The following is a 72089-nucleotide window of genomic DNA, read 5'->3' as shown; positions in this document are numbered from 1 at the left end:
TGTGGAATGAGTCACTCTCTCTATAACTTAGCCAAAGTAAATTATAACACATAACAACTTAACAATATTTCAATCATGAAAATACAAAAGAACATACTGAAAAATTTAATATTTCAGTAGGGCCTTATTAGCTTACCTTTGCCGTCCAGCTTCCACTATGTTCTGTTATGATTGAGTCCACTGATAAATTTGGGTAAGATGAGGCTTCTGGTATAAGCGAACACTTTCCAATGATCAGAGTCAAATATCTTAACATCACGAACCGAGTTGGTTTCTGCATTATAGAAAACAATTTTTTTGGTAGAACTTAGAGAACTTTGTATTAGTATAAATCTCTCCGCTGTTTGCAACGCCAATTGGTCGCAAATACTCAAGTGACCCACATGCTCCAAGTAGTCCAATCTTAAATTGTTTTGTCCAAGAGCCATTAACACCATACTGTTTCATCACCCAAATCTGAAGTTCCACTCCATATTGAATGCCGAACATACAAAGTAATCCACCCAGTTCCACAAGCTCAAGATAAACATCTTTGAAGATCAACTCGGTCGGATATGGATGTGGTATCTCTTTAAAAACCTCCTCTTTCAGGTCAAAGGAAAGGATAACTCTTGATTGCGGTAGCGGAATCCTAATTGCACGCCAATGAAGAGCGCCATTGACAAGTGGTGCGGTACAAGGATCTTTAAGAAGAGTATGGTACTGGTCAAATGGTTCTATAGTCCTCCATGACGGCTCTCTGCTTAAACTGGTGAAATTTGTTATGGTCACTTTTATCTCCATCACCAACATATCTTACCACCTTATATTCATTAGTAGCTTGATTTAAACCAAACCCAAAATTGACACACCTTGTATGAGTGTATGACCAAGAGGAATGGTAGACTCCGGTGGACAACAACGGATATGAATGTAGTCTCTGGTGAGAGGATTCCAGATATAGAGGTTTTCGGATGAGCGCAGTATTACCATTCCATTACAAATTCCATGAACAAAATAGTAGGAAAGAGTATCTAGACAAGATGGCAGTTCAATTTTTTTTTTAAATTATCGTGGTTTCTGCCAAGTGAAATTTGTTGATTTCGTGTATACCAGGATGATGTTCTTTTGCTAGAAAACTAGTAATGTGGAGTTTGGATTCATTTGACTTATGAGTGAGGTGGAGTTTGGCAAAAAAAGGGTCATTAGTAAATAATTTAAGCCAAGATTTACTGACGCACCTGACTTTACATACAGATTTAATGGGTAGATACGAAAGTAACTCAATTACCAATTCACCTGGAACGCTCTTCTTCGTAATGCAGCCGTCGGAAGAAGAAATCAAGTAGTGGAAACTCGGAACGTCACTTCCACCACCCTCCTCAGGTAGTGGTAATTCCACCATCTCTCTCTCTCTCTCTCTCTCTCTTTAGAGTTTAGAGTACGTAGTTGGTGAAAAAAGTGTCGTCTACCAACTCAGCGAATTATTCGCGTATGAAAAGATTCATTTAGAGCATCTTCAACTCAACGTAATCCGTGTTGTTGAATGTTGAGTGGGCAGCTCACACCAACCCACACTTTTTATATCAAGTGGAAAACTCACCCCACTGTCAAATATAGAGTTTGATTTGCCTTAAATTGCCGTGCCGCGCTCTATACTAACTTCACATCCAACCCATATTTGCCACGTCTATCCGCAAATAACAAATTTAATTACTTTTTTAAATAATTTCTAAAATTTGATAATGTCTATTTGATAAGTTTTAATATTAAACAATATTAGTATACTGCTTGCAGTGGGGGTGTGAGCGGAGAGGGAGAGGGAGAGTGAGGAGTGGAGATGAAGGGCGAAGAAGAGAAAGAGACTGTTAAAAGTAGGGGGGATAGAGAAGAGAGAGACTATTGGAGAAGAAAGGGGACTTTAGAAAACGACCTCAAGAGTTCGCTACCTCACAGATTATTGAGTGTTTTTTTTTGCTGGGTAAATTTAAAATATATTAGTATACTGCTAAGTAGTGGAAGCGTGAGCTAGGGGTGGGAATTTGGCCATAACGACCCTAACCCGGCCCTGACTGGACCTAAGCCCTATAAAGCCCTCACAACTAAAGCCTTCATAGAGTTTAGGGCAGGGTCGACCCGGCCCTAATGCCTTCTAGGGCAGGGCTAGGGCTAAGGTTCTAAAACATAGGCCCTACCTTAATTCAGCCCTTATTAGCCCGGCCCTAACCAAACCCTAGTTATAGTTTCACACTTTCATTATAAATACACATACCATAATTGTCCAATTCTTTATTAAATATTTTCAATTAAAATAACATTGTTCTTTGTAATTTATCACTTACACCCAAAGGTACTTCCAATAACTTGTCTTATATAACAAAAACTTGTCAATTTAACAACCATGAAGAACAGTGAGCACTAGTCTAATAAAAAATAAGACTTTATTCCTTTGATTATCAAATCAAAGTCTACAACTTATTATTCTCAATTTCTTTTCCCACTTACTTCTTATAAATTATATTTTTATTCACATCCAAGCCAAGTCTAGAACTAAAGGTTTCCTTCCACACCATTAAAGCGAAATACAGAGTTGACATTTGTAACACAGAAACCAAAAAACAACCTTTGTCAGAAAAATGACATTTGTAATCTCAAACCTTTCTCCATCACTTGTTCAAAAGCCAATCTTTTCATTTCCACATACAAAGCTTGAATCACTTTTAAATTAGAAGAAAGGTAATATTATATTCGTTTAAATTTATTATGAAACAATTTATAATATTGGAAACAATTTAACAACTTCCCTCGCCCTTAACCAAAACTATTATGTTTCTTCTTTATATCTATTACTTCTTCCTTTAAAATGATAATATAATTATTTGTCTATGTACTTTTCAATGTTAAATGTAATTTTAGTGAGGTTTGAGTACAAGGAAGAACAAATTCCGAACTCTCGATGTACTTCAGTTCATTAGATTGTGGATGTGCATTTTAAATTGTTGGACTTATCCAGGATTATTACTAGATTGGTGGGACTTTGAATTTGTAGATCTTTGTAAATTTTTGTAATATAAACGAGTTTTAAAACTGATGTAGTAAAAAGAAGAAAATATATAGGCCCGACCCTAAAGCCTTTAAATAGGGTTTAGGGTAGGGTCAGGGCTTGAGATTTAAACTTGTGGTCGGGCCCGACTCGACCCGACCCTATGCTGACTTTAGGGTCGGGCTGACCCGACCTTAATATATGAAGGGCTTTAAATGTTTAGGGCCGGGCTATCCCGACCCGACCCATTGCCCACCCCTAGCATGAGCGGAGAGGGAGAGGGAGGAGTGGAGATGAAGGGTGGAGAAGAGAGAGAGATTGTTAAAGGGAGGGGGGATGGAGAAGAAAGAGATACTATTGGAGAAGAAAAAGCAGGGGGGGGGGGTACGGTCAGACACAAAAGAAGTGTTTTTGGGGGGTACAGACAGACAAAAGAGAGGGTGACATGAAGCAAATGGTCTTTTGGGTAACTTTAGAAAAGTGAGCTCAAGAGTTCGCTACGCTCACAGATTAAAAAGTAAAAAAACTTACAAAAGGTGTTTAGAGAGGCAACATACTGTCACTCTCCAAGGTCTTGCCAATTTAAACTAATGGTGTAGTTTACGTATATTAAATTCTATAAAAGCTTTGGTAAGGGCCTTCCCCTTTGCGTAACCAATTGGGCTTTCCCTCACAGACAATTGCTTCATCATCAATCATAGTTGCACCGTATGGTCCGTACCCTCTTAGCCAGACTATCTACTGTGAAATTTGCTTCTGAAGGTATTTGTAATCTTGATATGTTGGACAAGTAAGAGGCAGTTGTGCCACCTTGCTTGCATTCTCCAACGTACATTATTAGTTTTGAATGCAACAACAATTGCCTCAGGATCCGTCTCTATCCAAAGATGGAACCAACCTCTAGTAACAACAAGCTCCACTAGTTCCAAAATGGCCATGCACTCAGCCCAATAGTTTGTGTAAATGCCAACCCTTTTCCACATTGTCAGGTTAAAGGCACCCATATTGTCTCTGATTGAGACCCCAATATCAGATGGTCCTGGTCTGGGTTGCCCAAAGAAGTTCCATCTGTATTCAACTTGACTATGTTTAGATCCGGGGGAATCCACATACAATCCATAGTTCTTGGTGCATTCTTGATCCTAGAACCTACATCCCAGAACTTGAGAACTGAACATTCAAAAGTCGAGTTATAGTTATGGAATTTGGACAAGTTTGTGGTAAGTTTAACCTGTGTTCGAACATAATACTTGCACTCTCTAATGTTGGGCGTCTTACCATCAAAGTTAATCTTATTTCTCTATTTCCAAATTGTGGCCAGAGCAACAACAGTACATGCATTCCACAATTTCTTCAGTATAGCTAGGGCTCTAGTTGGTATTGAACTTCAATGCACTACTAAAAAAAAAGTCTGATATGTCGGGTTTTTTAGATTTACAAAGCGACACAAGTAGTGGTGACACAACAGGTTTTTGTCAAACCGACACAATAGATATAGTAATTGTGTCAGTTTATACTTATAAACTGACACAACAGGTATACTACTTGTGTCGGTTTTAGCAATTGACAATTGTAAATTTGCTCAGGGGAAAGCACAAACCGACACAAGAAATAGAACTGTTATGTCGGTTCTTTTTTAAACCGCAAAAAATTGGATCCCTTCTTGTATCAGTTTTAGTAGATCACCTGTTTCGAGAAAAAAAAAATGTAGAACAACAATTGACATGTATAAAAGCATTGCCATCCACATCAACACAACACAACTAACAATCTCAAAAACAATTTCATTACTAAATAATTCCATTATCCAACATCAGTTTACAACCAACCAACCAACTATCCAAAATACAAAATGTTCACAAAACCCACAAAATAAAACCTAATAAGCCTAGTCTAACACCATTCGAGAAAATAATTTCATGTCTAGCTTTCATCCATCCATCTAGCCATCATAGCCGCATTCTATTAAGTTCAATCTAAAAAAAAAAAAAATAGTTAGGTTCAATATATCGTAAAGCGTCAAAATTCATTATAGTACAAAATGCAAATACGCTACATGTTCACATGGCATAACCTCAAATATGTGTTTTTTTTAAGTTAGGGTAAGCAAAAAAGAATTAAATCTAAAAAACACACAATCCATTGATGAGTACATATAGGTGATCTAAAGCTCATATTCCTTCACCTTCAACCCACTTTCCAATAGCTGCATAGCCTTGTCACCTCTAACAATAACATAACAAGCACTACTAGTTTGATCATCTAGTATATGCCACTATTCCCCTAATAATAGTGGCTTATAGTCATTTACCACGGCACAAAACTCTTTTCTAGTTTTGGAACAAGCAAATATGTAACGCCCCAAAACTCAAGCAATTACAAACCTATAAGATGTGGTTTTATAGTAAATTTTGACAGCATCTCTTCTGTATTTTCGATATTTCATAATTATAAACCTATCATAACCTAAAAATCACAATAATATATTTCCCATTGGTTAACCCAGTTACTTAACCGTCTCGACTGATGTTAGAGCAGTCAAATAACTGGCTTACAAAAATGAGATCACTTCAACATTAGGACTTAGTACACCAAAGTAATTGAATGTCTCAACTAATGTCAGATCATCCAAGCACCTCGTACAAAGTCATTATTGAAAATACAAGTAAAATACATACATTCGAGTCCCATAGCTATCAAAAGGTTTAACCCTTACCAAATGATATTTACTATAAAACTTTTTGAAAGAGAAACAAAAGAGGTACAAAGACAATACTTATAGACCTTAGTCACCTTTTAGTACTTTGGCGACTAAATTTAGTCTACTCTAATTAAGTATCACATCTTCCACACCAATTTGGTCTACTCTAATTTAGTAACATTCTTAGATCTTAAAACCTTTGTTGTTTCTTTTGTACATAGTCTGGTCTGGATTCTATTGGAATCATTGTTGTTTCCCATAATTGTCATGGGGTAGCAGTGCGAGCCTGTGGTCTCATGAATTTAGAACCCATGAGGGTAAGTTTATCTCACTCATAGAAACACAATGTATACATACCATATTTCCTAAAGTTTTCGTTAATTATAAAGTGTTTGCTTTCTTGTTGAGTTGGTAATGACTGATCTTATATCCATACTTAAATGAAATCCATTCTGACGCCTAGATCCAAATTCAGAAAGAGTTCATCTTGTACTCTTCTCATTTCTCCTAATACCAAAAGATTGAACAATATACCTAACTATTGAAAAAACTGAAGACTAACAACTAAATTGTTCCAACATACACCTTAGCGGCTATTTGGACTCCTTAACAAGCAAACTAGCTAGCTACTCCACAGGTAGCTCAAAAAATAAATTAGAAAACAGTTCTAATTAATATAAGCCAATAGAGCCCAGATAATACCTTACACAAATAGCCGTGATGATCTATGGGATATATTGGTCGATAAAGTCAATGAAGTCCTAACGAAGTACATCTATTTCCCTGGTCGTGTACTTGTCCTTGCTAGCCAACTACATCACCTAAGTGAGTCAAGAAAAAAGTTGATGGATCATGAATTTTTTTCAACATCATATTTTTTTCGATATCATATATTTTTTGTTTATGTTGATGTGATGTATTAAAGAACATGATAACTCTATTCATCTTCTTTTTTATTGGTAGACCAGGATCCTGGATCAAGTGCAGCATAAAGAGCATCACATAGTAACCATATAAGATAACCCCCTTTTGTTGTGGGCACTTCACAAAAAAGTATATAAAACAATCAATTATATATATGCAACCAATAACAAAGATATACATTGCACTTTTAGCGGAAAATAATAGTTTACCTTCACGTAGTTCCAATTTGGATTTGGATTGTTCTTTCTCTTTCCTTGAGACAAGTTAACTGTTTTGATTTCACTAACAATTGCAAGATTTTTGCAATAAGAACCAAAAAAAAATAGTCAACCTTGCTTGTAACTTATTTAACTCACAATCAACCAAACGTTTGAAGTGAAGGATTTATTCATAAAGGAAATGAGCGCAATTCAAGGCACTATTACTAAAGACCATATCCAAATAGCTAGGAGTTCGGTCAAAGAATTTGAAAAGGGTACCCCCGTGTTAATCTCTAATTTCAGATCTGGATTTGGTTCACTTCCAAGAGAATTAAACCAGTACACTTCCATCGATTTATGGGGGAGATGGTGTTTGGAGTTGGATTTGACCGAGTTCGTTTGGACGAACTGCCTATGTATCAAGTTCTCTCTGCTGGGGGAGACTTGAATTAGGTCAGACATAGTTCCTCATCCTCTTTATATAGGCAAGGTGTCTGCACCTCTCACGTTCCCGCGTCAGGCTAGATTCAGGTCTTCAGGTCACTCCTCAGCCTTGATTGTGAGTTATGGACATTTATCATGAAGCGTGCCTGAAGTTCCAGCCTTGATTGCTATAATAAAGACATACGTTACGAGCCATTATGGAACGAGAGAAGTGAGCGCTATGTAGGTCGCTTCTAGATGAGATCGTTCATTCGTCTCGAGTCACTTTGAAGCGAGCTCGTAAGATGAAGGTGTGATATCGATTGGTGGTGAGGTCGCTCTGGACGTGAGTTGAATATGTTGCTTGCCTGATTTGAGTCACTATGAAGCGAGCTCTGAGGACAAGGATACGAGGTCGGTTGGTAGTTTTGTATGTGCTGGACACGTGTCTAGTATCCATTGGTTATGGATATTATTCCCTCACACAACCCCATCTCAATAGGTTGCTTTAGCTGTAATAGCGATCTACTGAGAGAGAACAGTGGCATATGTATGGCACATGCGAGGGTGTGGGCATTTTTGAAACTGGATCTGAACCGCTTCATCTTCGAGTGGGTGAAATTATCTAGTACTTGAAAAGACCACGCATAAGAAGACGTGTCTGTCTAGGTTTAGGTGTAATGATGATTTGTGTTGGGAACTGAACGAGCGGCTTGTATAAGACGTTTTTTGGGAACTGAAGGGGTAGTTTTTTATCCATTTTCTCCAGCTTTGTGAGAACGTAGACTACTAAGGTTAGTCTTTCTTGCATTTCTATTTTCACTTTTCTTCTTTCAATAGGTTTATATCAGAGTTCTGTCGAGTAAAAAGATTTTAAAAATGTTTGCTTCTGACGATACTCGGTCCGACGAGTTGATAAAGAGATCGCTAGGATTCGAGGATATGGTAGAGGAAGAGGTTTCTAGATCTATCGTTGCCATTTCGAGTGGTGACCTTGTGGAGGATGGTTCTTCTTCTAGTAGTTTACCAGCCATTGTTGTAAATAGGAGTGCCATCACAAATTTTGCAGATATTAGGTCAAGATTCGACATTAACATCCCCGACTTGGAGATTCACGACCTGAGTAATGTAGATAAAGTGTTTAGTAGTAGTTTTGCACCGATAAATTGAGGGGTTGTTTTGTGTATAGGGCAATTGAGAGCGGGGCTGCGTTTGCCATTCTTGAAATTGACTTGTGATATTCTGAACTTATGTGAGAAGGCTCCATGTCAGTTCGTTGGGAATAGTTGGAGGCTATTAAGGGTATTCAACCTGTTGAACAAGTCAGGAGAGTACGATATAAGACTTGATGATGTGTTAGAGCACTTGGCTGTGAAGTGATCTAGGTCGAACAATTTTAGTTTTCAGACTATAACTGGTAAGTCTTCTGTTATGGATAGGGTAAGCAACGAGTCTTGGGAGCAAAGACTATTGTTGTTAAGGGGTGACTACTGTGTCACTGGAAGTAGATTGAGGTGTAGGAGTTGTAACTTTGATGGTACGTTTGTACTGTTATTTGCTTTTGTAATGTTTTCTTGTTTCTTTTCTCTTGGTAATACTAACTTTGGTTATTGTTTATTTATGTCTACAGACGTTGTTATTTCGAACCGGGGGTTTCGTGGGGAGATCGAGAGGTTTGTCAGACTTCAGCGATCTGCGAAGAGGGATTTTCTTGTAGTTGTCTCAGGCTATTTCACTGAGCGTGTGGGTGAAGGTGTCAGGTCGAGGAGACTGCAACAAAAAAGAAGAGCAAGAGCTGCTATTGTGGTAAGTTTAGAGGTTGATTCTGGGATGGAGAGAGAGATGAGTCACTTGGTGACTCGGGAAGATCACCGCAAAAGTCGAAATGGGAAAGTGAAGGTGGGAGGTTGATAAGAGCCCAAAACTGTAGTTTTAACCCCTTAATAACATTACATATAGACTAATTATGTTTATAATAAATAAGAGTTAGTTAGTGCTGTTTACGTACTTTTGTGTATTTCAGGTTTTTGAATCAATTATGTGAAGAAATATGTCACTTTTACAAGAGAAAGAAGCAAATGTTAGTTGCTAAGAAGTTCTATGGTTAAAGCCTAAGTTTCAAGGAGAAAAAAGCCTTTTTAAATCCCAGTCAAAGTTGAAAAGTCAAAGTCAATGCGGGTAGAAATAGAGCATAAAAGTCAATAGAATTTCCGCAGGACATATTTTTGGACTCAGACCTCAGAATTGGGCCTACTATATGTCAAAACGACTAGTTTAGAAAGAAGGTTCTAATGGTTTAGGCCTTAATATAATCAGAGGAGTAAAAGTGGACAAAAAAGCTGTTGCAGTAATTTCTAGCAGAGAAACCCTTTTTGGACTTAAGTAATTGGGTTTTGGGCTTGATTTAGTGGCCCAAAACATGGCTCCAAAGCTCATGCACGAAATTGTAAACATGGCTCTCTCCTATATAAAGAGGACTAAGGCAAAACTCTAGCTATCTCACCCATTAGTTAATTAGTCTCTTGTCTCTTAGTTATTCTTTTTAGTAAACCTAGTTTATGCTATTTAACCTAGCCACCATTAATAAAATTCAAGTTCATTATATTCTTTAATTATGTTATCTTATTCTTATTATGTTTTCCATGATAGTCTAATGAATTTTAGCTAAACTTCCATTAGAGGGATTTAATTGAAGCTTTGATGAAGACTTGATGTGTTAGCCTAGAATAATTGCTTTTAAGAGTTTAAATCTAGAGGGTAGTTCATTTACCATTAGAATGAGTTTAAACTTCCTCTCATACTAATTATTAGTTGGTTAGAGATGCCATAAATAATTAGGGATAAAAATACCTAACCTTTATGTTGAACCTTGTGTGAAAACATAAAGATTAGGGTTACAATAAAAATCTATACTAGCATGTTAGGGATTAATCAAAGTGGATATCAAATCTCCCTAATCCTTTTTTCTCTTATTCACATCTACTTATTTAATTGCCATAGTATAATTTAGAATATCTTAATTAGTTATTCCCACATATTAGTCTTATTAAAAACATTGATCTCATTAATATTGTTGAATTGTTTAAGTTAGTGAAATTATTACATTCTAAGCAATTAGGAGTGGAATGAATCTTTACTCAAGTTATTGCATGATAATTGAGAGTAGGAATTTGATCTAATTGTAGAATACTTTACTTTTCTTATTCCTAGCAAAATCACTATTCGTTAAGATAGAAACATGTTATTTTAGTATTATTAGAGGTAACGATGGCAGTTCTGGTGGTGGAGCTGGTGTGAGCAGGCGAACTGGATCGCGCACTGTGGGGGGCTCAGAGGTCGCTGCTAGGGAGCCTAGGAGGTAGCAGAGGGAGAGCTCCCCGTTGGTGATGGACGACATGGTTGTCGCAGTTCGTGAGTCTCGACCCAGCTGAAGAGGAAGGTTTGCCCTTCTAAGGTTAGCCCTAGGAAGCATGCCCGAACTGAGGTTGTCCGACCTGTTCAGGGAGTAGAGCGAACAGGGGGGCATCTTAGGCCTTCTCATAGGTTAAGGGTTGCGCTTGATGTGAGTGACCTGGACCTAGAAGCTTTTAAGGCCAGTCAGACTCAAATTGCTGCTTCTGGGGGACGTTGTTCTGCTGTGAAGGTGAATGTACCAAGTAAGGTAAATGGAAAGGCAGTAATGGGGCATGACGATCTTGACCGCAACCTTGTGTATATTGACGACCATGGTGAGAAGCGGACTGTACAACGTTCTGACTGTAGTTATAAGTAAGCTCCTATAGCAGGTTGTCTACTTGAGAGTATCGCTCTGGATGGTGACCGGAGTGACCTTAATAGCAAGAGTTTGAAAGAAAATCTGAGGTTAATGGATCTATCCCAATGCTTGGTAAGTGTTGTAGGGATTTGTTTTTCTTATTTTGTGTTATTGAATCATTTGAATTGTGATGGTGATCACTCTCACTTTGTATAGATGATCAGTGGGTATCATAAGCTTAAAGAGATTGCCCAGATCGCTGAATCAGATAATGCTGTGATTGAGGGGATTAGGGAGGAGCTGAAAAACGTCCAACTTGTTCATGCATCTGAGAAGAAAGAGTATGATGTACTGAAGGCGAAGTATCAGGATGCTTGTTTGGATAAGGTTATGGTGGGTAATGAACTTGCTCAAGTAGGTGTTGAACTTGCTCAAGTGAAAGCGGAGCTCGTGACAGTCACGAACTACGCAAAACACTATAAGGAGGTCGCCCAAGAAGCGAATGATGCTTACAACTCTCTGGATTTTGACTTTATGGAGCTAGAGAAAGCGTATTCAACTTTGAAGGAGGAACATGAACGCGAGGCTCTAGGTACACTAGTGATAGATGTACCTGGAGATGCATGTGATGTTCCTCCTTTGATCCCTTCTTCTTTAGTGATCGTGGAGAGCCCGCTTGATCGAACCATTGCTGGTACCTCTTCTGAACCTGCTGCTGGAGCTATTGTGGAAAGTGTACTTGATCCTTTGGCCATTGAAAATTTGGAAAATGTGTCTTAGTCTTGTCATCCTTGCATGATTGTTTCTCGCTATTCCTTATGTTTCCCGATGTAAGTGGTATTAATATAGTAGAGTTGGTCTCCTGGGCTTACCTGGGCAGTTTGCCTTTTATATTTGTTGTGGCATGGGCCAGATATATTATGAGCTAATAACCTGGGGCGACCTAGGCAGTTCGCCTTTAGTATTTGCTTTAATTTTTGTATTTAGATGAGCTGGTTTCCACATAAGTGGCAGTTCAGTAGTTTTAAAGAATTAGTTTTTTGAGTATGTTCAGGCAGTCCGTATTTTGTACTTATGAAATGTATGCTTGCTTTTAAGTATTAGCTTACTTTTGTCTGAATGCTTGTTGCATGTTGCTTTGACATCTCAGTAGGAATTTGACCTAGAGATATAAGTCCCGTTGTCTAGGAAGACTTAAGATGCCATGAAATATTTGAACTCGACTGAGCATATTGCTTAGGAGAGCGTTTTGACTGTTATAGAAAATGCTCTGCAGTACATTGATCCTAGAATTGTAGGTCTTCAACGAGTGAGAAGTGTTGTAGCTTAGTAGCCTTTGAGCTCGATTGAGCGTTTTAGCTTAAGTAGGCGTGTTGTTCTTAGAGAGCGTTATACACTAAGTTAACCCTAGAAGTGTAGGTATTGAACTAGTGAGAGGTGTGTGAGCTATGTAGCCCTGAGCTCGAGTGAACGTTTGAGCTCTGGAGAGTGTTTAAGCTCGTTTGAATGTTTTGCTCTTATAGAGCGTTCTACACTTAGTTGACCCTAGAAGTATAGGTCTCCAACTAGTGAGAAGTGTTAAGGCTAAGTAGCCTGTGAGCTATGTATTCTTGAGCTCGAGTGAGCGTTTTAATGTGGAGAACGTTTAAGCCCTGTAGAGCGTTTTAGTTCGAGTGAGCGTTCTGCTCTTAGAGAGCGAGCTGTGCGTCGACTTGAGAACATTGAGAGATTGCAGTGCATTGATGCAAAATAAAAATTATGTGTATAAATGTTAAGAGTATATTCATGGAAATGGAATTATTTATTGATAAAATTTCTTTAACAAGAAAGTATTCCAAGGACGTGGAAGTGCCTGTCTATCTTAGGTTTTGATCCAATATGCTCCATTGCCAATAGGGGTGTAAAATGGGCCGGGCCGGGCCAGCCCGGCCTTCAAATCATAAAGCCCATATGATTTGAGAACCGGACTGGCCTAGCCCCCTTATGCTATGAGGGTCGGGCCTGTGAGGGCCAACACTTGAATTATACAGCCCTTGCCCTCACCTCAGCTCCCTTTAGAAAATTGTGGGCGGGGCCTGAGGGCCGGGATGTACAACTTGTCAATTATTCAAAACTCTTGAATACAACTTGTTTAGACTTCATTAACATATTTGGTTTTTATCAAATTTCATTAACTGATTAACATATTCATTACAAAAATTATTGAAAACCTATCAAACTTCATTAACATATACAATAAAATATATGAATATATTCTATAGGATAGAGATATATCCATATAATACAGCTGTATCCTATAGAATATATTCACATATTCTAACAATATATTCATTACAAGAGAGAGAACCTCCATCAAGGACATTATACGTACAACTAAGGGTATTATACGTAATTTTGTTTAGAAAATCTAAATATCAATGAGGGCCTTAATACGGGCTTTGTGAGGGCATTAGAGGGTCGGGCTGAGGGCCGCCCTCATGTTTCCATATCTAGGCCTTTACCCTCCCCTCAAAACATGAGGGTCGGGCCGGCCCTACCCTCAAATTGCATGCGGGCTTAAATTTGAGGGTTTTTTTTGTCTATGGGTCGGGTCGGGTCAGGCGGGCCAAGGGCTTGAGGGCCGTTTTTACACCCCTAATTGCCAATAACTCATTTCACTATGTAAGGGCCTTCCCATGTTGGTGCCAGCTTCGAGTAATCCTTAGTCTTTTTCAAGACTAGGTCGCCAGGTTGAAAACTTTGAGGGTTAGCTCGCTTGTTATATGTTTTTCTTAGAGTTTGATGGTAGGATGCGGGATGCCACTCGAATGGCTATTAGGTTGCAGCGTTCTTCGAGTAAGTCGACCTCACGAGCAAGAATGGAATCGTTCTAACCAAATTCGAAGATCTCAGATCGAGTCATTGTAATTGTCAGCTCAGTAGGGATGACGACCTCAATATCGTAGCATAGTGAGAATAGTGACTTGCCTATACTAGAACGAGCTGTCGTTCTATGAGTCCATAAGATGTTTTCTAGCTACATTGGCCACTGGCTTTTGTTCTTTTCAATATTCTTTTTCAAGTTCTCCATAATTGCTTTGTTACTAGCTTCTGCTTGACCATTGATCTGAGTGTACTAGGGAGTGGAGAATGCGTGAACGATTTTCCACTTGGCCAATAATTCTTTGACTATTTTTCCCTTAAATTGAGAGCCATTATCCATCACCAATGTGTGGGGGAGGCCAAATCTAGTAATGATGTTGGTCCAAATGAAGCTTCTGACATTAGATTCTTTAACATGAGCTAAGGAAATCATTTCCACCCATTTGGTGAAGTAGTCTGTTGCAGCTAGGATGAACCGAAAGCCTGTGCTTTTCTGTTGAATGAATGGACCCATGATGTCCAAGCCCCACATGTGAAATAGCCAAGGGCTAGCAATGTTGATCAGTTCACGAGCTGGCTGGATGATGTTGTGGCCAAATGTTTGGCACTTAATGCATTTGAGTATATACTTCTTGGCATCAATCTACATTCTTGGCCAGAAGTATCCTTGTGAGATCGCTTTGTGAGCCAAAGAGCGACCTCCTACGTGGTTTCCGCATTCTCCCTCGTAGATTTTTGTGAAAATCATCTGACCCTGTTGTGGGCTTATGCACCTTAGATGGGGTCCTTCGGTGGATTTTCTGAAAAGTTTGCCGTTTACTAGGCAGTAGCGACCTGACTGATATTGAACCGCCTTGGTACGATCTGCTGGTAATTTGCTGAGCTGGATATAATCTATGATAGGTTGCATCCATGTTTGACTCATCTAAGTGTCAGAGAGTGGGCATAGGTCGGTAACTTCTAGGACATGCTCATTTTGGTAAGCAGGCCGATCAACTACTTCGATGATTAGTTTCCTAGGGTCACAGTTCGTTGTTTGGGTCGTGAGGTACGTGATAAAACGTTAAATGTACACGTTTATTGGTTTTATTACTTAAGTCTGAAGTCCACAGTTCGAAGTCCGAAGTCCAAACACCAAAGTCCAAAGTCCGTATAGTCGTCCATTTAGTCAAGTTACCTTACTCATGTGGGTTTGGTAGGATAGGTCGAGTAAGTGATCGTCCAAACGTTAGGGCTCGGCAAGGTTAACAACTGGAATTACAACTTTTAGTGAGTATGATTTTAGGTTTTTTAGTTGGTTTAATTAATTTAACTGAATGTAAATAATGTAAATTACTAACGTTGATTTCGATGTAAATAAATAAAGATGGAGAAACAGGGAGAGAGTTAATCATGCTCATGCAAGAATCATTTTTTAACAGTTTATATTACCACATCACTACACCTCTAATTCGTCTCGAGTTCATAGACAAATCTGAGACGACGTCGAGTATTGATCCCTAATGAAATGCCCACATCTCTGAGCCGCATCGCACTAGCATAAGAAGTTGAACTAATATTTCATCTCTGGAATATCATTTCAGCTCCTGGTTCGATTTTACATTAGCTGGACAAATTGGAGAGTCATTCGACACTGAGAGAGAGTGGCGTCGCGACATTTTGGGTCTCTCGCGAGGCTGTTCTAGAGCATCGGCCTCCAAATTTATGCGATCTCGATCATTTTGGGACCGGATGTCTAATCTACACCTAATTCCTAAGTAGTGATTCTAGAATATTAAAGAGTCAATCCGGATTTTCACACGAGCAGCATAACCCTCTCCCTGAGGGGGGAGGGGATTATCTCATGGTCATTGAAGGAATAATTAAACTTGTTGTATACATTAAATAAATAAATGCAGGACATAAATTAAACTTGAAAAGAAATGACTTTTATTAAGAAGAAAATGACTTACAATATTTAAGCTGCTCGAATGAAAACTAACTAAGGCATAAGCTAAAGCATATAATTCTTTGAAAGAGAATATCGAAGACCCATATATATATATAGCCGGTCTCGTGAAGCTTTTAATTGGATTTTGTCCTTTTGTTGAATTGCGAGATTCAAAACTTTGAAATACAAAGTTTTGGTTTTACCTGGTTTAATTTTAGCTTTTGTCTTTTTCTCCATATCAAACCAAATTTTGTTTTTACCTTCTCACATTGCAAGGTGGCACAAATTTGTGACCATCTCTTGCCACCTGCCTATGTTAACTCGTCATGCCTTTTGGGCTCGTCGAGTGGGTCCACTTAGTGTGTCCAGTGGCGGTGCTGATTTTGGCGTTTTTACAATTTTGTGTCTTTGCGCAGGGTTCGTCGCCCTGGTCGCTCTGGCAGTTCACTAGCCAACGTCGGCATCTAGATTTATCAGATGTGAGCTTCGGAAGTTTGTTGCTTCTTTATATGTGGACCCGTTCTGCACTGGTTTTGTTCTTTTGGAAACTTCAGCGCTAGTAAGGCTTTGTTGGGCTTCTGAGTGGGAAACTTCAAATATTCAAGTATTCCCGTACTTCGATGCATGTTTTATCATTATATTCATGTTAACTGCAGAAACCCGCAAAAGTACGAAATTATAATTATTACATGATTATTAAACATATAATTGATCAAAATGCTATGTCTCTCGGGGTTTAATATTACAGTTTTGGGTGCTTATCACACTACCCCCAAACAGCACTTTGCTTGTCCTTAAGCAAAGAAGAGACATTAAAGTGATAAGTGGTCAAAAATGTGTTATCCTAAGCTAAATCTCTTTTCGCAGAGTGCGGTTGCATTGACCGTATGCAACAAGGCCTTGAACCACTAGGAATTCCCTAGTGGACGAGTTATAGCCTCGTGAGAGTTTTCTAGAGAAGATACTCACAAACTTCGTTTATACTACAACGACTCAGTAACAAAGGCCTGTTTCCTTAATTAATCTCATGTATCTAGACATCTCACTAGCGGGGGAAACAAGGATTTAATTCTTACGAAATTCAAGTTAATATACATACAATAATCAAAACATCTACGTATGAGCATGCATGCAGTGATCTTATAATGAAATGTATGAGCAGGGCCGTTTCTGGATCTTTTGGATAGCGTCCTTAAGTAGGTTCTCACAGGTATGTATTGAAACACAATTTCTCTCTTATTTTTCCACTCAAGTTTGCTATCTCCAGTGTGCAGTGGGCACACGTTTCCTCACATACTCAATGACAATCAGAGGAGCCGAGGTCGAGAAGTCACAACTACTACTTATTATCACACTATTATATTCCTAATTGAGCTAGAGGTCTTTATTAGGTGTTATGGGGCTTAGGAGGTAGTGTAGAAGAAAATGGAATAGAAAATTCAAAAAATGATAAGTATGAGAGAATAAGGTCTTCGAGATATTTATACTAGAGAAATCCTTATTTTCTTTCCTGTTTCTAACATGGGTTTCCATACTTGGATTTTTCAAGCTTTTGTATTCCCTTTTGATTTGATTTTTAGAGGGAATTCTAACTTTGATATTTCTTTTGATTTTTGGAAACATATTTCTATTTTTCTTTTTCTTTTCTTCTGAAACAGGTAACTGAATTTGATTTGTGACAATGTTTTTCTCTTCATTCTTCTGCACTTCATCCTATTTCTCATACTCATCATCTAGGTAGGCTTATTTATTTGTGGTTAATAGATGGGTAATGAATTTTTGGTGAAATAGAAAGGGTTAATGAAAGGTTCAGTGGGGCGACTAGCAGTAAAAAGTTTTACAGGTGTGAATTTTTGGCTATATCGATCTAAAGAAGGCCTAAATTCTCGCCTAAGATTTGGGTAGTGATCTAGTAAGTAGACGTGTAAACTTCTCTATTCAGAAAAACTACTCCTTTGTGTCATTAACTCACATATCACACATTTTGAGGTTTTGTTTTTGGTTAGATTCTTACAGGATATGGAAACTAAGTTGTCTAACCGTGGGTCCCAGAAACTTACTGCTATGTACATTTAATGATAGTCAGTGCATGAATGCTCATGAAAAGATGTAAAAACTATTGCATACGTAGTAAATTAAGTTTCTAAGAACAAGTCCTAATTCCGATGCTAGGGTGAGATTTCTAATTATTTTTTATCACAGAAAAGGAAACGAGAATTTGTCACTAAATACGTTTATTTAGACATAAAGTAAACTATATACAACTATGCATGCTTAATTTTTGCGAAAGGTTCTCACCACCCCAAAAACGGATTTGTGTCCTCAAAGTGTTAAGAGGAAGAAAGAGTATACCCGAGAGGCTTTGAGCAAAAAAATATAGTGACATCTTCCACGTAAATTTATTGTAACACACTATATATTATATATATAAAGTGAAAGCACACTTGTTAGATTGGCTGCTTTGTTAGGTTATTTATTTATCTCACATCAAAACATAAAACAAATATGTACATGCATCAACTCACATTGCCCCAACCAAGAACTGGGGGATAGTCCATCCTTGCCTCGTCCCTATAGAAATGTCATTCATTTGCATCACGCCAATCTATCATAGCTTTCCAGACCTCGCTCCACTTCCTTTTCTTTGTAGTTTCCAGATGAGCTATCATTTTATCATCATTAGGGAAAGAACACACTTTCTTTAGATACCTTGCAGGGCGTCGCCATGTCTGAAATCGAAAGGAACGAATGATCTTGTTGGTTGGACACATAAAGTCGACCTTTACCCAGTTCTGAAAGGTGGCCACAAACTATGGGAAGTACGTCCTTACTATCCTGCATGATGTGACTGGCAAGGTGATATAGTGCTGCCGAAAAGACCGAGCCTTCTTTAGGTTCTCAATTACTAGGTTTGTGATGTCGAAGGCGGTATGTTACTAGGCTAGTGCATGGAACGTCTTACAAGCTGACTTTGATGCAATGGAAAAATGTCAATCCCCCATGATGTTCAGAATAATAAATAACATGGAAGTTCCAACATTCATGGTCATACTAGCAAGTGGAATAGTAAAGTCTGGCCATCGGCCAGCTACGGCACGTTCCCTGACCTGGGCAAGGCCATCGCTATAACGGGCGGCAAATTTTTCCCAAGAATAGTCGTTAAAGTTGTTTTCTACTATGTATTGGATGGGGATGTCTGGTTGAAAAGGAGGAAGGTCTAGAGCCATAGCAACTGCTGGCTCATAAAAAGAGTGTCGGGTATTACCAATACGGATTGTAAATCCGTTCAAAGGGAAACCCTGTACAGCAGGTAGATCTTCCATATGATCGTAAAAATAAGTTGCCAAACCTGGGGAGTATGTCTGCTCCGGGTGTAAAATAAGAGAGTTCCAACCGACTCGAGTGATGTAGTCTCTAAAAAGATGTCCATATGCAGGAGAATTCAGCAACGAATTGAAAGATTATTCTGGAATCATCTTTGGAGCTTCCATTGTAGAAGATGTGTGAAGAAAGATTCTACCTGTTAGACAAAGATAAACAAATATTATAATATAATGAGAATAATTAATGAAAAAAAACAAATTACCATAGGGAAATTGCACTATATTTAAAAAAAAAATTAAAAAGAAAATGACAAAGAACATAAAATTGCAAAATTTAAATTGTGTCATGTGCCCAAGTAATGACGAAGATCCTTTTGTGAAAGGAATCCATTTATAAGATCTTCGATGCCGCCAATTCTGGTAACAGCTCGTTGCATAATTTCACTCTGTGTCTGGTAAATCTCGGCGTGGTTCTCCATTATGAAAGTGTGATTTGCCGAGAACAAGTTGTGACTGTGCAAGAATTGTGTTTGTTCCTCTTCCTGCATTGTCCGCAGGTCGTGAAATTCAAGGAGACTGGTGATGATAATGTTTTGACGTTTGTATAATGTCATCAGTCCATGTTGAATTAAACGAAGGCCTTCCATAGGATTAAATAAATTGCTTAATGCATTTTCAGTGAAGATGTTGTCAGCGGAACAAGCTTTTTGGTTTAAATCTTCGACATGGTTCTTTGCAACGTCGGGATTCCAGAAACCGTTCCAGCAAACTGAGTGAATGGTAAGAATGTTAGCTGTTCTGAGAGGTGTATTAGGAGAAGTACTAGAAAAACCCCAACGTATCATGATAAGTGTCACAATGGTTGGCAAAGGAGCTGCCTTTTTCCTGGCACGTGCGATAGCGTTCCAGATAAATTTAATAATGCAAAAATCATTGCAGTTAGTCTGCAAGACCCATAGTAGATGGAGGAGGGTCTTTGTTATTTTGGAAGTCTTAGACTTGCCGAGCACATTATGAGCCAGTCATTGGATCACAGATAATTGGTTCTTTTGCAAGGATCACTGATAAACAACACGGTTTTTCCAGTTGTATTCACCGTGAAAGATAGTTGCAAACATCAGATGTCTGATATTGTCGAATGGTGAATCCTGAAGATGTATCCCTTGGTTTGTAATGGGAATTTGAAGTACCTCGGAGATAATTTCCATAGTCAATTCACGCTCGCATCCGTTTGCACGGACAAAGAATTGCCCATTTTGGAAATAACCGTGTTTATAAAACAACATGACCAATTCTCTGGAAAAAAATCCCTGTTTATGATGTAAAAGAGGGTACCATCCTCGACGTAATATTTCTGTGTCAAAAAATGGATGAAAAAGACCGTTTTGGAAATTTTCCATAAAATTTTGCTCGGGCACGAAAATTCGAGTGAGGGCCATTAAAGATGGAGGGGTAAAGAAACTTTTTAGTGGAAAAAGGGAAGTTGGTATTTAGGGTGTTTATCCTTGTTATAAATAGGCACCAATCCAAAGATGTAGAAAATACGGATCGAGGTGTCACAGGGTATTTAGACCACGTGTATTTTCTAAAATATGGCGCAAAGTGTGGATGAGAAGAATGGGGCATGTGACTACAAGGAGTGCCCATTTTTTTTTTTATTTATTTTTTGTTTTGGAAAAGAAATAGCCTAAGTAGAAAGCAAAGGAAGATGTAAATATATTATTACAATAAGATGTAGGGTTAGATAGACTTACCCCCCCATTACTAGTTGCCAATTAGTGTTACCCCCTCCCATTTAAAAAAATATTAGTGATACCCCCCCATTTGTAAGATCCAACGGTCAGATTTCTTCATCTGAAAAAAAAAATTCATCTCGTAGCCGTTGGATCTTGCAATTGGGAGGGGGGGGGGAGGGGGGAGGGGGGTAAGTCTAACTTACCCTAAGATGTAAAAACGTACAGAGGATTGGAAACACATCATAATGATACGTGAAATAAAATACAAATCTAAATATTAGATAGAATTATATGCCACATTAACAACATTACTATAATAAAACAACTGAGCATAAGACTTGAGTAGCATATTCAATCTGCTGCTGCTCAAACTTTTCTAGTGCATCCATGAATCTTGAAACTTGGAGTGATCTAAAAACGTTTTTTAGAATAAAAAGTGGAGAGGGGAGAAAGTGAAAGGAGTGAAATGTGAAGAATGTGTTGAACTTATTTATAGAAGAAAATTGAGCCGTTTTATGACCATTTTCTGATGCGATTTCATGACCGTTTTCTGACCGTTTTTCAAAACGTTGGTTTACGGTAAAATTTTGCCGTTAATTGTGATGTTATATATATATATATATATATATTACTAATATTATTATATATGTTTCTACCTATATAATATAATATTGGAGATAACTAATATACTATTTAACAAGGCAGAAATTTTGGAGAATGTAGGAATTGACAGACATCCTAAGATCGAAAATAAAAATGCAAACACGTAAATAAAATATCCGACATAATTAATATACAAGAATACTGAAAATAAATTGTCTACTGAGAATCCTCGGGGGCTGCAGAAGAAGAACCAGGAGTCCTGCGACGTCGTGCAGGACGAGCTCATGTGGAGGCTAACTGCTCCTGGATATCACCCAGAGCATCCAACACCTGAGCCTGAAACTGATGTTGGTTTGCCATGAACATTCGTTGGAACTTGTTCTGACGAGTAGTCATCTGGTCCTGAAATGCATTCATGGAAGCTCGCATTTCCTGCTGAAATTCCCCAGCCCATCTTGCATGTCCGGCGAAAAGTGGTCACATCCGTCCTTAACTCGCCCAAGGCATGTTTAATCGATACCTGGCGAGTGTACATGTCTCTCATGTCACTGTTCATAGCACGCAAGGCATCCATAGGGTGACTCATCTTACTCATAGTAGTCTCATCAAAGTAGGGTGGGTGAGATGGGCCTACGTTAGCGTGCTCAGTAGCCATTGGTGATGTGGGTTCCCAAGGGGTCAGTATGCATTTCTTGAAGACAAGCATATTCTCATATTGTGGTATAGGGAGTAGCAGGGTGGTGGACAGAAAACCCAAATTAATCATAACTTGCATTACAAGAACGGCAAGAGGGGATGACCTAAGAGTGGCATGTGTAATAATATCAAAAAGAAAAATAACTATGCAGAAGTTACCCTTTCGCTCCTGGAGGATCCAGAGAAGGTGGAGGAAGGTCTTGTTGATGTCCGAGGGCTTCGAGGTGCTAATGACATTCAGTCCTAGCCATTGAGTCACAGCCAGCTGGTTCCGTCGCACCGAGCGCTGATACGCGTATTTCCCATCTATGTTGTACTCTCCCTCGATTAGCGTGTCGAGCATTAGGTCATAAGTATGTGGGTACACGGACTGCTGTTGAGTCAGCACGTGGTCGACCAGAGGAATGCCCGTGATCCCGGAGATCAAAACAGGTGTGACTTCGTGGTGCACACCCTCAATGGTAACCCAAAAATGGTCGCCATTAAAGCTCCCATTGTCATAGAATTTCATCACCAAATCCTTGGAATAATGCCCACCATTAGCATATAACAAGTACTCCCATCCTCTAGAGTGAATTTCATTATCAAAGAATGGAGCAAACATCCCATTTTCGAATAAATTTCCAAAAAATTTCTCCACACAAATTCGCCTGTTTCCGGCCATTACTACTCGTAGGGAGAGGCTGGCTATTGATTTATGATGAGGGGGAGAAATGGGACTTGCTGACGGAAGGGAATTGGGGTCGGAGTTGTAGGAGTCCCGTGCGAGACCTAGATATAACGTGGGCCTGTCTCGTGCGAGACTTAATCGAGAGGGGACAAGATCCGGAAATTTGGGAAGACGAAGTGGGTGATGGTGACACGTGTGGTCGAGTTTAAATGGCCCGAGATTTTGAGATTTGGGTGGGCCAAAAAAATTTCCCAAGCCCAAATCAAGCCTAAAGCTTGATTTAAGCCTAAAAACTCTAAACACTCACCCACGACTCGTTTGGACTCCGAATTGGATGAACGAGATATCGAAATGATCAGCACGAAAAGTGCTATCCAATTATATGAGTCATTCTCAAAGGTCACAAGAGTTTTGAAAAGAAAGGGGGGTGTTTTATTTATAAACAAATGTTTTATTTATATACAAAGGAGATTACGTGAAACACACTGGATGTCCAGAAGAGTTAACATCTAAATTCTTAGGCAACTGTCATGTCGGCTCTGGAGTGAACCCAATCCAGCCAGACTGTGGCTTTACCTTTATGTATTATGGGGTTAGAGGCGGGGCCGGTACCATCCCGACGGACCGTGCGCGTATTCTGATCCTAATAATATTGCCCTTATTACATAAGGCTATCCTCAAACCTCCCCAAAGGGAACTCAAAGTAACCAATTCTAGGGTTGGTATGGTGGAATCCATTGCCCATTTGTGTTCCAAGTATGCAACATCCGAGGTTGAACACAACTCTATGTGTACAACTTAAAGCACGGGGAATTTGTCAACAATATATACATATCTACAAGGTGAGTCTTTTAATGTCAGATCCTCAAGACGAATCGAGTCTTTTATTGTCAGATTCTCAAGATGTTTGTGAGTCTTTTAACGTCAGATTCTCAAGACAATTCCCAACCCGTGGGAGAAACGGCGCGGCGGCGAAGATTATCCTGCGCAGCTGGTGTCAGACAAAAGTATACCTTAAACTGGCTAATATCAGATAGGAAGTCAAGACCTGGACAGAAGGGTGTTTGACAATGTATACACCATCCCATCTTTCGCGCACGTCGTTTACAAGCAAAAGTACTTCGACCATTCCCTATTCGTGATGAGTGAGACTTACACCAAATGATTAGCTGAAGTTCGCAGAAAAGGGAAGAGAAGGAAGGAAGTGAAATTTTAGGCACCCATCGTTTACCAACAGGCACGTTTGCTCGTGTTGCAGAAGACATTTATACTCAGTTCTGAATTAGAGTTTCCGTGGACTAAGGTTCCGGCGCTTGCAACCACATACTTCAAAGAACTTTTGAGATCATAAAATAGAAGATGACCCGGCTACCAAAATGGCGTACTCTCTATAGAAACAAGATTGAGTACACCAAACGAAACATCTAGTCTATGTAGACCGGATCCTAAAGAAGAGTCTGTTCAACATCTGGAGAGCGTAATTCGTGGTAATGTTTTAGGCATTGTCCATTGACTTGAAATTCGCTGTTATCTTGTGGATTAAGCAAAGAGATTGCCCCATAATGTGTCACAGCTGACACAATGAAAGGACCAGACCATCATGTTTTCAATTTACCAAAAAAAATGTGTAATCTGGAGTTGTATAGTAAAACCTTGTGGCCAATTTTAAAATCCTTATGCAAAATGTGCTTGTTGTGCACTCTTTTCATATTAGCTTTGTAGGATTTCGAGATATCATAAGCATCACTCCGTATCTCCTCAAGCTCATTTAATTGCAATTTTCACTTCTCGCCTGCCTCGTTGATATTGTAGTTGAGGCTTTTGATGGCCCAAAGGGCACGATGCTCAAGTTCAACTGGCAGATGACAAGGTTTTCCAAAAACAATGCGGTAAGGAGACATCCCTATAGGTGTCTTAAATGCTGTTCGGTATGCCCACAAGGCATCCGATAAGCGGAGAGACCAGTCTTTTCTTGGTGGATTGATAGTTTTCTCCAGAATGGACTTTATCTCTCTATTGGAAACTTCCACTTGGCCACTCTTTTGTGGGTGATATGGAGTAACAACTTTGTGAGTAACTCCATATTTCTTCATTAAAAATCCAAAAAATTTATTACAAAAGTGTGTACCCCCATCACTGATGATAGCTTTGGTGACACCAAAATGAGAGAAAATGTTTTCTTTTACAAATTTCACGACAGTCTTATGGTTATTTGAGCGACATGCGAGTGCCTCAATCCATTTGGTCACATAGTCTACAGTGACTAGAATGTAGAGAAAACTTTGAGAAATCGAGAAGGGTCCCATAAAATCAATGCCCCAAACATAAAAAATTTCCACAATCAATATAGGATTTAGGGGCATCATATTGCATTTTGTAATTCGACCTAGGTGCTGACAACGAATGCAAGCTATACAATGTTCGTGTGCATCGCGAAAAAGGGTAGGCCAGTAAAAACCACATTGTAACACCTTAGCCGTAGTTTTCTTTCCACTGAAATGACCTCCGCAAAATTGTTCATGGGAAAAGGATAATACGTCGGTGTGCTCCCAGTCGAGAATGCAGCGACGAATGAGTTGGTCGGAACAATACTTAAAGAGGTAGGGGTCATCCCAGAAATAATATTTTACAGTGGATAAGAACTTTTTACGATCGGGACGTGACCAAGAGGAAGGAACTTCCTCAGTAACTAGGTAGTTAACGATATCTGCGTACCATGGAGATGAGAAAATAGAGTACAAATATTCGTCTGGGAAGGAATCATAGATGGCTTCAGAATCACTATCAATGTCACCAACCAGCCTTGATAAATGGTCGGCCACGACATTTTCGGTTCCTTTCTTGTCTTTGATTTCCAGGGTGAATTCTTGCAAGAGAAGGATCCAGCGGAACAATCACTGTTTTGCGTCCTTTTTCATGAGTAAGTACCGAAGTGCGGCATGGTCAATATATACGATGGTGGATGATCCAACTAGGTAAGGGCGAAACTTATCTAAAGCATAGACAACAGCTAGGAACTCTTTCTCAGTTGTTGTATAATTACGTTGAACGTCATTAAGAGTTTTACTAGCGTAGTAAATGACAATGGGTTTGTCATCACGTTGTTGGCCTAGTACAGCGCCAATAGCAAAGTCGCTAGCATCACACATTAGTTCGAATGGTTGAGACCAATCAGGGGGTTGAATGATAGGGGCGGTAGTCAGGGAGGTTTTTAGAGTTTCAAAAGCTTGTTTGCAATTGAAATTTAAGTCGAATACCGCATCCTTAAGCAGGAGTTTGGTTAAGGGTCGAGCAACTTTAGAAAAATCTTGAATGAATCGCCTGTAAAACCCAGCGTGGCCTAAAAAGGCACAAATATCACGAACTGTACGTGGGAAAGGTAGCAAAGCAATTTTAACAATTTTAGCTTTATCAACCTCTATCCCGTCTTTCGAAATGATATGACCTAGAACAAGTCCTTTGGTAACCTTGAAATGACACTTCTCCCAATTAAGTACCAGATTTTTCTCTTCGCAATGCGTCAACACCTTAGAAAGGTTGGATAGGCAGTCGTCAAAGGAATTTCCATAAATGGAAAAGTCATCCATGAAGACTTCCATATAACGTTCCACCATACCACTGAAAATGTGAAGCATGCAGCGTTGGAAGGTGCCTAGGGCATTGCAAAGACCAAAAGGCATTCGTGTGTATGCAAAGGTTCCAAAGGGACATGTGAAAGTTGTCTTTTCTTGATCGGGGGGATCGATGACAATTTGGAAGTAGCCGGAATAGCCATCAAGAAAACAGTAGTAAGCATGACCGGCTAAACGTTCTAGCATTTGGTCAATGAATGGGAGAGGGAAGTGATCTTTACGTGTTCTGGTATTAAGTTTGCGATAGTCAATGCAAATTCTCCATTTTAATGGAATGCGAGTGGAAATGCATTCACCATTTTCATTTTGTACAACTTGAATGTTGGACTTTTTAGGAACAATGTGGATAGGACTAACCCAGTCACTATCAGAGATAGGGTATATGATACCCGTATCAAGTAAACGTAAAACTTCCTCTCTCACCACCTCTTTTATGGCGGGGTTAAGGCGACGTTGCGGTTCTCGCGATGTCTTTGAGCCGTCATCGAGATGTATACGATGCGTGCATACGCTAGGGTCTATTCCCTTGATATCATCTAAGGACCAACCGATAGTAGAGCGGTGTTCATGAATGACACGAATCAAACGTGTTTCTTCGTCAGTAGTTAAGTGAGTAGAAATTATTATACGATGACTACCATCAAGATCGATATACACGTACTTCAAATCAGAGGGTAGAGGTTTTAAATATGGAGTTGGAGGATTGGGGATTAAGGATTCGTGAGCGACCGTCTCTTCAATGGAAAAGATCGAGTTCGATTATTCTGAATCAGTTGGCACTGCAGTAGTAGGATCAAATAGTGGTACTGACTCTAATAATGCATGGACATCCTTGATGTACGAGTCATCATCAAACTCAGGATTATCAAAAGAAAGAAATTAGTGTATCTCATCTTCGGGAAAAGAGTTTGTGAAATAATCGTGTGCCAGGCTATCAACCAAGCTAATCTCACCCTCCATTATAGGGTAAGGAAATTGTTTCATTAATTTGAACACGTTGAGTTCGACCGAAAGGTTCCTAAAAGACAACGTCATTGAACCGTCCCGACAATTTATAAGAGCATTAGCAGTTGCAAGAAATGGACGTCCCAAGATGATATGAATGGAATCACAGGCTACTTCGGTATCAAGAGTGACAAAATCAATGGGGTAGTAAAAATCTTGGACCTTGACTATGACGTTTTCTACTATGCCCTTTGGGTACTTGATGGAGCGATCCGCTAGTTGTAGAGTCATATTGGTAGGTTTTAATTCATGAAGACCTAACTGCTTAAATAAATAGTAGGGAAGTAGGTTAATACTGGCTCCTAGGTTTAAAAGTGTGGTAGCGGTATACTTGTTGCCCAACGTGCATGGTACAGTTGGTCGACCTGGGTCTATGTATTTAACCACACCATTGGTAGTAGTGATTGAGGGAAACTGTTCAGTGAGGAATGCTTGTTGAGGAACATTCGTATGTCGTTTGGTGGTGCACATGTCCTTCAAAAACTTGGCATGCTTGGGCAAATGCTTAAGCGCATCTAGAAAAGGTAAGTTTATGGTCAAATTTTTAAAGGTTCACGGATCTCATCGAAATGTTCGTCACGTTTGTTCTTTGCCAAACGGGTAGGGAATGGAGCTTTTGGGCGGAATCGCGCATAAGGATCAGTGGCGTCTTTCCCTAGGGACGTGGGTGTAGATTTGGAAGGAACAACTTCGTTCGTTATAAGTTGCGGGGTAGGAGTTGGAAGGACGTCAACCGTGGCTTCCGTCGATTCTTCGTCTGGCATACGTATGTTATTGTCGATGGTTCGGCCAGAACGAAGAGTGGTATTGACATTTACCTCACCCTAGCTTGGATTACTAGATCCTGGCGCATTGTTGAGTTCAAAGGCAGTGTTTGTAGGCTTAGGGTTTGGAACTGCTTAGCCAGGGAACACGCCCTTTTGACTTTTATCTTGTGCTAACAGCTGAAGAGACTGTTGGATAGATGCTAAGATTTGATTCTATTGATTCATGTAAGTCAGAAAAGTTTCAGCTGTTTTATCGCCAGCAGATTGTACCAGTGGAACAATAGGAACAAGTTCACGGTTATTGTTTACAGGTTGATTTTGGTAGCCATATCCTTGATTAGCGGGAACAAGGTTGCGGTTGTTTTGGTACCCTATATTTGTGTTGTTGGGAAAATTATTTTGCCTTTTCTGAAAGTGTGGAGGATTTCCTTGACGGTAGGAATTGTAGTTCGCGGGTGGTCGTGCAAAAGAGTTGTTGACACCCGGAAGAGCTTGTTGTTGGGCAGGGGGTGCCCAAGCCAAATTCGGATGTTGTCTCCAAGGTGCATTAGGGATGTTAAAAGCACAAGTGTAACGCCCGTATTTAAAATACGTAATTTTCTATTTATTAATTAATTAAATTATTTATTTAAAAATCGGCTGGATTGGATTTGGGATACGCGGGCCTGATTTCTAGGCCCAAGTCTGTGTTGGGATTGGGTTTCAGACCCAAGTATATAATCACATTGTTCTAGAGAATAAGGTTCTTGGAGAATAAAAAAATAATAAAAATGGAGGCAGAGCTAGAAACTCATTTGCTAGAGCGTGGGTAGCGATTTGAATTCGGACTTCGGAGGAATTTCGTCAGTTTCATTATTGTGAGTAGATATTTTATAGAATTTTTTTTATTAAAGTCTCGTTACTGTTGGTTTCTTTTCGGTTGAAATATGTGTGTTATTAAACTTGAAACTCTGGAAATTTTATTTGAACTGTTGAATCGTGATCGCGGCCTTAAACCCGAAGCTTTCGAAGTTGTTAATGGCGTATGCAAGCCTCACGCCAAAGATTTCGGCTTGTGTTTCGTTTAGACTCTTTTTGTTTGTGGTTTTGAAACTATGAACTTAAACTATCGAAGCTCTGTCAGAGCTTGGAGGCGTTAATGGCGTCAGCCTCACAGAAATCGTCATGCATAGTTTTAACTCTTTGTTTTGTGTGGGTTTTAAACTCCTAGTGTTATGAAGTGTTGGGTATTTGTATTGAATGTGGATTGTTAGTAGATGATGGGCGAGGTCGGGTTTGAATTTGGTGGAGGCTGTCGAAGGTGAGAAACAGTTTTTATGGCGTCGCCTGTCCGGATTGGTGGTTGAACTCTTGTGCTATGACTTTGTATTTCTTGTTGTGGTATTGGTTGAGTGATGAGGGCTGTCAAAGCTCGGAGAAGCCATTAATGGCAGCCCAAAATTTACAGATCTAGGTTGATGAAGAGTTTGATTTAATGCTTATAGGTTTTTGGCTTTTGTAAAAGTTGTAGGGGTTCTCTTAAGGAGAAAAATCGGTGGGTTAAAAGGAGGAGGTGAGAGGTGGTGGAAATTTGGTGGCTGGTGGAGGAGAGAATTGGGGAAGAAGATGACACTATTGCTGTGTCTGGGCTTGGGTCGAGACCAAGTGGGTCAGTTTTGTTTAGTCCCGATTCTATTTTAGTTGTTGGGCCCGATTCTAGTTTGTTTAGTTGTTGGGCCGAAATTTCTATTTTTGATTGGGTCCGGTTTTGTTTTAATTTGTGGACCAGTTCAGTTTAAAGTTTTTGGGCCGGTTTCAGTTCAATTTTTGGACCGAACCACTTAACTGTTTGGGCCAATTTCTAATATTGTTTGGGGCCATTCCATAGGACTTAATAGAGATCCAAATGGGTCTTTCAACATTTAGACTTTCGGGTTCTAAGGTTTGGGCTTGGCCAGTTGGGTCCGAACCATTTCCTTAGTCATGAGCCCTTGAGCCATGCACCTTTGACCTTAGCCATGAACCATGGCTATGACTCTGAACCTGTTGAACATGAAAATGACAGTTTGACTTCGACCATGATGTGTTGACTTTGACCATGACGTGTTGACTTTGACTTTGACCATTGACTGTTGACTTTGATCGTTGACCGTTGACTTTGATTTTGACAGTTGACTTTGACCTTTGATCGTTGACTGTGGAATGTTGACTTTTTCCAGTTTTTCACATATTTAAGAATATGGACAAATGTAGTAATAAAATGTTGTCGAACATTATATAACGTTGTTTGTCATTATCTAATTAAGATTTGACGTGAGTAGTGTGTAAAGCATATATATATTGGGCTTTGATTGTGGACTGTGGACTGTTTAATTGTGCTACATTTTATGTTATAAATTGTATGGACAAATCAAATGCTAAAATGCTGTGGAAGCTTGTATGAATTTGGTTGTCATTATCTAATTAAGATTTGACGTTGATATTATGACATTATATAATATGTTGGGATATATATATTAAAGGCAATAGTTTTGGAGAAATAAATGTATAGACACTCTATTATTTTATCTATGAGGTAGTATAGTATGTGTGGATATTTTCCCACGGGATTATGTCTTAGTGCAATAATATATTGGCACGTGAAAGAATGAAAGTGGTTATGAGATATACTTGAGATATTTCTAAATATTGTGGCTTAGTGCAATAATGTATTTGACATGCACGTGATATAGTGAAATTTCTATGAGTCATAAATGGATGACACTTGAATAAATTACGTAACGAAAATCCTAGAACCTAGCTACCACAACTCATGTGATTTGGCCCTTCTGGCGTTTCAGTGAATCTGAATGGCCTTCGAGCGTAAGTAATGTGATTGGCCCCTTCCGGGCGTTTGAGTGAATCTGAATGGCCTTCGGGTAAGTAATGTGATTGGCCCTTCCGGCGTTTGATTGAATCTGAATGGCCCCTTTCCGGGCGAGCGAATAGTGGCTTGATTATTCCGTTTGCAAAATAGAATGAGACGCGATATTTTATGCGAATAGTGGCGATACTTGCATAATGGCTTTTCGTGTGAGGGTTACGGTGTCGCGACATCCATTTCGGGGTAGTTACGCCGAGTGGTTCATTATGTAAGGGGAGGCATGTGGATGTACATGTTCGGCGTTGGGAAGTGATTGTGGTAGCCAGAGAAACTAGGTAAGACATAGATACGACGTGATTTTAGGGACACAAAAAGAAAGCCTTAATTAATATAATTATGGTAATGTGTTGGTTAATAATATATCTTGAAATATATGATTGGATAGAGTTTTGCAAAAGGGTGGGTCAAACTAATTACTTGGGCAGAGACGACTCACTCTGTAATTGAGCATGAAATGCGGTACGGATATAATATGCTTGGTTGGTTATTTGTTTAGTTAGAACCTAAGGCGCCTCGATGGAGGAACTACATGTCTTATTTATTATGAGAATAGTTGTTGTGTGGTTAGTGGGAAGTTAAGGCGCCTCAGTGGAGGAACTACTGGCCTTAATTATTGTTCTTAAGGATGTCGTATTAGTTGTTGGGAGTTAAGGCGCCTCGGTGGAGGAACTAACTGCCTTATGGATGGTGTATGTATATATATAAGTAAATGTTGTATTTTAGAGCTACTCACACCAGCATTTTTATAATGCTGACCCGATTTGCATGTTGGCTTATCGGGTGTGTTCATTAAATGAACATAGTTGATAAGTCTTGACAGGTTTAGTGTTGAAGAAGATTGGTTCTTCGCTTTCGTGGTTTTGCGTTAGCGTCGCATTTCAAGATAGACTTTGTTTTCCTTTGAGGTGATATAGATTTTCAGTTGAGATAAGGTTATTTGCATTTTCATTTGTTAATTTTTGTAATGAAGATGACTTTTGTTTAAGTTAAAATTTTGATTGGTTTTATTTATGGGCATATTTAAACTGTTGGGAGTTGAGAGTGCGTCACACCTCGGAGATCGAAGAGTCGGGAACAAATAATGTTTTTTCCAAATTTTGTCGAAATTTGGGGTGTGACAACAAGCCTCTTCAGAAGATTAGGGAGGGCACTCGTATACCAAAGGACAATAAGAATCGGTGTGCTCAGGACTTAAGCAAAGAGCGTTGGCAGCCATGACCTGTTTGGGTTTCTGATCATTTACTTGAACCGAAAGAGCATCGACCTTTTTGTTTAGGGACTCGATCAGGGTTTTTAATTCTAGATCGAGTTTGACCTCAAACATAGACGTAACTTTGGTAGGAGTGTCTTTAGAAGATCTGGAAGAATCAGTGTTTCCCCAATGGGTGCTTCGTGAAGCCTGTTTCTTAAGGAATGTGTATGCTTCAGTAGCGCCTTTGTCCATGAAACAACCGCCGTTCACAATATCTAATGTTTCCTTTTGATGGTCAGAGAGACCATTAAAGAATGAACGGACTAATACATCGGTGTCGAGTTGATGATGGGGACATTCGAGAAGCAGATCAGTAAATCTGCTCCATGCTTTCGAAAAGGATTCCTAGGGGTGTTGGCGAAAGAATTGAATCTTCTGAAGCATTTCTGAAGTTTTCTTCTTAGTATAAAATTTTATCATGAATGCTTGTACGAGTTTGACCTATGTGTCAATGGATTGCGGCGCTTGTCCGGCGAGCCAAACTGAAGCTTTATCAGCTAAGGTGAAGGGGAACAACCCATAGCTAGTAATTCGCCGAATTATTCACGAATTATTCGCGAATTATAAGGTTTGGCGAATAAAACGAATAATTTGGCGAATTTTTGAATGATACGGTTTAATTCGCGAATTGGTTGGGTCGGGCTTATAATTGCTAAATTATTCGCGAATTATTCACGAATTATAAGGTTGGGCGAATAAAATGACATTTGTATTATTTTTTCATGAATAAAATTGTAAAAATAAAAATAAAAACGTTATATACTTATATATCAAAATTTTAAATGTAAAATATATAGCCGAATTTTAAAGAAATATATTCGTATTATACCCGTTTAAAACACGTATATCGTATTTTTACCGTTAGCGTTTTATTGGACCGAATATTTAAAAGTATTATTGTTGAAAATTTCGAATCTTAGGCGAATAATTGACGTATCGAACTTTTACCGTCCACGAATTTACTAGCTATGGAACAACCTAAGTAAGACTTGTTCGTTGATAACGGTCGGATGGCGGAAAGTGGTGACTACTTGTTGCATCCGACGAAGATGATTGTACGGTTTTTCATGGTCTAAACCATGGTAAATAGGTAACAAACCGAAAATATTTGGCGGAATGCGAAAATCACCTACAATCGCATTGAGTTTAATGCAGGAAGTAGGTCATTCCTGTAAGGCAGTATAGAAATCCGAAAGGGGTTTCTCGATAGTGGGATTTTCCTGAGCCATAACTAAGGGAGATAATGGCAACGGAGATGTTTGACGAGGTTGGTTTACGGAGGAGGAACTATGTCTAGGAGATAGCATAAGCAGTTGTTTATTGTATTTCCGACGATGATATGTAAGTTCTAATTCCTTATGTTTACCAGACCGTAGTCTCATACAAATACAAATTTTAATTCAAGGCTCATAAGGAACGAATTATGACTAGAGATTTTAGAATTAAGGGAGGAGGGAGGTGAAGCACGTCTTCCTGAGCTGTTGCTAACTTGAGCAGGTAAGCTAGGAGAACATGTAAATATTCCAGCAGCCAGGTCACCTGATAGAATTGAGGGAGGTTGTTCGTGCTAGCACGTTTCTTAATTAGGAAACCTAAATTTTTTTCAAGTTTCCTAGGCCCTGATGGAATAGGATGATGATTTATGATGGTGTATTATGCGGGGTGTTATTAAGATGATTAAGATGAAATTTTAATTATTAGGATTTTTTTTTTAAAATTTTTAGTTTACGTAATTAATGTATTATGGAGACGTGATTATGAAACATGCAATTAAAAACAATGAATGTCAAAATAGAAACTAAACATACAATTAACACATGCTAGTTTTACACAGGAAGTCTACATATGCAAATCTATGTGAATAGAAATGTGTCCTACGCATGCAATAATCTATAGCTATCGATACGTGCAACTTAAATGTGAGCTAGGAGAATGTCGAGAACGAACTCATACAAATGAATACCGCGTACGTGAATTGATGTAACATACACATACAAAAATATTCTAAGCAGGTGGTTTGAAACTACATATACATCCAAATATATTCGAATCATATTAATCGTGTTAACATGAAGATGTAATGACGAACCACATTTATATGCAAAGAGTTCTCATGCCAACACACAAACATGCAAGGTAAAACATGTTATAGCAACAACCAAATAATATCCTCGACACAGTTTGAGGAGTTTAAGAATTTGAAACCTGGCGTCCCGCGATTCCTCGTACAACGATCGAACTAACTCCCGAGCTCGTGAACTTACTGGATAAACTGGACTAGAGAGTCCAAAAGAGTATTGAAAAGGAAAGTGGTATGTACCTAAAAACCAGAGTGTTTGATACTCCAGGTTAGTCTCGAGCACTACTAATATAGTCTCGTCAAAGACTCTTTTGTCAGTTCAGTACTTCAAGTACCTACGGAATACTTAAACTGTGCTAATAAAAATAAACAAGATCTGGTTCACAGATATCTGTTAGTAGAAAAGGTTGGGGCAAACAAGTACGTAATACGTTAGTATTGCAAAAGAAATGGAAATAAAAAAGATGAGGGGGTAGGGGAGGGGTTTTATGTTTGATGTATTCCATTTATTACGTTAAATGTCTAGAGTCCTTCGGCGTGTAGCGGCGCCATTTGATAAAACGTTAAATGTACACGTTTATTGGTTTTATTACTTAAGTCCGAAGTCCACAGTCCGAAGTCCAAAGTCCAAAGACCAAAGTCCAAAGTCCAAAGTCCGTATAGTCGTTCGTTTAGTCAAGTTACCTTACTCACATGGGTTTGGTAGGATAGGACGAGTAAGGGATCGTTCAAACCTTAGGGCTCGGCAAGGTTCACAACTAGAATTACAACTTTTAGTGAGTAGGATTTTAGGTTTTTTAGTTGGTTTAATTAATTTAACGAAATATAAATAATGTAAATTACTAACGTTGATTTCGATGTAAATAAACAAAGATGGAGAAACAAGGAGAGGGTTAATCATGCTCATGCAAGAATCATTTTTTAACAGTTTATATTACTACATCACTATAGCTCTAATTCGTTTCGAGTTCATAGACAAATCCGAGACGACGTCGAGTATTGATCCCTAGCGAAATGCCCACATCTCTGAGCCGCATCCCACTAGCATAAGAAGTTGAACTAATATTTCATCTCTGGAATATCATTTCAGCTCCTGGTTCGATTCTACATCAGCTGGACAAATTGGAGAGTCGCCTCGACACTGCAGAGTCGCGAGAGACATTTTGGTCTCTCGCTGAGAGGCTGTTTCGAGCATCATCGACTCTCAAATTTTATGCTGATCTCGGTCATTTTGGGACCGGATGTCTAATCTACACCTAATTCCTAAGTTGTGATTCTAGAATATTAAAGAGTCAATCCAGATTTTCACACGAAAGCAAAGATAACCCCTCCCCGAGGGATTAACTCATGGTCATTGAAGGAATAATTAAACTTGTTGTATACATTAAATAAATAAATGCATGACATAAATTAAACTTGAAAAGAAATGACTTTTATTAAGAAGAAAATGACTTACAGTATTTAAGCTGCTGGAATAAAAAGGACGGAATATAAGTGCTGGAATGAAAACTAACTAAGGCATAAGCTAAAGCATAATTGCTAAAGGAGAATATTTGAAGACCCCCCCCTCATATATATAGGCTGGGTCTCGTGAAGCTTTTAATTGGATTTTGTCCTTTTGTTGAATTGCGAGATTCAAAACTGTGAAATACAAAGTTTTGGTTTTACCTGGTTTAATTTTAGCTTTTGTCTTTTTCTCCATATCAAACCAAATTTTGTTTTTGGTTTTGTCTTGTAGCCCAATTCAATTCAAACTTTGAATTGGTACGTGTCTTCTCACATTGCAAGGTGGCACAAAGTTGTGACCATCTCTTGCCACCTGCATATACTAACTGGTCATGCCTTTTGGGCCCGCCGAGTGGGTCCACTTAGTATGTCTAGTGGCGGTGCTGATTTTGGCATTTTTACAATTTTCTGCCTTTGCATAGGGTTCGTCGCCCTGGTCCTTCTGGCAGTTCACTAGCCAATGTCGGCATCTAGATTTATCAGATGTGAGTTTCGGAAGTTTGCCGCTTCATTATATGTGGACCCTTTCTGCACTGGTTTTGTTCTTTTAGAAACTTCGGCTCTAGTCAGGCTTTGTTGGGCTTCACTGGGGTTGAGTAGGAAACTTCAAATATTCTAGTATTCCTGTATTTCAATGCATGTTTTATTATTATATTCATGTTAACTGCGGAAACCTGCAAAAGTACGAAATTATAATTATTACATGATTATTAAACACATAATTGATCAAAATGTTATGTCTCTCGTGGTTTAATCAATGTTGCATGGACACGGATGCAGACACTGACGTAGACACGGTGACTCAGCTGTAACTCAAAAAAATAGAACGCGGATGCAAATTGGACGCGGGAATTAAATAATATATTTATTTTATTTTATTTTATTTTAATAATTGAACATTATAATTTATAAAGTAATTCATATGTATCATAAAATTCATGATTACTCAAAATAAACATCCACAAAATTAAAACAGTAACATATTTCCAAAGAGGAGGTTTTTCTTGTGTACTCATTTTAGTGGAATGGAAACCACTGCTCTTAGTAGAAGTCGTAACGCTAAAAGTGCCTACAAGTTAAATAAATTCAAAATTAACTTTGAGCAGAGAACCAATTGAGTTAACTAGGTTAGATCGAGCATACCAAACCTAGTACTTTATGAATGTACTAGGTTAGATCGAGCATACCTTGAATATCTATTCTTGTCGTTTCTCCTCCTCTCCTCCACTTCAATCTCAATCCGATCCTTTATGTTTCAGTAAAGAGCAAATTACTGAACTTTTCATAAACTGTATTAAATTAGCAAGTGAGAATAAGATTAATCAGAAGAATACTTGGGAGTTAAGGTTGATTGATCATATGTGTGAGATTATTAGAATTGATACTCAAGATGATAGTGACGTAGAAACTAATTTCCAAAAGGTGCCCCACTCAATTAATAGTTATAATGTTGAAAGGGTTGGAGAGCAAGAGAGGAGATCAGGATTGTCGAAAAGCAAGGTGAGAATGAGAAGCGATCAGGAGATTGAGAAGCTAGGTCGTGGGTTTTTTTTTTTTTTTTCTTACTCTGTCTTTTTTTTTTTACTTGCGTCTTGACTTGGTTTGACCGCGTCCCAAATGCGTCCTGACTTGCGTCCAATGTGATTGACTGCGTCTTGACTGTGATGACCGCGTTGGACACGCGTCTGAGCCACGTCTGTCCCCGCGTCCGACGCGGACACAGCTCTTTAAGACATGCGTCCGTGTATTAGAAGGTTTAATATTACAGTTTTGGGTGCTTATCAGTACGCCAAGCTGTCAGTGTAGCAATTCTCTTCCCGTAGGAAATGGTGTATGGTAACTTTCTTGAAAGAAGGCAGTAATTGATTTACAACTTGAAGGTATTTAGAAAGGTTACCTTCATTGGTGGCATACTCATGGGCGATCTGGTGAATGACCAGTTGTGAATCGCTAAAGACCTTGAACTCTTGAGCTTCGAGCTTTAGCGCCATACGGAGTCCCATGATCAGGGCTTTGTACTCCGCTTCATTGTTGGAGGTTGCAAAATTGATGTGAACTGATTTTTCCACCATAGAACCATCTGGTGACACTAGGACTACTCCGACTCCACTGCCCCCTAGATTGCTAGCTCCATCCACGTAGAGTGAGCATTCTGACAGGTCGTGTTGTTTAGAGGTCGAGGTGTTGTCCTCTGGCTCCCAGTTCAGGTCATCCACTGGGAAATCTGCTAAGAAATCAGCAACGACCTGACCATTCTAAGAGGTTCTTGGGGTTAACTCAATGTGGTGTTCACCGAGTTCTTCTGCCCATACTGCCATGCGAGTTGTCTTGTTGGCTTTAAGAAAGATCTTCTTAAGTGGCAGGTCGGTGAACACTTTGATTGGATGTGCTTGGAAGTAGGGCCTGAACTTTCTTGCTGAATAAAGTAATGTCAGTACTGCCTTTTCGATGTGGGAGTAGTTCTTCTCAACTGGCAATAATGTCTTCCTTGTGAAGTAGATCGGTTTCTCTGCGTTCAGTTCCTCTTTGAAGAGAACTGAACTGATAGCAAAGTCAGACACAACTAAGTACAGTCCCAGTGTTTCACCATCAATCTGTTTTGCTAGCACAGGTGGTGGTGTTAAATAGTCCTTGAGAGTAGAGAACGCTTCGTGGCATTGCTCATTCCATGAGAACTGTTCACCCTTCTTGAGAATTTGTAGAAAAGGTTGGCATTTGTCTGATGCTCTCGATATGAATCGGTTTAGAGCTGCCACCATTCCTGAGAGTTTCTGTATCTGCTTCTTTGTTTTTGGGTCGGGCATGTCCAAGAAGGTTCGAATCTGATCAGGGTTTGCTTCTATCCCACGTTGTGAGACCTGATACCCCAGAAATTTCCTGGAGGACGCTCCAAAGAGGCATTTCTCAAGGTTAAGTTTCATTTAAGTTTGCCAAAGTCTAGAGAACGCTTGTGTGAGATGATCTAAGTAGTCTCCAATTTTCTTGCTTTTGACGACCATGTTGTCTATGTAGACTTCTATGGTGTCACCTAACATGTCTTGGAACATATCGGTAACGAGTCGCTGGTAGGTTGCTCCGGCGTTCTTGAGGCCGAACGGGAGGACGTTATAATAGTAAATTCCTTGCTCTATCACTAATGAGGTTTTCTCTTGGTCTTCTTCTGCTAGTGGGATTTGGTTGTAGCTGCTTTAGGCATCCATGAATGACAAGAGCTCGTGGCCATAGGTCTGATCCACAAGTTGGTCGATTCTTGGTAAGGGGAAGCTATCCTTATGAGTTTCTAGATTTAGGTTGGTAAAGTCCACGCAAAGGTGAATTGTGCCATTCTTTTTTAGGACTGCAACTATGTTAGTGACTCATTCAGGGTCATCGAACTTCCTAATGAAACCAACTTTTTTTAGATTTTTTACTTCTTCATTGATTGCTTTTTGGAATCTAAGGGATAACTTTCGAGGTTGTTGGCGAATTGGTTTAGCATTTGGGTTAATGTTTAACTTATGACATGCAATATTAGGATCAATTCCAGGCACACCGATGTATGACCAAGCAAAAACATCTTTATTTAATGCTAAAAAGCCTACAAGTTGTGCCTTGAGTGTAGGATCAAGGTTAGCTCCTACATACACGAACTTAGGGTCCTCTTCAGTTCCTAGGTTGACCTTTTCCTTCAGCTTGGTTTGAGCAGCCACTTCAGTGGGTTGAGCGACCTCTGGGGTTTTGGTCTCTTGCGGTGTCTCCTTGACCTGAAGCGGTGGGGCGACCTCTGGGGTCATAGCTTTTGAAGTGTCTTCCTTGATCAATCCCCCAGTGTTCTCCTTTGGCAGATCGTTTCGAGGGGTCTTGGCTAGGGTTTTGACCTCAGAGATGAATTCTTCTGCAAGCTTGGTTTTGGTGATCTCTCCCTTGTTGTTAAGTGGAGCCACAGCAAGCTTGTTGACTGATAGGATTTGGTTGCAATTGTGGGCATCGAGCTGGTTGCTTCTGAGCTCCATCATACCTCTGGGGCCAGGGAAGCGTAAAACCTGATAGAGTGTTGATGGAACTGCTTATATGTTGTGGATCCAACGACGACCTAAAATAGCAGTATAGGACGAGTTGACATCCAGAACGCTGAAGCGCGTGTTGATGCTGACCTTGTCTTCATGCGACCCAACTGAGACAGGTAGAATGATGTCTCCTATTGGGTCGGCTCGTGATCCGTTCAAGCCATAGAGGAGTGGGGTGGGGGCTATTGGATCGATCATGACTAACTTGGGCATGTTCATCTCCTTATTAAGGGTGCAGTAGAATATGATATCGCACGAACTACCTAGGTTAGGACGCGCTTGACAGTCCAGTCATTGATTTTGACATGGACCACCAAGGTGTCATTGTGTGGGAGACACACCTTGTTGAGGTTGGCCTCAGTGAAAGTGATGTCTCCAGAGTTGCGGGGAGTTGCGTGTGGGGCAGGAGCTGCTTGTGAGGAGAATTGGTAAACTTCTTGGAGGGCACCTACCCGTCTCCTTTTCTCCCTGGAAGACGTGACAGAGTTGTCTTGAAAGGTAATCATGTTGATGGCTCTGTTGTTGTCTCTGGCAGAGGAGTGCTGGAAACGCTCATGACGAGATCGCTTACTCGGGAGCGTCCTCTAGCATGAGAGCGAGCTCGGTTGTTATGGGGTGGAGTTCGGCTTCGTTCTCTGCGAGCCATGAGTTTGTGGCGCAGGTCGCCATCGGCGATATCAGTCTAATGTTTGATATGCTCTGTTTCGACGAGGTCTTGTAGGTAGTGCTTGAGCCCTCGACACTCGTTTGTCTCATGGCACTTTGATTTATGGAAAGTGCAGTACGACTTTCCTGGTGTGTCTTCTAGCTGTTTTACCTCAGGTCGATAATAGGCTGCTGTTTTTATTTTCTCCAGTATGTAGCTTGGAGATCTTGTCAGCACAACGAACTTGCGCTTCGTGTGCGTCCTAGTACCAGACTTCTGTCCTTGTGGTCGGGGTTGCTTGTTTGAGGATGGGGTAGCACTTGAGATTGTTGCAACTTCCTCCTGTTCACCATCGTGATCTAAGCTTCTTGTAGCTTTATATATTCGTACACGCGAGTGTACAAGTCTTCCAATTTTTCAGGACACTCCTTCATGAGTGACCTGTATAACCAGGTGTTTTTCCTGATTGCCTTGGTGAATGCCAAGGTTGCAAAGGACTCTTGGAGGTCGCTTTCTATATACAGCAAGTCTGTCTTGAATCACCCTAAGAAGGAGCGGATTGACTCGTCTTTCTTCTGAGACAGCATGAAGAGTGGGTCGACGTCGGTTTTCTTACGTCTATTGTGGATGTAATGATTAGCAAACTGGTCAGTTAGCTTCTCGAAGCTATCAATGGAGTTTAGCTCTAGTGAGTAGAACCAGTCGAGGGTTCCTTCTTTTAGACTTGTAGGAAACAAGCGGCATTGCAAGTAGTTGAACTTTTGTGCACTGTAGAGTGCGAGGCTCTGAATGTAGCGAGCTACGTGTTGACCGGGACACGTATTGCCATCATACATCGTAAAGCGTGGCTGAATGAAATCATGCGGGGAGGGTTTACTGATTACCTCCAGTGTGAATGGGGATACTCGATAAGTTTTCAGCATCTTCAGGACGATCTGAGTGGCGTCCTTCTTCACAGTACTCTGATCAATTCGCTGGGACAACTCATTGATTTGCTGGTTCACTTCGTTAATAATGTCCTCAACGGTGACTCCGTTGGGGTTGTGGGCTGCTACTTGACTTTTGAGTGCGGCGTTTTCCTGTCGTAAGAAGGTGATGTTGTCAATCATAGTTCCCATCTGGGCGGCCATGTTCTTCATTTGTTCTTGTAGGCTATCCATGCTTTGTGGGCTTGAGATTTGTTAAAAGGTTTTTCTGGTTGAATGGTTGTGAACTCAAGAAATCGAGCCACAGACGGTGCCAATGTAAATGTTAAGTTTGGTTAACCTTATAAATGTAGGCAGATTATGGGGGAGATGGTGTTTGGAGTTGGATTTGACCGAGTTCGTTTGGACGAACTGCATACATATCAAGTTCTCTCTGCTGGGGGAGGGGGGGGGGGATACTTGAATCAGGTCAGACGTAGTTCTTCATCCTCTTTATATAGGCAAGGTGTCCGCGCCTCTCGCATTCTCGCGTCAGGTCAGATCCAGGTCTTCAGGTCACTCCCCACCGTTGATTGCGAGTTATGGACATTTATCATGAAGCGTGCCTGAAGCTCTGGCCTTGATGGCTGTAATAAAGACATACGTTACGAGTCGCTGTGGAACGAGAGAAGTGAGCGCTATGTAGATCACTTCTGGATGAGATCATCCATTCGTCTCGAGTCACTTTGAAGCGAGCTCACAGGACGAAGGTGTGAGATCGATTGGTGGTGAGGTTGCTCTAGACGTTAGTTGAATACGTTGCTTGCCTGATTCGAGTCACTATGAAGCGAGCTCTGAGGACGAGGATATGAGGTCGGTTGGTAGTTTTGTATGTGCTGGACACGTGTCTAGTATCCATTGGTTATGGATATTATTCCCTCACATAAGTCATATATTGTCACCAGTAAGAACTCCCCCTGCTAACTTCATTAACATAGTTGTGTTCATGTCCTTCAATCTTTTTATACCCAAGCCTCCCTCACTGAATGGCTTCCATATTCTTTCCCAGCTGACTGTTACTCCCTTCCTTATTGTAGGGTACGTTCCTAGACCATAGAAAATTCTTCATAATCTTCTCAGCTTCATTAATTACAGACTTTGGCCATCTGTTGATAGTCATGTTATAAATAGGAATACTATAAATAACAACTTTGATTAAAACAACCCTACCTTGAAAAGATAACATCTTACCCTTCTAACTTGTTAGCTTTTTCTTTATCTTATTAAGGATATGAGTGACAGAATCCCTAGTATTTGTACTTTGATATCATAATTTACACATTACGATTGCCCATTATGTAAAATAGAGAAACAAGGAATTGGGCCATAGGCCCATTTTCGGGTTAGAAACACTATTAAGGATGTTCTGGTTTTCAAATCACCTATTAGTTTCCATTAGGACAGATTTCAAAAAAAAAATAGTTGAAAACACCATATTTGACGCTAAAATAATCCACAAGGACAAATAATATTAGACAGGGTCGTTTTTCTAATAATTTCATTCCAATTATACCCCAATGGGTATGCAAATTGCTTGTGCATACAAATCTTGACATGCAAAACTAACAAAAAAAACCATAACAAGACATTTGTGCATGTCATGCACACTGAAGGTGCATACCTTAGTATGTAGTATGTACACAAATTGTTAATACCTATTTTAGATGAGTGTGCATATCCCATTAGGTAATGCACACAGATTGTTGTGCACATTCAATGTGTATATGCATACTGAATAAGTCGGGTCGTTTTGGTCGACCGTGGAAGAGGGAGCCCAACCTACTGAAGCTCAGAAGAAGACAATTGCCAATGCAAAGTTGAATGATTTGAAAGCGAAAAATTATCTTTTTCAGGCCATTGATTGATCAATCCTGGAGTCTATTTTGAACAAGGATTCAGCCAAAAGTATCAAGGAACAGCACGAGTGCAACGTGCACAGTGACAGGCTCTCCAGAAGGAGTTCAAGGTTCTCACATGAGGGCGGGGGAGTCTGTGAATGAGTACTTTGCTCGTACTTTGACTATGATCAACAAGATGAAACAAAACGGTGGAAAAATGACTGATATAGCAATCATTGAGAAGATTTTGAGATCTATGACTCCAAAATTTGACTACGTGGTGTGTTCTATTGAGGAATCAAACGATCTTGATGTGCTTTCCATAGATGAATTGCAAATTAGCCGGTTGGTACATGAGCAACGTATGAATGCTCATGTTGTGGAGGAGCAAGCTCTGAAGGTTACGTATGGAGAGTCATCGGGAGGACAAGGACGTGGTCGTGTCAATACTCATGGACGAGGAAGAGGAGGTGGCAGACGCAGTTTTGATAAATCAATCATTGAATGTTACAATTGTCACAAGCTTGGGCACTTTTAGTATGAGTGTCCAAATGGTGAAAGACAAGCAAATTATGCAAAGGCAAGAGGAGATACGCTATTAATGGCATATGTCGATAACAAGGTGTCGATCAAAGAGGAATTGTGGTTTCTCGACTCTGGATGGAGCAACCACATGTGTGGTAAGCAGGAGCTATTTTCAGACTTTGATGACTGCTATTGGGATATGACTCAAGCATGGACGTGATGGGCAAGGGAAACATCAGGATGCTAGTGAATGGGTTCATGCAAATTATCACTGGAGTATTCTATATTCCAGGATTGAATGACAATTTGTTGAGCATTGGACAATTAGTTGAGAAGGGTCTTACAACTCTCATACAACAAGGAACGTGCAAGATATACCATCCTGAAAGAGGCTTAATTATGGAGACTACTGATAAGAGCCTAAAAATGTAGTTTTAACCCCTTAATAATATTACATTTAGACCAGTTATGTTTATAATAAATAAGAGTTAGTATTATTTACGTACTTTTATGTATTTCAGGTATTGGAGTCAAATATGTGAAGAAATATGTCACTTTTGCAAGAGAAAGGAGCAAATGTTGGTTACTACGAAGTTCTTTGATTAAATCCCAAGTTTCAAGGAGAAAAACCCTTTTTAAAGCTCAGTCAAAGTCAACGCGAGCAAAAATAGAGCATAAAAGTCAATAGAATTTTCGCAGGACGTATCTTTGGACTCAGACCTAGGAATTGGGCCTACTATATGTCAAAACGACCAGTTTGGAAAGAGCTTTCTAATGGTCTAGGCCTTGATCCAATCATAGGAGTAAAAGTGGACAAAAAGACTATTGCAGTAATTTCTAATAGAGAAACCCTTTTTGGACTTAAGTAATTAGGTTTTGGGCTTGATTTAGTGGCCCAAAACATAGCTCTAAAGCCGATGAACGAAATTGTAAACCTAGCCCTCTCCTATATAAAGAGGACTAAGGCACAACTCTAAGGATCTCACCTTTTAGTTAATTAGACTCCCCAATTAGATAATGAATTAGTTTTCTTCTTTAGTTTTAAACCCTAGTTATTATTTTATTAGCCTAGTCACCATTAATTCAATTCAAGTTATCTTTAATAAAGTAGTTCTTAATTATGTCTTATTCTTATTCTTTTAATCATGATAGTTTAATGAATCATAGCTAAACCTCCATTAGAGGGGTTTGATTGAAGCTTTGATGATGACTTGATGTGTTAATGTAGCATAGTTGTAGTAAAATATTTCACTCTAGAAGGTAATTAATTCATCATGAGAATGAGTTTCAACTGCCTCACATGCTAATTATTAGTTAGTAGAGATTACTATGAATAATTAGGGATTAAAAGGACCTAAACTTTATGTGAAAACAGAAAGATTAGGATTGCAACAACTCTATACTAGCATATTAAGAATTAATCAAAGTGGAATCAAATCCCCCTAATACTCTTCTTCTCATTCACATCTTCTCATTAAATTGTCATAGTATAATTTAGAATATATTAATTAGTTAATTTCACCATATTAGTATAATTAAACCATTGCTCTCATTGATATTATAGAATTGTTAAGTTAGAGAAATTGTTACGTTTAAGCAACTAGGAGTGGAACAAATTTTGACTCCCGTTATTGCATGATAATTAAGAGTATAACTTTGATAACAAATAGAATAATCCATGTTTTTACTTCTTCTTAGCATAATTAGTTAAGTAGGAGTAAAAACATAGTTTTTACATATATCAACTACAATGTCTTCAAATCGAATGTTTAAGCTGTTTGCTCAGATCCATTCGAAGAAGCAGGTGTTCTTTCGTACTCCCATCCACAGAAGATACAGCTAGGCTTTGGCATTGCAGATATGGACACTTAAGCTACAAGGGTCTAAAAGTTCTTCAACAAAAAATGATGGTAAGAGGATTGCTTAGCTTTGAAGCTCAGTTGAAGGTGTGTGAAGATTGCTTGGTTGGGAAGCAACAAAGAGATCCATTCCCTAAGGAGACTACATGGAAAGCTACTCATGTTCTTCAACTCGTGCATGCTGACATATGTGGACCCATTAATCCAATTTCAAATAGCAAAAAGAGGTACATAATCACGTTTATTGATGATTTCAGCCAGAAAACATGGGTTTACTTTATTGTAGAGAAGTCTGAAGCATTCATTACTTTCAAACATTATAAGAATCGTGTCGAAAAGGAGGCTGGTTCATGCATCAAAGGTTTTCATACTGATCGTGGAGGTGAGTTTACTTCACGAGAGTTCACTGAATTCTGTAACGAGAATGGTATACGATGACAACTGACTGCTGCTTACACCCCACAACAAAATGGGGTTGCGGAGCGGAAGAATCGGACTATTATGAATATGGTTCAAAGCATGCTATCAGAAAAGCAAATCCCAAAAACATTTTGGCCAGAAGCTGTTAATTGGACGGTTCATGTTTAGAATAGAAGCCCAACACTTGCAGTGAAAAACAAAACTCCAGAAGAAGCTTGGAGCAGTGTTAAACCCCTAGTTGATCACTTTCGAGTATTTGGATGTATATCACATGTTCATGTCCCTGATTGCAAAAGAACCAAGCTTGACGATAAGAGTATAAGGTACGTCTTGCTTGGAGTCAGTGAAGAATCAAAAGCTTATCGATTATACGATCCTATTTCTCAAAAGATAATGGTGAGTAGAGATGTTGTCTTTGAAGAAAACAAAAGATGGGATTGGGACATGGGTCACGATAACGCTATTGTTGCTGATTTGGAATGGGAAGACAATGAGACCGAATCAGTTTGTGCCTCATGGAGGTGACGTTACTGAAGAAGCTGATCAACATGATAGTACAGGGGAAGAAAGTGGTGGTTCAGATATGAGTGGAATTGAAGGGAGTTCATCAAGCTCGAGTGAGAGTCATTCATCCTGTGAAGAAAGCGAGAGAAGGCAACCTGTCTGGATGAAGGACTATGTGAGTGGAGAAGGTCTCTTCGAAGAAGAAGAAGACTTGGCATACTTAGCCATGTTTGCTTCCAATAATGATCCAGTTCTTTTTGGGGATGCTATGAAGAGTTTGAAGTGGAGGACAACAATGGATAAGGAGATAAAGGCTATTGAGAGAAATGATACATGGGATTTGACGGATTTGCCTGCTGGGGCAAAGAAGGTTGGTGTGAAATGGGTGTATAAGACAAAGCTTAATGAAAATGGTGAGGTGGAGAAGTACAAGGCCCGTTTAGTTGCAAAGGGATACGCCCAAGTACATGGGGTGGATTACACTGAAGTTTTTGCACCTGTAGCTCGTTTGGATACTGTTCGATTGGTGGTTTCTCTTGCAGCTCAGAAAAGGTGGACGATTTATCAATTAGACGTGAAATCAGCTTTCCTCCATGGAGAACTTAGTGAAGAGGTTTTTGTCGCGCAACCTCCTGGTTATGAGAAGAAAGGTGATGAGCAAAAAGTATACAGGTTGAAGAAAGCTTTATATGGACTAAAACAAGCTCCACTTGCTTGGTATAGTCGTATAGAGTCATATTTTGCTAAGGAATGTTTCGAGCGGTGCCCTTATGAACATACTTTGTTCATAAAAGCAAAGGAAGGAGGTAAAATGTTAATTGTCTGTCTCTACGTTAATGATTTGATCTTTACGGGAAATGATGAGCATATGTTCTTTGAATTTAAAAGATCTATGATGCATGAGTTCGACATGACAGACCTTGGAAAGATGAGGTATTTCCTTGGTATAGAAGTGATGCAACGATCAGAGGGTATTTTTTTATGTGTCAAAAGAAGTATACAGGAGGTGTTGGAAAGGTTTGATATGGATAAATGCAATTCAGTTCATAATCTGATTGTTCCAGGTTTCAAACTCATGAGAGATGAAAATGGAGTAAGGGTGGATAGTAGTCGTTACAAGCAAGTAGTGGGCAGTCTAATGTATTTGACTGCTACTCGACTAGACATCATGTTTGTAGGAGTCTTCTTACCAAGTATATGGATCGTCCCACAGAGATTCATCTTCAGGCAACCAAAAGGGTGTTGAGGTATTTGAAAAGGACCTTTGATTTTGGGATACTTTATAAAAAGGGAGGAGATGAGGAACTGATTGCTTATACAGATAGTGACTACGCTGGAGACTTAGACCATAGAAAGAGTACTGCAGGTTATGTATTCATGCTATATTCGGGCGCGGTTTCTTAGCAGTTGAAGAAACAACCAATAGTCACTACAACCAATAGTCACTTTGTCCACTACTGAAGCTGAATTTGTTGCTGCGGCTTCGTGTGCTTGTCAAGCAATTTGGATGAGAAGGATTCTAAAGAGGTTTAATCTTGTTCAAAATGATGGGACAACAGTCTTTTGTGATAACAGTTCAGCTATTAAGCTTTCGAGGAATCCTGTATTACATGGTCGAAGCAAGCATATAGATGTCAGGTTTCATTTTCTTGGCGAGCTTACCAAAGATGGAGTTTTGAAGCTGGTCTTTTGTTACACTCAAGAATAGATTGCGGACATAATGACCAAGCCACTAAAGCTTGATGTATTCGTGAAGCTGAGAAGTCTGTTGAGGGTCTGCACTGATCCTGGTATAAACTAAATGCAGGTGGCATTCAGATAGATTAAGGGAGGATGTTGAAGTAGTTGGTTGATTTAGTCTTTGTTTGATTGAGTCTTTAGGGCTTAGTTGGATTAGTGGTTTGAATAACCCTACTGTTCAGGGCTAGTTAGTTTGCTGTTACCACATTAGTAGAGGTGTAAAACGTGGGCAGCAAGTAGTTTCTTTTGTAAGGCTATATATATAGCCAAGTGAGTTGCTTCAATAAATAAGTTGTAGAGAACATTCTTCAATTAGGAAAACAATACAGAGAGTTCTCAACAATGATGACGTGTTGATGTAGTTTTTTCTTGGGGTAGCATGAGCAGAGGAAGTTGTGGTAGTGGATTGTAAGAAACTAATGCATCTCCATGACTTGCAAACCACTGTAAGCTGCAAGTAATCGACAAAAGAATTGAGTCGTTGGCAGATGAGAGACAGGAGTTCTTCTGGAAGACCTGACCAATCAGCCATTAGAGTAGAAAGAATGCTATTTCTCTTATTTGCGTACTAGAATTAAGGGAAAGATTGATCAGAAGACATGGCTAGTTCTCTTATTGGCTAAGCCTTTTTTGTGTTGGATTAGGAAAGTCTGATAAAAAAGTTTATAGAAGTTTCCAATTTGAATCAGAAACCAATTAGAGTACTCGGGGCGTGGACCATTGCGATTTCACCTGCGAACCAGAATATTGCGTAAGTGTGAACTCCGATCCGGCCATGCTCTGGACAGGTCGGGTGATGACTTGATGACCAAAGTGGATACCCGCAGAAGCATGTGTAAGTTCCAATACCATGACTTCGGAAGGTAGTGCGATGACTCGCAGGTCCATTATCATGACCAAAACATAGAATTTCTCTTGGAAAAACCAAAATGTGGAATTGTGAATGTTATTTGCCTGCACAGCTTTCCAAAACGCGCCTATTGGAGTAGTGACTAGGTTCAAAGGTCATTTGAAAACTACCACAGTTCTCCAAAACACACTACTGCAGTAAAGCCAGTAATGTTGAATCTTGAAAGCTGAAACATCATACTTGAAAATCACCGCTACTCGTCCTCTTGGTCTTTAAATAGAGTTGGGAGAAATAACAGTATGGAAACAGAAAAAAAAAAAAAAAGGGTTAACTAGTATTACCCCCCACTAGATAAGCCAATTAGGATTTCTCCCCCACTAGATGGGAAATTAGGGTCTTCTCCCTAAATACACACAAAAAGTCAAAGTGGGTTGACCGAATTTTTTTTTTGTGTATTTAGGGGGGAGACCCTAATTTCCCATCTAGTGGGGGGAAATCCTAATTGGCTCATCTAGTAGGGGGTAACACTAGTTCACCCAAAAAAAAGGAAAGAGAAAAAAAAGGGTATAATAACAAAAGCGAAATATGTCGTTGGTTCAGTACTCATATAATGCAAACCCCATAGACGATGTCAAAATCCGTATCTGTTTCAAGGATCAGGTACGTTAAATTGACATAGAGAAATTCCTAAATTCTACTAAGAGTGTCTTTAATACCGACTTAATAGTTAAATTTTTATGGCTGTTGTTTATAGGAAGGTAAAAGAGCGTTGTTTGTGATCAAGAAAGGTGACAAACTGCAGAAGGTCTTGGACGAATATCATCTTTCACAATCGTTGGAATACAACACACTTCGCTTCATAACTCCTGAGGGAGATAGGATGCTGGGAAGCAAGACTCCCAATGACGTATTTGTCTATTTAATTATTTACTTTCTATATTCTCATATTTTCTTTAATTATGACATGCAAGTGGTCTAATTAAATCCCACTTTTATTTTTGGTGTGGTAGCAGTATTCCTTGGAAGATGGAGATATGGTTGATGTCCTGGCTCCACAAAGTAGTGGCGTGGCAGGCGCAAGCTTCTCTCGCGAGTTCTGAAGCAAAAACTTCTTTAGGTTTATCATGGTTATGAAATTGGGCAGTTCTGCCTTTGATTAAGATGTTTCTTTGAAAGTGAACGTTTCATGGATTTATAGCAAACTGTTGCTTATAATAAACATTATCTGTTTATGCACACCTTGTTATGGTGTTCAAATTTAAAGTGGCACACTGGAAGGAAGGCTGGAGGGCCTGAAACTTAATTGAAAATGACTAAATGCTGAATCCTCAAGTTGTAATCCAGACGGTGCTAGCTAAGTAAAAGTGTTCTTTATAGAGCCGTTCTAGAGTAATATCTTGTTACTCAGTGTGTTGTAAATAATGTAAGAGCATCTTTAGGAGAGAAACAAAAAAAAACACCAAATATTCGAACCAAACCAGAAAAATACTAACCAACTTCAAGAGCGATATCAAATATCAAATAGTTGACATGAAATGACATGATTTAGGATAAACTGCATCGTATAGCCCACGCAGCTTTCACAAAACCGTGCCACAGAAGCCCAACTTAGATGCCTAAGCCCACGTGGTTTTCTAGAAACCGCGTAATGTGTCCCACATCAATTTTTTTCTTTCTTCTCTTTTCAAATCTCTCGAGCGGTTTTCGCAAAACCGCGTGATTGAAGCCCACACTCTAACCCAAGCCCCTGAGGGGTTGGAAAAACCACGAGAGAGATTTGATACAACACTAAAGCAAACACCAAATTTTGGTTGATTTGGTGTTTGTTTTGGTGTTTTCATCAGCATCTGTCTTTCCTGAAGATGAAAATAAACCAAATTATTGAAAATTTAGTATTTGATGCTAGGATAATATCTCACCCAAAGATGCTCTAAATATGTAACACAACCCAGTATTAAAAGCATTAATATTCATGCATATATATATAACTTTCCTTTTGCAATAAGCTATATGTTACAAGTTCTAAAGAATATAAACAATTTTTAGTTTACCCCCCACCCCACCCCCGTTCTATAGACTTACCTCTAAGACTACGACAGATCCAAGTCAACCCAAATTGACTGTGTTCTTCCTCATGAAAAGATCTCAGTGCCCTTCCATAGATGGAATGACTAGTATTTTACATAGGGGGGAGGGGATAATATTATTTGTATGCTTGGGATAAATGTTCTCCATTGACTATTAGATACTTAGATGTAAACATGATTAGTTGTGTCGTCTGTCGTGTTTAAAGACCCAAGCTTTTGTACTCTGAAGTCTGAATTCTTTCTTTTCTTTTCTTTTTTCGTTTTTTTTGGCTTGAAGTCTGAACTCTGATTTGAAGCAACAGCTGATGATGGGCATAGGATTTGGTTTGGCCCAATTGTCATTATAAATATCCCGGTCTAGTATTTACACAGTATTGCAGCTGGTCCAATTTGTTTGTGACAATCCTATAATAATAATAATAATAATAATAAAAAAAAAAAAAAAAAAAAAACTAAACCCATTATTGAGAAATGGGTTATGGACAGTAATGTTGAGCTTCTCAAGAGACTTCAGAAAGTTATGGACAGTAATGTTATGACAGGTGGTTCTAACGAGTTTGTTTTTAGAAGAATAGGTTGCTATTCAGAAAGGACTTGCGGCGCAGCTTGTTGCACGCTTGTCCTAATTATTTGTAAAATTCTTTATCAATAAAAAAAAAAAAAAAAAACTAAACCCATTATTGAAAAAAAAAAAAAAAAATTGTTTGTGACACCAAATGTGATTTTATAATTCCGACCATTATAAGGCTGCATGAAATGGGCTCACATGTTTTCGAGTTTGATATTAAAGACCAAGTTGACTGACTCAGTTTGGTTTGTCATACCCGCCCAACTTCGTACACATCCTACCTACATTAATATCGGTTCTTCCAGGATACTCATAGTGAGCTACGTCAGTAAAGTTTTTAAAATTGTCCCTACTTAAAAAGTAATTACTTGCCTTCTTACCAAACTAACTCTGAATTTGGTGTCCTCTCTAATTTAACACAAGTCAAAATTGTCTTTTCATGTGTGTTGAAAAAAAATAAAATAAAAGTACGTCTCTTATTTCAATTCTACGCCCGTTATTTCAATTCTACCGCAGGCTATTTTAGTAAATATCAAATAAAAAAGACCCGACCCTTCGTTTTTTTTTTTCCGATAAGAACTAAGATGATTTCCGTTCGTGTGGAACGAATCTGGAATCAGTTTCTTCTGAAACTGAGTTAAAGATCTCTAGCTTCTGAAGTATGAAAGTTCTTCTTTGTAGGCACTTGCTCAGTGTAAGATCAGCTTGAACAAATTGGCTGTTGTCAAGGAAAGCGTTGATGATACTGCAGGTGCCGCTCAGGTGATCTATACGATGATAGTATTGAGTATGCATCCAGATTGGCAAGAGAAAAGCGAGGGAAGACGTATTGCTTTGGGAGAAAAGCTCCAGATTTTGATGGGTTGAACCACCTAAAAATAGTAAGTGGTGCAGTTCATGAATCCTATTTTCTTGAACTTATTAATTTATTATATCCATTAACATAAATACAAATATTTTGATGTACTGATGTGGTCATCGTACCTTCTTCTCAGGTCGATATGATTTTTTATGAAGTTCTTCGGTTATACCCTCTGATTGTTTTACTTATAAGAGGTACTAATAAGAAAATGAAACTTGGAGAAGTCATTCTACCACCAGGCACTGAAATTGCACTCCAAACACTTTTAGCTCACTGTGATCTTCGTCTTTAGGGTGAAGATGTTGAAGAGTTCAATCCAGAGAGATTCTCTGGAGGAGTTTCTAAGGCTACAAAGAATCCAATTTCATTCTTTCCCTTTGATTGGGGTCCAAGGATATGCCTTGGCCAGAGTTTTGCCTTGATAGAATCAAAGATGGCTATAGCCATGATCCTACAACGTTTTTCTTTCGAGCTTTCATCCACCTATGTCCATGCACCGTACACTGTCATAACTCTTCAACCCCAACATGGTGCTCAGCTCATCGTACATAAACTCTAAGTTCTGTTCCATGTAAGTCCTGTGAAGTTGTTAAATATAGTTTTACAACTACTGTCACATACTTGGAGGTTAACTTAAGCCATAAAATGGTATCCAGCAGTGCTAATGTAGTCTAAGAAAAGTATCTATCTAGCATACAATTTTCTAAGAACAGTATAGAAAATACAAGTCTGTTATACTTTTGGTCAGTTTTCGTACTAGAATTGCATGTGGTTTGCTTCCGTACAAGAATTGCATCAATGATATTAGTTGATGATTATGTTTTGAGCACTTCTTCCAGTTACTATTTTGGCATGAAATAAGAAGAGACAGACAATTCTGTGGAGCAAACTTCTTTATTATGTGTTATGTTAGTATTTTTGGTCTTTAACTTGCAGTGTGTGTGAAAACACAGTAGTTGATTAAACACTACACCAGACTTGCAAATTCTTACTAATTCTCACACAAATTGAACCCCAGAAACAATTGAAATTAAGTGAAATAGAAATGAGGAGTACCTTCAACGATGACTATGGTCTTGACCAACAACATAGAGAGTAATTCTTCCCATATTCTATTCTTCTTTAGAGAGAGAGATAATAGGTAAGTGAATCACAAGAGACGAACACAATACTAATCAGCACATATAAAATAAATTTATTTAGTTATATTAAAGTGGGGGTTAAAGTGAGACTAAAATTGGGAAAAGAGGATGACTCTTGCCTATTTGAAAGTATTTAACGTAGATAGCGTCCCCTGACCTTCTTCTTCAAACGATTAAAAGAGAGAGATGAAGGTGTTAAACCTATAACTCTTTGGTTAACTTTTATTACTGTGAGATGATATCCTGCTTAACCAGAAAACATGTGTACCAGTTGGTAGCGTCAAGCAATTTAAGAGATATTGGAGCTATAGCCAGTGCACGAGTTGCAGAGATATATGGGCTCAACATCCTTGTAAAAAGAATTGAGGTAGTATGTCTGTCATTGTCATGATAGGCTTCTTTCAAGCTCCATTCTGTTTTCCGTATGTATCTTGGTTGACGCTCGGACATAATGTTAAACTACTTGATTTTTTATAGTAAGTTGTTGCATCCACGTGAGTTGGACAATCAAATTGTTCTCCCTTAGCTTCCAATTTAGTTATTTTTTGTTATATCTCTTACATTCTGGAGGGATCAAACAGGTACCCACCTTCCCCAAGGAAAGAAATTTGATCTGCAATATATATTCTTTGTATATTTGTTAATGGCTATTATTATGAATTTGTTTCTTTCCTTGCTGAATGTTATGTCGCAATATTATTGTTAGTGCTTCCTCCATGATTCATCTTCTAAATTTCCTTGCTATGTATACACAGAGAATCAATATAAAATGGATTTTACAGAGGCTACAAAAAATGTTTACGATAGAATTCAAACTTTAGAGCCTGACCATGTTTCTAAGATCATTGGGTATCTTTTATTACAAGACAATGGTGAAAGATATATGATTCGGTTGGCCTTTGGCCCTGACATTTCAATTCAATCATTAATTACCCAAGCCAAACTTGAGCTTGGACTATCTCCAAAGCCTGGAATCTTAGCACCAATCCCCCCTGCTTCTATTAATCCGACACCCACTTCTGATCTCCCTTTGCAGTTCACTCTGTTTTCCCCAGCTTCATCCCATCCGTTTTCTTCTCCTGCTACTCTACGTGTTGCTCCTCCTTACTGGGATCCGTTAGTGATGGTCGATCAACAACCACTTCATAATATGGACTTTATTTCTCCTGCCTACTCGGATACAATTTCTAATGACTATCGGTTCCACAACCAAGCACAATTTTTTAGCTTGGAGGATCAATTGGATGCTGTTAACCATAGTGGACATGATTTCTCAAGCAATTTCTTCTACCCAGATGGAACATTGGGCAATATGAGTGCTAGAACTAGCCGGCGGTCTCCCAGCTTGCCTGAGTTCCCTGTGAAAGCTTGCCATTACTTCAACAAGGGGTTCTGTAAGCATGGAAGTACTTCCATGGCCAACCTGTACCAAGATAGCTTCTCCCAGATATTTAGTCAAAAGTCCAATGATCTTATTACTGATGACCGGCCATTTCCTGCCTGGGTCTCTTGAAAAGCTAGAGTTGGAACTCACCGAGCTGTTGAAATCTAGAAGAGGTTGCCCTGTGTCAATTGCCTCCCTGCCGTTGTTATATCAAGAAAGCATGGGAAAGCTGGTTATAGTTTGACAAAGTTGCTTGCACGACTGAAAAACAGTATCCGCCTCATTGACAGGTGCAATCACTGACTTTTTCTGGACATCCTCTTTCGTAACTTTTTTTATTATATTAATCTCATAATATTGTTGTTTGTCATTGAGTTTTAGACCCCATGGGCTACATGCAGTAGTCTTGGCTGAAGATGCTCCAAGATACATGGAGTACAGAAATGATAGGAGTAATCCTGGTGTTGTTGTTGCAGGGTCAAACAGATTTATTTGACATTTCTAGTTGAAAGCACTTTTACGGAGGAGGATGTGTCCAACTATTTCAAGTAAGGAGATGACTATTTTTTATTAACGGAAATGTATGAAGTAATTAATTGAATATGCACGTGTTGATTATTTGAAGAGATTTCGTTTCGTTGATTTGTTATTTTTGCAATTCATTAGTTCGTGTTGGTATTAATTATGTATTCAAGTCATCATGCATCTCATTATTGCCTTTTAATATCATTTTTTAAATAGTATGTCTTGAAAGCTACCAATCTCTTATAATCCATGAATTGCATTGTAATTTATTAGTACTTTCATTTTTTGTGTCGATTTTGTAGGTCATGACAATAAATTGGTGAATGTTTCGTGAATACAATGCATCCTAACCCTTCGGATTGTGAGCCACAGGTAATTTGACTCCCAATCATACAAATAATGGATCTAGATGATATAAAGTTTATTATTGAATAAATGATTTTTCAGGATCTTTTGTTTAGGTGGGTAATGGAGCAAGGTCAATCAAAAAGCCTTCCCATTCTTCACATTTTCTAATGTACGTCATATTATGCTCTATTATTTTTCTCTAATTAATCGAAATTGATGTGATAAATTTCAAGGTACATGCTTATTTACCCAGATTAATACACGTTAGATTTCAAGCCTGCTCATTGCTTTTGAAGAGAATAACAGTAATTGAGGTACTTTTACAGTTTCTTCATGACACCTTCATTACGAACTGATGTGACGTATTCATTGGTTCAAACAACAGCCTTACGTGTATTTATATCTCAAGAACAAAATTATGATCCATCATGGGTTCAAGGGAAGCTCTTCCTCTCTGTATAACCCCCTTTCAGTAAATCAAGGCTAATGTAGCCTGTTGATACAAAGGACAAGTAGTTTTGTGCTTTTCTTTTTTAAATCATCAGTTAACAATAGTATGTACCTGTTACTAATAGAGTTGACATTTTCGATGGATTTTAAAGCATTTTATATGGGTTCAAGGCATTTCTCAAGTGACTACTCATTGTACGTTCGTTTTTGTTGAGACTAAATAAAACTTTTAATTCTATCATCCAATATTATTAGTTCAACATGCAAGTGTAGTTGAGTAGTTCTGTTCCTTTTTGGAACCCAGCTGTGAAAAAAAAAATACATATGGTAGGCTCGGTGAAATACATGAAAACTATTTTGCAGATAGGAATATTTTGTGTCACCTTCATCGATCATTCCACTTCACAATCATAAAATCATACGACTATCTTGATTTGCTTGGGCCTGCTGATCCGTCAAATGTATGTTTCTCTTTCCACCCAGGTACTAATTTATATACTAATGTGCTTCAGTGTTTACTTTTAAAAAATAGTATGTAGGTAGAAACAACTCACACTTCAATCATTTATATATATATGCTACCAAATAAATATGCACCTCATTTCATTGTTTTATGTATTTTTGCGTAAATGATATCTAAAATATTTCACATAATCGAAGAAAGAAGTAGTGTTTGTCGTGAAAAGAAATGATGTCCATATACATATAAGGTTTCCTATTGGACAATATAATATAGTGGCATTTATGTTGACTTAGGAAAACTATCTAAGAAATTTATATGACTTACCATGTGACCATTTAGGAAGACCTTATACTCAGTCCATTTCTCCAATGGTACATATCTTACTTCAAACTTACTCTTTTCTATTTTCTTTCAATTAGTCAATAGTTGTCTTATGATGCTTGAATGCATATGTAATGAGAGCCAAACAAAAGTCTTCAATGAAAGTAGTAAAAAATAGTTAAAATCAGAAAATGTATTGTGTTACATTAAATGGCTCTTTTTAAGTTGATTATGATCATAACAATAGATTGTTACTTTTTAAATGGCTCTTTTCAATGTATTGTTTTTATACATTGTTGGTTCTTATGATCATGTATACAAGAGTTCTAGCTTTGTTCACTATATTTATCACTTTTTTATCTGTCAAATTTGTTTGCACGGAATTATTGTCATTGTGGAGTTGAGTTCAATGTGCAGTTATATGGCAAGTCTAGTACCAAAATGAACATAGAGCATCCATCAATGAGAACTTAAGTTATTCATTTGTCAATTGCAATGTGGGAGGGGACTGGAAGGGTATAGTTTGGTCGTTTCCTAGAGTTACTTTTCATACACATCCACAACTGAAATCATCTCAGTTGAAGGATTGAATAATTTTGACTCATTGTTTGTAATTTATTTAGTGTCTGAATGATATGTTTGGCCTACTAATTAATATGCAATGAACTAAAGTCCAAGAGTATTATATTTACCATATCATTAGTGGTGAAGTGTTATTATTGTTACCATACATTGTAAAATTATGTTATTATTGTTATTTTCATTGAAAATTATGCTTGCATATGGATGGGTACAGAACCAGACACGGATGATAACAACGTTATAAAAATAATTAAATAGATAAATTTTTACACTTGGCGTTAATGATGGTGTGTTATTATTTGTTACTAATTATTACTAATTTAACAAGAAATGTATAGCAAGCCCAGCCATTAGGGGTGGGAATTTGGCCCTAACGACCCTAACCCGGCCCTGACCGACCCGACCCTAAGCCCTATAAAACCCTCACAACTAAAGCCCTCACAGAGTTTAGGGCCGGGCCGGCCCGACCCTAACCAAGCCCTAACCGGCCCTGTTTCATACTTTCACTATAAATACACATACCATAATTGTCCAACTCTTTGTTAAATATTTTCAATTAAAATAACATTGTCCTTTGTAATTTATCACTTACACCCAAGGGTACTTCCAATAACTTGTTTTATATAACAAAACTTGTCAACTTAGCGCCCATGAAGAACAATGAGCACTAATTTAATAAAAAATAAGACTTTATTCCTTTGATCATCAAGTCAAAGTCCATAACTTATTATTCTCAATTTCTTTTCTCACTTATTTCTTATAAATTATATTTTTATTCACATCCAAGCCAAGTCTAAAACTAAAGGTTTCCTTCCACACCATTAAAGCAAAATCTGAGCGGACATTTGTAACATAGAAACCAAAAACACCCTTTGTCAGAAAAATGATATTTATAATCTCAAACTTTTCTCCATCACTTGTTCAAAAGCCAATATTTTCATTTCCATATACAAAGCTTGAATCACTTTTAAATTAGAAGAAAGGTAATATTATATTTGTTTGAATCTATTATAGAAATAATTTATGATATTACAAATAGTTTAACAACTTCCATGACCCTTAACCAAAACTATTATGTTTCTTCTTTATATCTATTACTTCTTCCTTTAAAATGATAATATAATTATTTGTCTATGTATTTCAATGTTAAATGTAATTTTAGTGAGGTTTGAGTACAAGGAAGAACAAATTCGAACTCTCTCGATGTACTTGATTCATTAGATTGTGGATGTGCATTTTAAATTTTTGGACTTATACAGATTATTATTAGATTGGTTGGACTTTGAGTTTGTAGATTATTGTACATTTTGTAATATAAATGAGTTTTAAAACGATGTAGTAAAAAAAGAAAAATATATAGGCTAGGCCCTAAAGCCCGACCCTAAAGCCCTTAAAGAGGGCTGTGGTCGGTCGGCTTGAGATTTAGACTTGTGACCCGCCCTATGTTGACTTTAGGGCCGGGCTGACCCGGCCCTAATATCTGAAGGGCTTTAAATGTTTAGGGCCGGGCTAGCCCGACCCGGCCCATTGCCCACCCCTACCAGCCATCGGCGGGCAGATTTGCTATTCTGTCGAATAACTCAAACAACTGGTGAAAATGTTACCACGTGTTCATTATACAAATGAACTTATGCATTAAGCAGATCAACCAAAATTAAAACCCTCAAAATTAACAGGCCAGACATAATAGGTTTTGAAATAGCAACCCGGCCACAGGTCGGGCTGCATGGCTAGTGTAGAATGGTTACTGCATTGGAATTTTCTGATTGAGTAGTCTAAAGCTAATTTCCTATGAAAAATCAAGGGTTCCCAAATGTTGATGCAAACGAGCTCCCCACAGGTTGGACTTGATCATACACACAAGCTAATTTCACTGGAAGTTGAACCACTAATCTCTGCTATAGTTGTGTGATGTGTTTCTTCTGTAGCTTGCCAGCTTCACTTAAAATTGAACCAAAAATCCGAAATGAACTCACCCTTGCAAACATGGTGTGTTTTCAGCAGTTGCACAGTCAGAAAAGTTAATATCCTCGTGCCACTTTTAAAGTTTTAATTTTCTTAATTCATTCAATAATTTGGCAATAGTGGAAGATGAATAATTTTTGAACTTAAAACTTGTACATAATTAGAGAGACATGCAAACTAGTTTTCATTCAAACGGATGTCTTTTGATCTTCACTATCATCCCTATAAATTCAACAATCCAAATTACAATCTTCACTCATATTCTAAGTCTCCAATTCATTTGATATTTCCATGGCTTTCAAAAACATTTTTGCTCTTCTGCTCACAATATCATGCATCATGGGAGCTATTACTGCGTCGACTAACAAGCTGCCATTTAGGCCTGGGCACAACCTCAAGGCTCGGCTTGATGGCGAGGGAGGTGGAAGCACGGGAGATTGCTGGAGTGCTTTATGGCAGCTTAAGTCTTGCACCAACGAGATTGTCACTTTTTTCATGGATGGTGAGACGACGGATCTAGGCACTGATTGTTGCCGAGCAATTCGTATTATTTCTCACTATTGCTGGCCTAGTATGTTTACTTCACTTGGTTTTACAACACAAGAGGGTGATATTCTCAATGGCTACTGTGACGCAACATCAGCTTCTCCCGCAGGACCAGTTCAGACTCCTCTTCAGTCACCTCCTGGTTTAGCTTAGTCATTAGTAATAGTAATGACAAAATGAAATATCTGGTTTAGATTTACATACTCTAGTTTTTGCTCTATTTGAAGTTGTCTACTGTTCTATTTAAAGTTAAGTTGAAGGAGTCTTCAGTCGCCTTATCTTGGTCTTGTGGATGTACTACACTACTACGGTAAACAAGCACAAACATTTTGTTACAACTAGATTCCAGAACATGTTAATTTTTGAACAATTTTATTCACAACTCTCGTTGCAACACCCCAGATCATCTAGTCACATACATCTATAACAAGATCGATGTGTTTAAGAATAATCTTGAATTTCAATAAATTGGACACTTTTGTCAGGACGAGGTTAAGATCTGTCTAAACTTGTGTATTTTCCAAACGAAGCTTAATTCAGATGATGAACCGTTGGATTAACCTTTTTCTAGGAGTGTTAAGAGTTGTCTTGGCATTTTTCGTCAAATAAAAACATAATGGTGTGTTTGATTGCACACCCAAGTATTTATTTTCGGAATTCATTCTAAAGGTGTGTTTGTTAAATTTTAACTCATGGAAAGGAAAGGAAGTAAAATGGGTGGTCCACTATAAAATGGAATGGAATGGAAAAGAAATAAATTTAAATAGTATGTGTTTGGTAAACTGGGGAAAGGAAAGTAAAAACTGGGGAAAGGAATAATCATGTTTGTTTGCAAAAGCTATGGAAAGGAATAATTGTATTGTTGGTCATGGGTGTATTAGTAGTAAGTCCCTAGCTATCTATTTCCTTTCCTTTCCTTTCCACAAAATTTTCAGGGGTTAGCTAAGGACACAAAACCTTTTCCATTTCCATGATTTTGTTTCCATATGGAAAAGCTCATTTCCTTTTCATGGTAAACAAACACCTTAAAAACTATGGAAAAGGTGGACCACTCTTATTTTCCTTTCCTTTCCATAGTGTTTCCATCATAACAAACACACTCTAAAGCTAAAAATTCATGAGAGAAGCAAATAAGAGCTTTCATGAATAACCATGAAAGTTTCCAGTGCCCTCCCTACCCATCAATATTGTTCCGAGTGTGGATAGAAATCCCTTACATCCTCATCACAGGAAAATGTGAAAGTTTATACAATAAAAGTGTTTGCCTGGGGAAAGCTCCCAAATGCCATCAAAGACAACCCCTCAAATGCCAGTCCTCGATTAAAGACGTACATGTCCTACCCCGACAAAGAGACAGAGAGAAAGAATACCTCGTTTAGTTACAGACACGAATAACAGGCTAGCTCCAGCGGTCCAGCCACCTAATACCAATATGTGATTTAATTGGGCACTCATCAAATTCGATTGGGCAGCCTCCAGCCCAAGCCCACCAAGAAGCCCAATACACCCCTAGCTTAAAAAAAGAAACCGGAAAACAACAACTCGAACCAGTTACCTTCATCGTCTCCAGCCGTCTCTTTCCATTTTTTTTTTTTTTTTTGGAATTTGTCCACATCCATCAAGAATTCCCTATGTTTATTTGGTCAAGCTTGGCTGGTCTACAAGTAGGGATGGTATTTGAGGCATAGGCAGTCAAGCTTCTGTATGTTCCGTATATTCAGTTCTCTATTAAACTAATTACAATTTGGTCAGTCTCAGCTCATGTTGCAAGGCTAACATGCTTGAGTGCGCACCTTCTGTTGAAATTGGATTTTATTTGGGCGCGCACCTTATGTTACAAACTTAACTAATTTTTTGGTGGAATTGAAGCGTGCCGTTATCCTGATGTTTTGGTGATGGGGTAAAGGCTATGGCATATGACTAATTAGTCAGATTATTCAAGTGTTGGAGGAAACCAAGGAAATTATTGTTTGAAAAAGCCCCAAACGACTCAGTGAGGTCGTTTTCAAGGTGCCCCAAATGACTCCATGAGGTCGTTTTGTATATAGCCCAATTGACCTAGTGAGGTCATTTGAATGTCTTTGTTTTTTTTTTTTTTGTTTTTTGTTTTTTTTTGTTTTTGAATATTCTTTGTACATTAGTTGTATGAGTTAATACAAGATTTTGAGTTATTTGAATTGTGCATGGAAGGATCGTTTTGAATGATATAATTGAAAATTGGAATTTGTGTTTGGTTTTGTTTGAAATTTGGTGTATAGTTTGTGTTTGGTGTTTATGTATATGAAAAGTGGAATTTGTGTTTGGAATTGATCATTTAATTAGGGATATAAAAATGACCAAAAAACAAAATGATCTTCTCAATTTTTTTAGTCAAAACGACCCAGCCATGTCGCCCAAGAGAGTCTCCAAACGACCCATTCATGTCATCCCCGAGATTTTAATGTGTGGAATGTCTACTTACTGATAAAAGGTTTCTTACATGGTACACCTCTTGGGTAGCAAGCATAGCTAGTAAATTCGCGGACGGCAAAAATTCGATACGGAAATTATTCGTCAAAAATTTGAAATTTTAAATAATAATACGCTTAAAAATTCGGCAAAAAAACGAAAAAACACCAAACATACAATTCTTCTTTTATACACGTATAATACGGAAAAAATTAGATATATTTTGTTGCATTACAAGTTTAAAATGTAATATTTTGTAAGAATTGGTCATTAACTACACATACATATCTCAAATTTTCATTTATAGTTACTTCCTAACACTTTAGTTCTTTGATATTCTTTAGGTATGGAAGGTTCTAACTTAAGTGGATTTTCAAAATCTTCCATTTTGAAATTGCATCATACCTTTTGTAGTTTGTTTTTTTATTTATTTATTTTTTGTTTTTTGTTTTTTTTTTTTTTTTTTTTTTTTTTCATTTAAAAACAGTTTTAAGACTTACCCCAAGACTCACAGCAAGACCGAGTCAACTGGTGTTGACCATAATCTTGCTGTTTGAGTCATGTGAAATGTCATAAGTACCCTTTTCAGACCTAAAATTACCTAAATACCCCCTTGACTTCCTAATACCAAAGGGGGAGTTAGTGACACGTGTCCCCATCCTATCAACTCCATCCAACAGCTTAAACAAATGGGGAGTTAGTGACACATGCCCCCATCCTATCAAGTTAATCCAACGGCATGAACAATTACTTGAATTTACTATTAGTTTTCACTACTTCTTGAGATCGACGTGTGGTTTTTTTTTGGGGGGGAGGGGGGGGGGGGGGATACTACTAATAAAGTTAGTTGTCGTGTGTTTTTCAAAATTCAACAATGTTGAATGGTTGTAGTTGTTTCTTATGTGGTTGTCTTAATGATCACTAGAGCTATTTTGTATTTGAGGAATCCAACAACACCAAAACACGTCGTGTCCCCATCTAACAAACTTAATCTAACGATTGATTTCTAAAAACCACAGAAAAACTTTATTAGTATTACCCCCCTCACTGTATTTATACAATTTAGTAGTATACCCCCAACTCCACATTTCAATAACTAATTATTAAGAGCTTCCAACAACACCACCACCTCGCATTAGGCTAGGGGTAAAAGCTAAGTTTTGTAGGTAATGATAGAATAAATTAATCTTCAATTCGAGACATGGTAACAATGTTAAGTTGGATCAAACCCTATAAAAACTAAATAGAACATTAATGGCCAATAATTAGATCATTGTTGATTAATTTGTTAATACAAATATCAAATTTGAAAATGAAGTTGAATGGGGAAATCAAGATGAGAAGTTTTAAAGATGAAAATTTTCGACTAGATAGAGAAGAAGATGAATTAGCCATAGGATTGATCTCGAATGGCACAAAAAATATCACAACAAACAGTAAATTTTTTGCTTTGATTAAATCGTAGCCATTGATTTTTTTTTCCATGAGATCTTGGCACGCGTCACTAACTCCTCTTTTGGTCTTGGGAAGTTAAGGGGGTATTTAGGTAATTTTAGGTCCGAAAGGGTACTTAGGACATTTCACAAAAGATCACGATCAACACCAGTTGACTCGATCCTGTTATGAGTCTTGGGGGGAAGTCTAAATAGTGAAGAAATAGGGGGGATGTCATTTTAGCAAACTTGACAGGGGGGTAATTCAAAAATTGTTTAAAAAATAGGGACTATTAGAACTAAATAACCTTTAGAGAGAACACCACACTAACCAAAGTAGATTGAATAATGGAGAGAATGAGAGAGAAATCTTATTCATAGAAGTATGCATCAATGGGAGGAGGTTACCTTTATATATAACTAGGTAATCTCCTTTCCAAGATACAAGGATTACAAGAATGAAAACATATGAGGAGGCGCCCCATATATGCTTAATGGTAGGCAACCATAAAGGCCCACGGATTTCATAACACTCCCCCTTGGATGTCCACCATTATTGTGGAAATTGGAAATTATGGTGGATGCATATTTTGTAGCATTTTTCTGGATGCTCTATGACTATCCAATAACAGTTGCCTCATTAAAACCTTGGTAAGAAAAACCTAGTAGGAAAAACCAAAGTGAAGGGAAAATAGTACAACATTACTCAGAATCATTGTGACTTGCTTAATACTGCCTCATTAAAACCTTTACTAAGAAAACCCAGTGGGATAAAACCTAGATAAGGGAAATAAGTACAGTGCATATATATGTCCTGGGACACATTCTTCAGGGAGATGCTCCCTCTGTTCTATTACTCCCCCTGATAAAGACAAGTCTTTATATGGCTTGGTGGTGAACTATGCGCATGCCGATCCCATATACAAGCTTTTGAAATGTATGCTTCGGTAGTAATTTAGTGAAGAGATCAGCAAGGTTGTCACTGGAATGAACTTGCTCAACCTTAATTTGCTTCTTCTTTTGAAGCTGGTGAGTGTAACAAAAATTTTGACGCAATGTGTTTTGTCTTGTCTCTTTTTGTAAATCCTTTTTGAATCTGGGCTATACAAGCTGTATTATCCTCATAAATAATACATAATATTGGGAACACCTTTTATAGAAGGTAATTGATAAGAACTACGAATATGCTCAATTAATAACCTTAGCCATACACATTCACAACTAGCTTCATGAAGAGCTAAAATTTCAGAGTGGTTAGAGGAAGTTGCCACTAAAGTTTGTTTAGTGGAACGCCAACAAATTGCAGTATTACCACTAAGAAATACATAACCTATTTGGGAGCGACACTTCTGAGGATCTGACAGAAATTCTGAATCTACATATCCCACAAACTTGGAACCTTTAGAATCCTTTCAGTAAAACAAACCTAAATCTGTGATTCCACGTAGATATCTTAAGACATGTTTTATGCCATTCCAGTGTCTTTTAGTAGGCGTTGAGCTGTACCTGGCTAAGAAATTTATAGAAAAAGAAATGTATGGTCTAGTGCATTATTCTAGATACATTAATGCACAAATTGCACTCAAGTATGGTACTTCAGGACCCAATACTTCTTCATTTTCTTCTTTGGGGCAATATGAGTCTTTCTATGTGTTTAGTGACCAGACGACCATTGGGGTACTTAATGGATGTGCCTTGTCTATATGGAAATGTTTCAAAACATTTTTGGTGTAATTAGTTTGGTTTGGACTAATATACCACTAGAACTTCTCTCGATCTGCAAGCCGAGACAAAGTCTTGTTTCCCCAAGGTCTTTTATCTCAAATTCCTTCTTTAGGTATTGAGCAGTTATCTCGAGCTCTTCCGAAGTTCCAATCAAATTTATGTTATCCACATAAATGGCTAGTATTGCAAATCCATTTAAGGATTTCTTTATAAAGACAGATGGGCAAATTTCATTGCTTGCATACCCTTCCTTAGATAAATATTCACTAAGACGATTGTACCACAATCTTCTGAATTGTTTCAAACCATAAAATGAACGTTTTAGTTTGATTGAGTATGTACTCCTTGATTTTGCTATAAGCAAACCAAATCCTTCAGGGATTTTTATGTAAATATCTTTGTCTATGTCCCCATACAAGTAGGTAGTCACTACATCCATGAGTCTCATATCTAAGCTTTCGAAAACTGCTAAAATTATTAGATATCTGAAAGTTGTAGCGTCCATAACAAGAGAGTATGTTTCTTCATAATCAATCCCAGGTTTCTATAGAAAACCTTATGCCACAAGACGTGCCTTCTATCGAGAAATTTCATTTTTCTCGTTTCGTTTTTGAAAAAACACCCATTTGTATCCTATAGGGTTAACACCTTCTGGGGTTTGTACTATAGGTCCAAATAGATCACATTTATTGAGAGACTCTAATTCTGCCTTGATAGCAGCTTCCCATTTTGGCCAATCAGATCTTTGTCAACATTCTTTTATACTACGCGGTTCAGTTTCGTCATTGACCTTGGATATTTTATTAGCTACCGTATATACAAACACATCATCGATGGTCATATCCTTTCTGTCCCACGCTTCTCCCGAATACGAATGGAATATTGAGATCTCATCATTTTCTGGTACCAGTTCCTCTTCAGGGGTTTCCATAGTTAATTCGTTCAAAACCTCTACCGGGGTTTTAAAGGAAGTGGGTATTTCGTGCATAACCTCTTCTGGAGTGTTTTGCACAACTTCTTCTAGAGTATTATTGGGGCATAACTTTTCAGTGGACCTTCTCTTTAGGGGAACCGAGTCTTTGGAGCCTATAGGTCTGCCACACTTCTGGCGTGTAACAGATTTATTTGCAGCTATATTCAAATTTTGTCCAACGGGGACATTAATCTTATCAGGTGTATTCATAGCTGGAACATGTGACCTAGTCACCTTTTTTTCATCATTGAATGCATCAAACAATTTATTTGCAATTTCTTGTAGATGCAATACTCCTAACCTCATATTCACACTGCGGATTTCTGGGATCTAGATGAGACAGAGTATTCCACTTCAATTCTCGCCGTTCTTCTGAAACGAGTTGTCCTGCTAGGACAAGGCGTTCTTCAAGAACTTTCTTATCTCCCCCTAACGGTGGGAATACTGTCTCATCAAAATAGCAATCTACAAAGCATGCAGTAAACACATCTCCGATCATTGGTTCTAGATATCGAATAATAGAGGGTGAGTCAAAACCAACATAAATCCCCAACCTTCGTTGGGGGCCCATCTTAGTGAGCTGAGGTGGTGGGATGGGGACTTGAACCACACATCCAAACTTACGCAAGTGTGAGATATTCAGTGGATTACCTGTGATAAGTTGTGTAGGAGAAATTTTTTGATAGGCTGTAGGCCTAATCCTTACTAACATTGATGCATGCAAGATAGCATGTCCCCAAGCACTAACTGGTCATCTAGATTGCATAAGTAAAGGCCTTGCTATAAGTTGTAGGCGCTTAATTAGAGATTCAGCCAAACCATTATGTGTGTGCACATGTGGAACAGGATGCTCAACATCTATCCCTATGGATGACTAATAGTTATCAAAAACTTGAGAAGTAAACTCATCAGCATTATTAAGCCTTATAGACTTCATATATTGGTCAGGAAAATGAGCCCTAAGTTTAATGATTTGGGCCAATAGATGAGAAAAAACCATATTTCTAGAAGAAAGTAGGCTAACATATATCTAACGTATGGAAGCATCAATTAGGACCATGAAATACCGAAAAGGTCCACTAAGAGGATTTATAGGGCCACAAATGTCACCTTGTATCCTTTGAAGGAAAGTTGGTGATTCTAAAGTTATTATCTTAGTGGAATAAGGTCTCGTAATGAGTTTTCTTTGTGAACACGGGGTACATAAATATCTACTTGGAAAAAGTAACTGATGGTTTGCTAAATAATGTCTGTTAGAGTTATCTATTATTTTCTTTAACATATTCATCCCAGGGTGCCCTAACCTATCATGCCAAAGAGTTAATGCTTTAGTATCACTAAGCTTCGGACTTAGCTTGAGTTTCTGATCAGATTTGAGCTTTTGGCTCATGACGAAGTGTGATTCCACATATAATATTTTGGTATAGTGTAATCCCGAGGAGAAAGCACTTAGTTTTTCAAGTGTAAACTTCTGGTTTCCCACAATAGTGATGATGCATAAATATTCATTGTTTTCTTCACTTGTGGTTTACATATGTGATAAGAGCCCAAAATTGTAGTTTTAACCCCTTAATAATATTACATTTAGAAAAATTATGTTTATAATAAATAAGAGTTAGTACTGTTTACGTACTTTTGTGTATTTCAGGTCTTGGAGTCAACATGTGAAGAAATATGTCACTTTGCAAGATAAATGAGCAAAGGTTGGTTGCTAAGAAGTTATATGGTTAAAGCCCAAGTTTTTTGGAGAAAAAGCCTTTTTAAAGCCCAGTCAAAGCTGAAACGTAAAAATCAATGCGGGCAGAAATAGAGCAGAAAAGTCAACAGAATTTTCGCAGGCCGTATTTTTGGACTAAGACCGCGGAATTGGGCCTACTATATGCCAAAACAACCGGCTTGGAAAGATATTTCTAATGGTATAGGCTTTGATCTAATCAAAATAGTAAAGTGGAAAAAAAAAAAAGCTATTGCAATAATTTCCAATAGAGAAACATTTTTTGGACTTAAGTAATTAGGTTTTGGGCTTGATTTAATAGCCCAATACATAGCTAGCTCCAAAGCTTATGCACGAAACTATAAACCTAGCCCTCTCCTATATAAAGAGGACTAAAGCACAACTCTAGGGTACTCTCCAATTAGATAAAAAAAATTAGTTTTCTTCTTTAGTTTTAAAACCTAGTTATTGTTTTATTAACTTAGCCACCATTAATTCAATCTAAGCTATTTTCAATACAAGTGTTCTTTAATTATGTCTTTTTCTCCTTATTATTATGTCCATGATAGTCTAATGAATCATAGTTAAACCTCCATTAGAGGGGTTTGATTAAAGCTTTGATGAAGACTTGATTTGTTAGTATAGAATAGTTGTAGTAAGATATTCCACTCTAGAGGGTAGTTAATTCACCATGAGAATGAGTTTCAATTACCTCACATGCTAATTATTAGTTTGTTGAGATGCCATGAATACTTAAGGATAAAAAGACCTAAACTTTATGTGAAAACCTAAATATTAAGAACTCTTCTTCTCGCCCTAAATATTAACAACTCTGTATTAGCATATTAAGAATTAATCAAGGTGGAATCAAATCCCCCTAATCTCTTCTTCTCATTAAATTGCCATAGTATAATTTATAATATCTTAATTAGTTATTTTCTCCATCTTAATATAATTAAACCATTGCTCTCATTGATATTGTAGAATTGTTTAAGTTAGAAAAATTATTATGTCTAAGCAATTAGGAGTGGAACAAATTTTTTCTCACGTTATTGCATGATAATTGAGGGTAGAAACTTTGATCAAAAGCATGAAAAACTAGCTTTCTTATTCCTAGCATAAAAATAATTATTCATAGGATAAGAAACGTTTATTTTTAATTTATCAAATGGTGCCGCTTTTAATTAAATTCCCTTAGTTTTTCACATCTACAATATGCCAATTCACTCACCCACCCTTTGCTTCGAATCTGACCGTGTGTGTTGTTTCTTGAAAAGAAAATAGGATTTTTGCTCCTGAAAGTCGTCTGGAATTTTTTTTTTTGAAAAAGTACTAGGAGCGTGCCTTCGCCCTTGTTAACTCTATTTTTGAGCGCTCACGCCGTCTTGTTTCTGGAAATTTTTTCGACACAGTACACGGAGCGCGCCCGCGCCTTTTTGAAGAAAGCTCAATTTTATCAGGTTAGCTACCAGTCCTTGTTTTCATTGGAATTTATTGTATATTCAGTATTCCAAGCACCCACAAGACAAGTAGGTTCGTATTAAAGACATTATTCACAAGCATAGCAAGGAGGCATTTAGGTACTCCTTCTTTCACTCCTCGTCTCTTCTATCAGAGGAGTTTTAATTCTAGTATATCAGGTTGTTGTTTGAGTGATGTTAGTGTTTCTTTCATATTGGACTTAACCTTGCATGAGATTAAGGTCTGGTAAGAGAAAACCATCTAACGTGCGTTATCGTAAACGTCAACTCACATTCCTATCTAGAATACCACACACTACACCTGTATCAATGGCTGAAGAAGCAGAGACTCCTCTCATTCACATCTTAAGAATTCTTAATGACTAGGATATTAAGAATTAATCAAGGTGGAATCAAATCCGCCTAATCTCTTCTTCTCATTAACATCTTCTCATTAAATTGCCATAGTATAATTTAGAATATCTTAATTAGTTATTTTCTCCATCTTAATATAATTAAACCATTGCTCTCATTGATATTGTAGAATTGTTTAAGTTGGATAAATTATTACGTCTAAGCAACTAGGAGTGGAACGAATTTTTGCTCACGTTATTGCATGATAATTGAGAGTAAAAACTTTGATCAAAAGCATGAAAAACTAGCTTTCTTATTCCTAGCATAAAAATCATTATTCATAGGATAAGAAACGTTTATTTTTAATTTATCAAATGGCGCCACTTTTAATTAAATCCCCTTAGTTTTTCACGTCTACAATATCCCAATTCATTCACCCATCCTTTGGTTCGAATCTGACCGTGTGTGTTTTTTCTTGAAAAGAAAATAGGATTTTTGCTCCTGGAAGTCGTCTGGAATTTTTTTTTTGACACAGTACTAAGAGCTCTTCCGCGCCCTTGTTAACTCTATTTTTGAGCGCGCACGCCCTCTTGTTACTGGAAATTTTTTCGACACAAGATTCGGGCGCCGCCTTTTGTTTACTTTATTTCGAAAGGCGCCTTTCTGAAGAAAGCTCAGTTTTATCAGGTTAGCTATTGGTCCTTGTTTTCGTTGGAATTTATTGTTTATTCAGTATTCCAAGCACCCACAGGACAAGTAGGTTCGTATTAAAGACACAATTCACACGCGTAGCAAGGAGGCATTCAGGAACTCCTTCTTTCACTCCTCGTCTCTTCTGTCAGAGGAGTTTTAATTCTAGTATATCAGGTTGTTGTTTGACTGCAGTTAGTGTTTCTTTCATATTGGACTTAACCTTGCATGAGATTAAGGTCTGGTAAGAGAAAACCATCTAACGTGCGCTATTGTAAACATCAATGCACACGCCTATCTAGAATACCACACACTATACTTGTATCAATGGCTGAAGAAGCAGAGACTCCTCTCTCTGATTTTTACAAAGCTCTAAATGATAGCCCTAAGTCATGCATCGTTCTTGCAGACCCAGTGGGAGATTTTTGAATTCCCCCGAATATATTTAATTTGTTATCGGTTTTTCATGGGTTAGACCACGAGAAGCCTTATCAGCACATACATAGGATAGAACAAGTTCTTACCACATTCCATCATCTTACCATAGGTTCGGAATAAATTAAACTGAGGGTGTTTTCTTTCACCCTAGCCGATAAGGTGGCGTCTTGGTTAACTGCCCAAACGCCTAATTCTGTGGACTCATCGGCCAAACTTGTTCAATTGTTGAT

The 72089-nt window shown here is 38.3% G+C and overlaps 1 protein-coding gene, 1 long non-coding RNA gene and 2 pseudogenes across 3 annotated transcripts in view; 3 read left to right on the top strand and 1 right to left on the bottom strand.

Annotated features, from left to right (window-relative positions):
• Positions 1 to 1585, bottom strand: part of LOC147518101 (uncharacterized) — a 3003-nt gene extending 1418 nt beyond the window's left edge. The window contains exon 1 of the long non-coding RNA XR_015211710.1: positions 137 to 1585. This is a non-coding gene — a long non-coding RNA (uncharacterized LOC147518101). The remainder of the gene's footprint in view (positions 1 to 136) is intronic.
• A 47235-nt stretch (positions 1586 to 48820) lies between these two features.
• LOC147518100 (putative small ubiquitin-related modifier 6) lies at positions 48821 to 50691 on the top strand. The gene is made up of 4 exons (XM_086594731.1): positions 48821 to 49707; positions 49900 to 50041; positions 50136 to 50288; positions 50395 to 50691. Exons 2-4 carry the CDS (start codon positions 49967 to 49969, stop codon positions 50479 to 50481), a joined length of 315 nt encoding a protein of 104 aa, XP_086450857.1. The 5' UTR covers positions 48821 to 49707; positions 49900 to 49966; the 3' UTR covers positions 50482 to 50691.
• A 4118-nt stretch (positions 50692 to 54809) lies between these two features.
• LOC147518099 (zinc finger CCCH domain-containing protein 18-like) lies at positions 54810 to 56328 on the top strand (annotated as a pseudogene). The gene is made up of 3 exons (XR_015213998.1): positions 54810 to 55714; positions 55806 to 55972; positions 56252 to 56328. The product of XR_015213998.1 is annotated as a zinc finger CCCH domain-containing protein 18-like (transcript).
• A 4089-nt stretch (positions 56329 to 60417) lies between these two features.
• On the top strand, positions 60418 to 60777 carry LOC147518098 (egg cell-secreted protein 1.2 pseudogene; annotated as a pseudogene).
• Positions 60778 to 72089: the final 11312 nt, after the last annotated feature.

This window comes from Coptis chinensis, chromosome 2, assembly GCF_015680905.1.
Source record: "Coptis chinensis isolate HL-2020 chromosome 2, ASM1568090v1, whole genome shotgun sequence".
NCBI classification, from domain to species: Eukaryota; Viridiplantae; Streptophyta; class Magnoliopsida; order Ranunculales; family Ranunculaceae; genus Coptis; species Coptis chinensis.
Note: the sequence above shows the minus strand (reverse complement) of the source record. Positions and strands in the feature narration are given on the sequence as shown.

Bases quoted from the DNA above. Each gene is read 5' to 3' on its own strand.
- LOC147518100 (XM_086594731.1), top strand. From the start codon at position 49,967: ATGTCGTTGGTTCAGTACTCATATAATGCAAACCCCATAGACGATGTC. The intron at 50,042-50,135 runs GTACGTTAAATT...TGTTGTTTATAG, and splicing joins GTATCTGTTTCAAGGATCAG to GAAGGTAAAAGAGCGTTGTT. The intron at 50,289-50,394 runs GTATTTGTCTAT...GTGTGGTAGCAG, and splicing joins GAAGCAAGACTCCCAATGAC to TATTCCTTGGAAGATGGAGA.